The sequence below is a fragment of the Diabrotica undecimpunctata genome, chromosome 1 (assembly GCF_040954645.1).
Source record: "Diabrotica undecimpunctata isolate CICGRU chromosome 1, icDiaUnde3, whole genome shotgun sequence".
In the NCBI taxonomy this organism is placed as follows: Eukaryota; Metazoa; Arthropoda; class Insecta; order Coleoptera; family Chrysomelidae; genus Diabrotica; species Diabrotica undecimpunctata.
Genome location: NC_092803.1, coordinates 35,750,518 through 35,822,606, shown reverse-complemented (window position 1 = coordinate 35,822,606; position 72,089 = coordinate 35,750,518). Strand labels below are relative to the sequence as shown.

The 72,089-nt window shown below is 33.0% G+C and overlaps 2 protein-coding genes across 2 annotated transcripts in view; one reads left to right on the top strand and one right to left on the bottom strand.

The window, feature by feature from the left end:
* LOC140438585 (guanine nucleotide-binding protein G(o) subunit alpha-like) overlaps positions 1 to 9,410 on the top strand; it is a 12,973-nt gene extending 3,563 nt beyond the window's left edge. Inside the window, exons 3-5 of the mRNA XM_072528249.1 lie at positions 6,770 to 7,013; positions 7,929 to 8,103; positions 8,913 to 9,410. Coding sequence (XP_072384350.1) covers positions 6,770 to 7,013; positions 7,929 to 8,103; positions 8,913 to 9,103 — 610 coding nt within the window. The 3' untranslated portion in view covers positions 9,104 to 9,410. The remainder of the gene's footprint in view (positions 1 to 6,769; positions 7,014 to 7,928; positions 8,104 to 8,912) is intronic.
* Positions 9,411 to 34,530: 25,120 nt separating this feature from the next.
* On the bottom strand, positions 34,531 to 56,926 carry LOC140438577 (uncharacterized). Its single transcript, XM_072528242.1, has 7 exons — positions 56,705 to 56,926; positions 52,471 to 52,609; positions 44,886 to 45,155; positions 41,963 to 42,166; positions 41,453 to 41,641; positions 35,918 to 36,087; positions 34,531 to 35,831 (listed from the first exon to the last, which is right to left on the bottom strand). Exons 1-7 carry the CDS (start codon positions 56,851 to 56,853, stop codon positions 35,663 to 35,665), a joined length of 1,290 nt encoding a protein of 429 aa, XP_072384343.1. The 5' UTR covers positions 56,854 to 56,926; the 3' UTR covers positions 34,531 to 35,662.
* Between the last annotated feature and the right edge of the window lie 15,163 nt (positions 56,927 to 72,089).

Below are 72,089 nucleotides of genomic sequence, written 5' to 3'. Positions count from 1 at the left end.
ATGATACATCAATAGAAATTTTTTGCTCTGTGTTTCACAGTTACTCTTCTATACATTTATTGTCATTTTTAATGTTTTTATTTTGTTACTGTTATAGGCTTCATTTTGTCTTATGTATCTATTTTAACTCTAACAGTAAACAAAATTAAAGTAGAAAACATAAATTTGAGAGAGTTTAGCACTTCTTATATTTAGGACTAATAGTAAGCAGAAGTAACAAGAGAAATTAGCAAAGGACAGGTGGCTCTATATATAAGGCAATAAATACTATTATCTTACTGACTCTTGAAACAGAGGAGCCAAAACATAAAGACAAAACAAAAAGTATATAAAGTGACAATTAGACTGGTAGTCAGCTATGCAGCCTAAGCAATGTGCCCCTCAAGTGACATGAAGATATATATGAATACATAGAAAGAAGAGAACCTGGCTCCCTTATTAGTAGATGAAAACTGGAAACTGAAAGACTGAGAGGAAAACCTAAAAAGAGATGGGAGCACCAGAACTATATAAAAATAGATATGAATGGATATAATATATGCTAATAAAGTGTCACATATTATATATATAACATATATATATATATATATATACAGTAGACTCCCTCTATAACGAGAACTGAAATGACAGACTAATTACCTCGTTATAAGCCGATCTCGTTATATCAGACAATCAAAATACTGTGCATACATATGAATCTGTAGTTTTCTAAACCATTAACTTCCTATAGTGAAGCCATTCGGAGCAATATAAGATGCTAATAAATATTGTTTGAATGGCGTTTTTGAAAAAAAGTTATTTACTTTTATTGTCAATGAAATATATTAAAACATAAAAGAGTTGTTTACTTTTATTATCAATGATATACGTTAGAACAAAAAAGCTGTACTTAAATTTTTTTCCAACTACATAATGTATAAATCGTATTTTCAAGGATAACAAACTATTGCTTCTGCAATTTTAAGAACTCTGTTATTTTTAACTGCTTTAAATGGTCCAGTATCATTCTATCATATATTTTCTAAAGATGTGAAACAGTTGTATTTATTCATTGTAAAGTTTATTGCGGGCTGCAGTTAAGTTTATTGAGGGGCTGTTTGAAAAGGTATTTATTTATAGCCACGACCCGACTAAAAACGTAAAAAACACCAAAAAACACGTTTTTGGATCTTATTTATAATATATCTTTCGTTATAACCAAATTTGACTCGCTACAGACGGTTATAGTTCAATAGAAATTTCACGGGACATCTAATGTATCTCGTTATAAGCGAAACCTCGTAATAACCGTGTTCGTTATAGAGGGAGTATACTGTATATATATATATATATATATATATATATATATATATATATATATATATATATATATATATATATATATATGTTTTATCTTTGAACTAAATTTGCAAATATTTGTAGCCCTTCAAAAATTTATAAGATCCAGACTAAAGTAAATTATTCACTTACTTCTAGTTAATTCTCTATATCTTATCAATGCAGATCCTTATTAGTTCAATTGATACTTTTCAGATAAATTGTAATCATGGGTTTTCCTTGCAATTATTAATACTTATGTAAACACATTGTATTGTTTTATTATATTGATAGAAGATAACAAATCTTTGTAGAATTGATAAAGGTGTGTCTGCATGAGAGATTGGAAACTAGAAATATACTGAAATTGTTGTCTTTTTGCACCAATTGTATATATTTTTAGAAAATATTTAGTCATATACTGTTTCATATATCTTTAGTATAAAGACAAACTGCATGGAATGGGAAAAACGCTTTCGAGAGTGTTAGAAATGAAAATTAAATCCCACCTAGAATGAAAATCCAGATAAATAATATTCTCCATTAATGGCATTCTTTGTATTCATTAGCGAAACTTTGAACATTATTTCTAAAAAAAGATTTTAACATAATCCAGATTGAAAAATTGGCCAGTTTCAGAGCTGACAGATTTACAATTGACAATATTTACCCATTAACACAACTAATAAAAAAAAAAGAAATGCTTTTAATAAAGAAACCCCATATAGTATGTTGTACAGACAGATAAACAGATCGAACATGCAATAAAACATTTTAACACGGTTGTGCAGGCAGTAGCATGGAACTCAACACCATTACCTACAAACCTACATATGAATAAAAACTGTTCCAATACAATATACCATAGCTTTCCAAATTGTGCCTATTCCAAATTGTTCCAAATTGTGGACGACCTACGTCGACGCTACGTTGTCCCAGGGGCGTCGCGTGTCAGTGTCGACTTTTAATACAGAAAATATATTTAAGTATTTAAAAAATTATATCAAGTTGATAGACCCTTGAATTATCCGAAATTATTCAAAAAATTGTTCAATCCGAAAATTATCCGATGGTCCACGAAATTATCGGAAAATCGGATAATTATCCGCACATTGGCAACACCGGAATCGAGTGAGCGCCGGGCGCATTCTGTTTCGCCAGTCACGCCGCTCCCCTCCTTCGCGTCCTTATGTCGCGCGTGTTATGTTAAGCTTTTGTTTCGTTTTATTACGCACGCGGAGTTTTTTGCTATCAACAATGGATACTTATATTCAAAAGAATAGAAAACGACGTGAAGAATCAGGCGGGAGCAGTAATGTTAATTTAAGTAAAAAGAAGAAAAATAGGAAATATGACGACCAATATTTGGATTTTGGATTTGCCTGCGTTACTAAAGGGAATGTAGAACTTCCACAATGTGTTGTTTGTCACAAAGTGTAGGTGGCTTCCTAATAAAACATCAGACCACGGCTTTAATTTCAAGAGCATCGATTTCTACCAAAGCGTTGCTTGCCTCTTACATGGTAGCTTATCGTGTTGCCAAATGTAAAAAACCACATGAGATCGCTGAAGAACTGATCTTATCTGCAGCGGTGGATATGGTAACAGTGATGATTGGAGAATCGGCAGCTAAAGAAATAAAAAATGTACCTCTTTCAAACAACACGGTTAGTTGCCGTATTCGCGACATGGCAGAAGATATTAATGAGCAAATTGTGGGGAAACTTTCAGGTTTATTTGCCATTCAACTGGACGAGGCGACTGATAGTAATGATAATGCTCAATTGATATGTTATGTACGGTACATACAAGAAACAAATATATGTGAGGATTTGTTATTTTGCAGAAAAATATGTGAAAGTTGTAAAGCTACTGATTTAAACTTATATATGACTGAAAATAATATTAACTGGGATAAATGTGTAGGTGTGTGTACGGATGGTGCCCGAACGATGTCTGCACAGTATGGAGGACTACAAGCTCTCATCAAAACAAAGGCTCCAAGTGTAAAATGAACACATTGTGTCATACATAGAGAGGCCTTAGCAGCAAAGAACGTTACACCTAAATTAAGTGTTATGGATAGCATTATTAAAGTGGTGAACTACATTAAAACACAACCTGTGAAATCAAGACTTTTCCATAAACTTTGTGAAGAAATGGGGGCCGAGCACACCACTTTAATTTATTATTGCAACTCTCGTTGGCTGTCAAGTCGCTACTCACACGTGTAAACGAATTACGTTTGAATTTTATACGTATCTACATACAGAATCACATGATGATGCGGAAAACTTTATTAAGTCAGAGTTTATAATAAAATTAGCATACCTTTGTGACATATTTAACAAATCTTAAATTTAAATAATCTTAATAAGTCTTTGTAGGGAAACAATACTCATATCCTGCAATTGTCAGATAAAATTACTGGGTTTCAGAAGAAGTTGCTCTTATGGAAGAGAAAATTAGAAGATCAAGAAATTGACTGTTTCCATGCTTTACAATGTATTCTACAAGAATAATCGATAGAAATCCTTGATCCCTCTTTAAAAAATACGTTTACACAACACACGTTATCGTTGAGAAATATTTTCCTGAAGATATGGAACAATATGACTGGGTCAGAAACCCTTTCCTGTCGTCCACGCCATTGACACTTTCAACAGAGGAAGAAGAACAACTGAAAGAATTGTCCTAAGATTCCAGCCTGAAGCTTCAATAGAACAAGGACAAACTGTTTGAATTTTGGAGCTCACTTTCTCACAAATATCATGAAATCATCACTGCTGCATTAAAGGTTTTATTACCATTTGCGACTTCGTACTTGTGTGAAACGGGCTTTTCTGCAGTTGCAGTAATTAAAAACAAGTACAGATCAAACATAAACTTAGAAAAAGAAATAAGAGTGGCAATTTACAAACTGGAGCCCCGGTTTCATAAGCTGTGCTCCAAAAATTTTTTAAGTAATTTTTTAATTTGAAATTTTTTTTTATCTCTTTTAGTTTAGCCAGAACTTTCTAAACAATTAAATTGTTTATAGCAATTCTTTGACCACTCGGATTGAAATCCACCTTTGAAATTCGAAATCAGTAGCCAAAAATACATAAAAAAACTTGGGTGGACTTATCAGAATTGAAATGGCCATGGTGACCTAGCTGGTATCTAGACTATAAGACACGATATCTAAAACCGATTGTTTTAGGCAGTGACTGCCTTTCTTCGGGTCGTCTTTCTTCTTGTTCTTTTCTTTCCAATGTTCTCTTCACATATCTTTGAACTGTCCTCCACCGACCTGACGAGCTAAGCATCTCCTCCGCCAGTGCCGTGACTGATTGCACCCTACTTCCTAGCTCTCTCTCAAGCAGGCTCCTCTCGTCTATCCATCTATCACATACCAATACAGTGTGTGTGACCAATAGTTCACAGTACAGGCATTTGTCAATTTCTTCCTTTCCAAATCTGTAAAGGTATACCCTGAAGCAACTATGTCCTGTTAACATCTGCGTCAGGAAGTAATCCAAACGCCGATGCCCGCAGTCTATCCAGCTTCCCAGATTAGGAATCAGCGACTTCGTCCACTGCATCACCCTTCTCATCTCGTTCCATTCCTCTTGCCACACCATTATGGACCTCTCCCTTTCTTCGTTTTTTAAATCGTTCTGTTGCTATGTCTTTATTTATTCTCTCGTATACACCCGGAATACACCCGGTGATAACTCCCACCGCCCCGGCAGAGACTATTCTGTATGCACTTGCCACCCTCAATAGACTCATCTTATCTGCTCGGACGAGCTGCTTTCTGTACGCCTTTGTTAAAACTGCACTACCCCAGACAGGCGCAGCGTAGAGGACGATCGATTGCACAGAATGGAGAGCCCTCATCCTCTCAGTTTTGGACCCTCCGATGTTGGGCATGATCCCCCAACGTGACGGATCTTACCGCAGCTCTTTGGAACCACTCTCTTTCCTGCACATTCGAATGTTATCCCGTCCCTTTTCCTTGGTCCCTCGATAACTATAGCGTCGGTTTTACCCGCAGCCAGTTCTAGGTCATGGATTTTCAGCAATTCCTCGACTTGGTCGCATGTACGCTGTGCATCAAAGATAAGGTGCTCCCTGTCCCGCGCCACTACCTGCATAGCGACCGCGAGAGGTCGTCCGCAAATGCGAAAGGGGTTACATCCTCTCCGTATTGTTGGCTCACAACCTCCGTATTGCCGTAGTGCCGAGACCCCTGCGGCACTCCAGCCGTCACGTCAACCATCACTAATTTTTCTACCACAATTTTTCTCTCTGACAGATAGTCCGAGACCAAATTCATTAAGTACCTAGGACACCTTCTTTTTCGTAAAGTGTTCATTATCTCTTTCCATTTTAATGTGTTTAAATCATTCCGGACGTCAAACAACAGTTGTATCGCCCACCTCTGGTTAACCCACCCCGCGCTACTCCCGGAAAACTTCCATCACCGCATCCACCGTCCTCCTGAAACCGTGCTGCCTGGGTGACAGCTCGCCTGACTCTTTCAATGACTGTGTCTATTCGCCCTCTTACAAGCCTCTCGTATAATTTACCTATGCACGACAGAAGGCAAACGATCCCATCGAGTCACATCTGGATGGTATCCCATCTTCTGGTGGTATCCCATTACACTGTTTCAAGTATTCAGTGGAGGTGTCATTTGTTTTAGAAGTAGTAAGGTGTGATAATCAAAATTCAATATGCCGACTGTTTACACAACTGCAGAAAGAGTACAAATAATAAAATGGTACTTTGGAGGCCATTTTGTACAATAAACTATTAATTTATTTATTACAGCTTTTGAATATAGGCCAATACCTATCGAGAAAACTGTATTGATCATTATTCATTAATTTGAAAAGTTTGGCTGTACTAATGGCAGATTGCTACCCATCACATCAACCTCGGTAAATGAAAATGAGTCTAGAACGGAAAATTACAGAAACCCAGGTCTGTGCATTGGCAGAAGCAACACACAAAGCATCAATATTTTTTTTATTAATGTTTTGTATTTTGAAACTGATTTCCGAAGGGTACATCGAAACGTTAAAGTAAACTTATTTTAAAGTAAAAATGTGATTTATTCTCAATCAAAATAGTAAACTGCCATTTAAATCAATTCACCCAAATTTGATTTTTTTTTTATTTGCTCATTTTTCAAATGCTATGCCTTTTAAATATGCCTTTCTCACTTCCTCCTGTTATACCCATATTAAATTCTTTCCAAATTTTGTATGTGCCTCACAGCTTTACTTTTATAGATCAGGAACTGTTTCGTATATGAATGAAGAGGTTTTCCAATGAAGCTGTGAAATAGTATTATCCTTTTTTTATAGTATCATGTTGTAATATTATTATATTTGCCTTTGTGACACCATGACATGTATATTGCTTTTTTTGATAAACCTAATTCTATCACACATCTTTCCAGTTTATTCGAGAATATGGAACGATTATGTGATCCGAAATATGTGCCAAACCCGACTGATGTTCTCAGAGCTCGTGTGAGGACCCAAGGAATAATAGAAACTCAGTTTCGCATAAACGATATGATAGTTAGTATGTACGATGTTGGCGGACAAAGATCTCAAAGGAGAAAATGGATATATTGTTTTGATGACGTCAGAGCTGTACTGTTTGTTATATCATTAAGCGGATATGATATGACACTCCTTGTAAGTATATCATTGCAGTATAATTTTTATTCTTCTTTAAGTGTTATCTACGCTACAAAGGTTGGCTATCTTCATGGCAATTTTAACTCTCGCAGCTGCTTCCCAGAAAAGTTTTCGGAAAAACCGTCTTTTTCCTCCCTATGCTCCGATTGGCCAGAATATTTTACTGCGTAATCAACTATAGTAATTGGTATAATCTACTAGCGCAGATACTTAAGGAAGATCATCAGCGATTGTGGAAACGACATGGAAACGGTCACGTCTATGTCCGATCCAGTATCGTATTTGATAATCTTCTATTGTAGGTGTTACATTTGTTTTAAAATAAAATATCAGTTAATGGGAAGCAGTTGATTTTAATTTTAGAGAGAGACACCTTCAGTTTTAGGTTTTATGTTGAAAAAAAGTTAAAAATGTACAATGAGGTCTTCAAGTTCTTGACAAAGGCCAATATATAGCGATTTTAAAATAGGTATATGCAAAAAGTTGTTAATAAATACAGTTGAATCCATGGTTCTTTACCCGTGCGTCATCATATATATATATATATATATATATATATATATATATATATATATATATATATATATATATATATATATATATATATCTTGTCGTTTCATCTTGGCCAATTATAACAATTCTGGTTTTTACTTTACTGATGTTCATCAAAATTAACATTGTATTTCTGCAACCAATCTATAATGTCTGATTTTAACCATTTAATCATTTAATCAAAGGTGGATGTTCTAAACTAGGAAGTAATTGTGTACTTATCCATTTAGTAAATATTGTACTATTTATTTCGTCGTGATAATCCGCAGTCAAGGATTTGGAACAAAATAACGAATTGGCGTCTTGTATCAGCCATAATTGTATTGATATTTACATAATCTTATGTATATATATTTTTAGGAAGATGCTAGCGTTAACCGTTTAGAAGAAAGTTTAAATTTATTTGGACAGATAGTAAACAATCCGTTTTTTCGAGATGCTGCGTTTGTTCTCTTTTTAAACAAGTTCGACCTGTTTAGGGAGAAAATTTTGTACTCACATCGGCATCTAAGATTATATTTTCCGGATTATAAAGGTAAGATTAGTTTAGGTTTGTTTTGTTAAGACTTTTAGGCAGAAGTCAGTATAAATAAAATCTTATGGATTTAATTTATAAATTAATAAATTCAAACTCGATTTTTCGTGGTTAACATTACGTATCAATTCCCGCAAATCTTCAGTACGTTTTACATGTATAAATATTTCGACTTGAATTCTACCATTTCTTGGTTTAAAATCCATATTCTTGGGATAGAAATAGTGGTTTTACACAAAGTTTGCGAACAAAATCTTCTAATTTCCAAAACTCTTACGTTTGAAAGCGGCAGAATTGGAGCGAATCTCGATCACTCATACTTATCAGCCCAGTCCCTTATCAGTGTTCTTTAATAATACTGAGTTTTTGAAACAGTACCAATAAGGTACAAAAGCTAAGAGGACACTTTAGGCATGCTTTTTCCGCTAGAGGTCGGGTCATGTAAAACTCAGAGCTCAAATACTACATTTTTTACATCTACTATACAAGCCTACTAAACTATAAGTAATTTGCTTAATATATTTATTAGAAAATAAGCTACACATAAACTATATGTTTTCTTAATGCTTGTTATAATACCTTCGTACCTACTATTAGGAAGTTTTGTTTTTTTATCACAATGTTCCCTTACATCTGAATTATAACCCCCATATACTTTTAACAACTATTTTTGTAATTCATTGAGCTTCTAGGTATACATGTACTGTAGATCTTCTTTTTTCCTTTAAATATGTTCCTTTAATACCCTTCCAGAATTTCTTTTTTGCTTTATACGTGTTATATTTTTCTTATTGATACATTATTTTTAGGACCCGATAAGGATGTCGACAGAGGAGCTCTTTTTATTCAGCACAAATTCGTACTACGTAACGGGGATTCGAGGAAAGTTCTGTATCCTCATTTTACTACAGCAACGGATACAGCAAACGTTAGGGTGGTTTTCCAATCGGTCATGGAAATTGTTATATCTGCCAATTTAAGTCATGTTACTCTTTTATAAATTTATTATGTGTTATTCTGCGTTGTGTGGATAAAATTCATTCTTTTTTAAATACAGGGATAATTTTAAAAGGGAAGATGGTTTAATACATATTATCGAGACACAAATAGTCCAAACCACCAAGGTCATTTGCGCAGTCAATCGAAACGAGTAATCCTTGTTGATGATGCTGTTCTTGGTAGCGTTAACATAAATTTAAAAACATTGGATACGAAAACGTAGTTTTGCGATATTTTGAAATAGTTATGAGTTCTCGTAAGTTGCAATGTCCTATATACAACTATTTATGTCTAACTTTACAATATATATATATATATATATATATATATATATATATATGTATATATATATATATATATGTATATATATATATATATATATATATATATATATATATATATATATATATATACAGGGTGGTCCTTACGTAATTGTACAAACAGAAACCGTAGATTCTACACTTTAAAATATTACGATTTAAGCCAACTTGCTGTAATAAAATGTTGATATTAAGAAAGATACAGGGTGTTAAAGTGGAAATTTAAAATTTTATTTTTCGCTATAACTTTTACATTTGTAAATATTTATGGACAAAAATTTACAGTTGGATGCTTTTGAGTAGGATAAATTATAATTTTATACTTACTTTGTATGTAACTAATAGAGGGCGCCACATATGCCACATGTGTGGCATAAATTTCCGCTTAACTTTTTTGCTCATTAAGCTAGCTCTATTTGTGTTAAAAAATATCAAAGATACATTATTTTTACAAAGAAAAGGTATACTTGTTAGTAACCTGAAAATTCAACCGTTTTCCAGATAAATGCATTTTATAAGTCAGCTGCACAATAATTCTTAGTTTGATATTTGTGCAGTAAAGCACTGAATACCTGTGGATACGCATAATTCATAGTTTATTCTTATTAAAACAACTCAAAGATGATAATGTAACATCACAAAATGCTTTGTTATGGGTGCTAAATGTCTTATTGGAGACAAGATATTTCATCTTCTTCTTAAGTTTCTATAATGGCGTTGTATTACTATTTCTCTATTGTAAAATGCTAAAAACCCAAAATATGTGGTTTATGCAAGATGGTACACCACCACATTCTAGAGAGAAGATAGTTAGAACATACTTAAATACAACTTTTCTGAACGTTGGATTGATCGTGGTAGTCATATTCCTTGGCAATGTGGTGAAATATTGACATAATTATTTAATTCATAAAAAAATCCGAAAGAATACTTATTGTTCATTACGTAAATTATTTACCCATTTTTATTAGGACAAATAGAAACTAGAGCACAGGTATTGAATAACACATATGTGTCCTGTTTCATAATACTTTTGCTAGAAATATAACCTGAAAGACTCAGCATTTTTTCAAAAACATCATCGTTGTCCTAATAACCGATATTGTTATAAATATAGTAAACACACAGGCAATTTAGTTCAGCATAATATTAGTTCGTTAGTAAATCATGATAGTCCATTTGTTCGAGATGTAATTATAGTTACTCGTAAGCTATAACGTAATCATATAAATAAGTAATGACATCTTCTGCGACAAATAAGATGTGGTGCCATAATATAGCATAAGATTTGGATATGTATCCAAAATAATATATCCATCCATTATACATTATAGCCACTACGTAACCCCGAATTTATTCCGCTTGATTTTGGTGTATGGGGCGCATTAAAACAACGTGTCTATAAGAATCCCATAAACATTCGCAACCAACTATGGGAAGAAATAAATACTGCAGCAGTTTCTTTAGAACCAATGATGCTATTTAATATGAGACGATCTTTTATGGAATATATTGACAAATGAATTAAAGAAAATTTTGGGCATATCGAACACTAACTTTAAAAAAAAGTTATGTTATTTAGTTTAACTATTTCTTAATTTGGTTTGTAAACAAAATGTTTTGATTATGACTTTAATTTAACATAAAACGTAAAATGTTTGATGTAAAATCCTATTATTCTGTTATTTTGTCAAATCCTATTATTAATTATCCTGCTGATATATTTATTTTATTTAATATTTTGTTAACTATTAACTTTAGTTAGATCAGAATTATGCAGCTGATTTTTTAAATGCGATTATCTCGAAAACTGTTGTGTTTTGAAGTTATTAACAAGTATACCTTTTTTTTGTTAAAATAATGTATCTTTAATATTTTTTATCCCAAATACAGGTAACTTAAAGAGCAAAAAAGTTAAGTGCAAATTTATACCACATATGTGGCATAAGTGGCGCCCTCTCTCAGTTACAGTAAAGTGTGTATCAAATTATAATTTCTTATATTTAAAAGTACCCAGTTGTAAATTTTTATGTAAAAATGTTTACAAACATGAAAGTTATAGCGAAAAATAAAATTTTAATTTTGCACTTTAACACCCTGTATCTTCCTTAATATCATTTTATTAAAGCAATTTGGCTTAAATCGTAATATTTTAAAGTGTAGAATCTACTGTTTCTTTTTGTACAATTACTTAAGGACCACCCAGTATATATATAATCTTTATAGTAATTAATAATTGTGTATCAGTTTTACATGTTAAAACAAAACTATAAAATATTAGTTGATTTGGCAACTCGGCATAAGCGACCTTGTTTGACATTGAGGTTTCAGTTATTGTTATTTCGTTAAACAATTAATTTAAGTTCATTATCATTGATCTTTATGTGGTTGTTGAACTAAATCAAAGAACATAATTGAAATCTAAACTTATTATATAGAGATTTCTGACCAATATTAATATCAGTTTTAAAAAAACACGCTACACAAATGTTTCGATGTTTGATCCGTCTCTTTTTATTAAATTATCTCTGGAATATTTTATGAGAAAATATTAAAGTTTATGTGGAGTATCTTTGATATGTATGTACCTTAATAACTACATTCACCTGTAAGAAACTGAATGGCAACGTTTGACGTCACAATATCCAATGCAAATGGAAACATACAGTTTTGTTGTAATTTTTTGTTATCGCATTTAAAAATAAACATTTGGATGACGTTTGGTTCGCTATTTTTCTGATAATCGATTACTTAGTTTGCATAGTATATTTCACATATTCTTCAAAACACTTAATAATTTTCAGTCATGACAATATAGACTGATTTTTACTCATTTATTGTTTTATGTGGGGTCAATCAAGTTATTTAGTATAATTTTGATAAGGCTATTTCAAATGAATTTAAGAGTTTATTATATAACAATGATAATTTACTCTTTTGAAACTAACAACACATAGTAAAACGCCTAGTAGAGCAGGGTAATTTTTGTGTAAGCCGCTAATGGCACCTCCGTAAAAAGTCCATTACCCTAAAGGGTCCAGAACCGATCGTTACTTATGTATTTTTAAATATTCTAAATAATCTCTTTTAAATGATACCGTTAAGGGCCCACCAAGAATTCTGAATATTTCGGTCAAAATTCGGACACGGTATTTTGCCCCGGCATTTTTTGTTGTATATAAAAACAGCCTACGTTTGCAATTCTTTTTAGTTTCCGTGTTGCAATCAAGATGTGGACGTCGACTATACGTGTGTACGAGACCTCTTTTAGGGTAAGATATTTTTTGTACCCTTTATTTCGTTAATTTTGTACCTTTTGTTGCTCCTCATATTTTATTTTGCATTTTCTCATCTAATTAGGGTCCTAGGTTTTTCTAGTTTGAAGGTACCTTTATTCTGGTACGGAGGTCACTTTCATCCTGGATTGGAAATCTCTATTTGTCTCCGTTTGGGTGGAAACCATGTGGTTTAACATAATGAGGAGGAATTTCATCTTCGTTGTACAATGCTTGGAGATCTTCTGAAATATCTTCTCTCCCGTCATTTTTCCGACTAAATACAGATTCACCATTATTTCTTTGATTGTTTTATAGGTATCTACCATTTTATTGAAGTTTCGGAATTTCACTAAATCAACCATAACATAGTAAATACTTTCTTTGCCTCTAGCTCTTCCTTTTGATTGAACGTAGGGGCTGTAATCCATTCGGCCGTCATACTTTATAACTAGACTACATTTGGATACATCTACACCCCCTTTTCTTCTTAAAGCGTCTTCCTACGCTTCTTCTGCCTTTGATTTTACCCTGCATTATATTCCTTAGTAGTTCGTATTTTTCACCTCTCATGATGTGCCCCAAGTATTCCAATTTCCTGATTTTTATGGAATTTAAAACTTCGCATTGTTTTCCTAGTTGTTTGAGAACTTGTTCGTTTGTTTTGCGATCCATCCATGATATTTTCAAAATACGTCGGTAACACCACATTTCGAATGCTTCTAGGTTTTTAATGTTGGACTTTTTAAGTGACCAAGCTTCAACCCCATACAAAAGGGTAGAGAAAATATAACATCGAAGCATTCTTATTCGGAGCGATATATTGATATCGCGATTACAAAAAAGTTTTCTCATTCTATTAAAAGTTGACCGTGCAATTTCAATGCGGCATCTTATTTCTTTTGTCTGATCAGTATCTTCTGTGATTCATGCTCCAAGGTATTTGTACGAAGATATTTGTTCAATTTCTGTATTATCTAGTACTAGCTTAACTTTGATGTTTTGTGCTTTTGTAAATACCATTTATTTTTAGTCCATAATCGTTGCAATATATATTTAGTTGTTCAGCAAGGTGTTGCAGTTTTTCTAGTGTTCCTGCCAGAAGGACATGTCGTCAGCATATCTTATGTTATTAAGTGGCTCACCGTTTATTATAAGGCCCTCACTGACCTCGGTAATGGCTAATTCTGAGATGGCTTCACTGTATAAATTGAATAACAACGGTGATAAAATACACCCTTGGCGGACCCCACGGCGAATCTGGATATCCTCGGTCAGTTCATTTTCAACTTTCACTTTTGCTGTTTAGTTCCAATAGAGGTTACATATGATTCTAATGTCTCTACTGCCTATGTTTTTATTTAATAAAATTTCTTTAAGCCGATTATGCTGCACTCTGTCAAATGCCTTCTCAAAATCAATGAAACAGGCATATACTTCCTGATTTATATCTAAGCATCTCTGCGAAAGAACACTTACTGCAAACAATGCATCTCGTGTTCCCAGTCATTTCCTAAATCCCATTTGTGTATTACTTATGCCTTCATCTAATTTCTTGTGTGTTCTATTGTGAATTACTTTTAAAAACAATTTCAAGACATGACATGACATTGCACTCCTTTGCATTGGCTTTTTTTGGGTAGCAGTATAAATGTTGATTGGAGCCATTCTTTAGGTATTATACCTGTTCTATATATGGTGTTGAATAGATCCAAAAGAAGATCAATAGATTCAGTATTCACCATTTTTGAGTAATTCGATAGGAACTTCATTAGGCTCGGTGATAGGAACTTCACATCCGATAGGAACTTCATAAACGTGTTGCCAACTGCTAAAATAGTAAAATTTCTACTTAAAAAAAAACACGCGAGAAACTATTGAGACAGTTAAAGAAAAGTAAACTTCGACATAAACGAGTAAAATGTGGTAAGGCTTTTAGTAAATTTATTGAGGGTAAATTAAGTTTTTGTATCAGCTACCTTTAGTGTTATAACATATTATAAATATGTACATATGATAGATCAATTTTCATTTAAAATAGCCAAAAAAGAGACCCCACAATCGCTATTTTTATTATATTCTAGCCAATAAGCGGCAGCATACAATTCTTGCCATGCTTTAAATTTTTGCCATAATTTTTGGTCTCATTATATGATGATTATTTTCGGTATTTATTGAAATTAGACTTTTTGTGTATATATTTTTTGTTTAGCTGTGATTTTTCAAAACATCGCTTTTAGCTGTTTTGTTAGTACTTGTCGGATATCTGGCTTTTTGTTTATTTTTAAGGCATTACTAACCTCGTGATCTCCTTATATGTGTTCCCGCCACTAACACGAACAATCTAGAATGATTTAGTCTTAGTTTAAACATGTTAGAAGAAGAAAATACGGTTTTCTTCGTTTCATTGCTTTATATGTTTCTAAAATGTATAAAAAGTATGAAGTTTCACCTGTAACTTTATATTATGAACATTAAGGAATTTCAGAATAAAATTATTAAGAAGAAAAGCTCAACATCTACATTCTTTAATTTGCAGAGAAAGTGAAGAATGTAGTTTGAAATTATAAGTTTTGTAGTTTTAGACTCCTTTTTCCTTGTACTAATAATTCTCTAGTTAGATTTAAATTTTCAGTTTTAGTTCATTCATAATCCTATATGGTATCAAGTTCATATGAAACCACTTGTATCGACAAACGCTCCAAAGTTTGCATACAGTTAATTCGCTTTGACATATAGTAAAAAGTTCTCGATGTAGCCCATGTGTTCCAACTGAAATTAGGGTCTTATTATGTTGGAACACCTGTAATAGTATTAAATTCCAAATGTGAGTTTGTTAAATAAATAGCATTTTTATAGAACATAGTATAAAGGTTACTATTTTTAGTCCAATTATTATCATTATAACACTCGTCATTTTTATTTCACGATTTTATTATTATATTCGCTGCCGCGTACGCGAAGGGGGCGTGGTTTGGAGTGCTCTTGAGATAGAAAATTTTGCCAGGCCCATATATATTAGAAAGATTAATTAAAGATAAATAATAAAGTCCGACACTTACTTACTGCATGTTTGACATATTTTATGCTTTATTGTATATTTTTCTGTAATACACGGGTCGTTGCGTGTTACTCCATATGTTATTTAAGACAAGACACTGAAATGAATTCACTAATTCGTAAGAAAGTCATTTTTAGTCCAAAATTAAAATATTAATAATATGATGCTAGATGATCGACGATTAATGTTGTATATAATACAAATAAGTTGGTAGGTAGACATATTTCAAAACCCAAACAAACTTGGAAATACACATGCTCGAAAAAAAGTGAATTCTAAAAACATTACCTATTTTAATTTCATACTGAATTCAATATAAAGTAATAAAAACTACTGTTAGTAGAAAAATAATAAAGACTTTTACTATTTTGCTAATCCAAATACTATTTCGACTCTGCCTTGTTATGTTTAATTGTTAAATGTTTTTAACAATGTCTGATTTGATCGTTTCGTTCGTAGATTGACGTCAGCAAATGAGTGTGTCTGGTTCACGAAATTTCGAACTCATTTCAGAAAAAGGATGCGGTATTTCGTATGTGAAGTCCAATGTACGAGAAAGTGGTCTTCTTTTATTCAGGCAAAACACTACGTGTACGTGGCAATTGGTTGTGTGACCTTTTTACCAAGGCGTGTCACTTTTAGTATAATCCACTACGATTCCTGGGCTCTAGTTATATAAAAGCAGCAACTTTTTCTAGGAAGTTTTTTACCCTGGATACACCAGTTACATCTACAATAGATACAGATTTCAATTTTTCATACCTGGTACCATGGTATGACCACTATTTCTTTCCCATAAAGATTTCTTTTCATTCATAAAATTTCATGCATAAAATCAACACGATGAAATGAGTAATAGGTCTTTCAGGTCAGCCTGTTTAATTTTTCCTCGGCATAAAATGTGGATTTAACTGCATCAAAGAGCAGAGACGCCGAAGAAGGCAAATATGATTTACCATCTTTTAAGTAACTTTAAACCACAGGATAAAATAATTAATTGTGCATATTTTCTTGACTTGGCAAAGCAAAAGAATCTTCAATTTGGTTAGGCTTTAACTGCCCCTGAATTTTCATAGACATAAAGATCTTAAAACATTTGTCACTGCGTGTATCATCCTCATGCCACTAGCCTTAATGGGCCTCGATTTTCTTAATTGTTCTATGTCTATATCTGTTCTATTCTGTGTTTGGGTGTTCTACCTTGACAGCTTGATCTTTCTCTCTTCCATTTTTTCATTCCCACCGGTTGGGCGGTTGTAATTATTGTTATCTAGTCGTAGTAAACGTCTATTCTTTAACGTGGTCTGCATACACTCCTTACTGAAAAGGATTTCGTTTGCTATATATATATATATATATATATATATATATATATATATATATATATATATATATATATATATATATATATATATATATAAGGCTATAATATACTTTCCATCGAATTAATTCGTCTATTTACACTCTGTTATTTAAACTGATATCTGTGTCTCCTTGTAAACTCCTACATATACTCGTGGTTCATAGGTAGTCCTAGAGAAGGTTTTTGACAATGCAAAGCACGTTATACTAAAATAATATAATCCACAAGGAAAATAAAGTTCCTTTGGTTGACTGTATACCATAAATCACAAAAGTTTTATTTAAAAATCCTTTATAAAATGTATATAATTAAAAAGACCCTTTCGGGCTACGCAACATCACAACAGAACGTTTTCGGACTTACTAGTCCATCATCAGTGCATTCACCAGGTGTACATATTTAGTGTCTTGTCTTATATATACCTGATAAATGCATTGATGATGGACTAGTAAGTATAAAAACGTTCTGTTGCGATGTAGCCCGATTTTTAAATAAAACTTTTTTATAATCATGTAACGTCTATGGGAAAAACATAAGGTTTATCTCAAACATCTACTGGAGACAAGCGAAAATAAAAAAAATTTGAATGGTATAACTGATTCAATTCGTATCGAAAGAAGTATTAGCGGGATTGCATTCTGTCCCCGTTACTGTTTAGTATATATCACATGAAATATTCAGAGATGTTATGGAAAACAAAACAGATGGCATAAAAATACGGTAAACATATTAATAATTTACCATATGCGGATGGTACAGTGATATTGGCAAATAGAATAAACATAAACGGAACTGAATTGAATGACTGCAAAAATAAGTATCTGGGACGCAGTCCAAATGAAGTTTGGGACCAGTCAATGGAAAAAAAGCACGGATCGATAAAGGAAGATGTATTTTTTACAAAATAAAACAGGTGTTATGATGACTTAAACTGGATATACTTTTACGAACTCGAATACTTATGTGCTGCGTATTTTGTACAGTGTTGAGGTGTGGAAGATGACAGAAAGGCTAAAAAAGTGATATAATTTGAATATGGTGTATTACCGAAAAAAACTGAGAATATCATAAGACAGCTAACCGAATAAGCTATGCTATCATAGTAGCACCTGTTTGCGGTTATAATGTATATAAGCGCGATATAGATACACTTTGTTGGGAAGTGTATATGAGCTAAATAGGGATAATATTAAAATATAAAAGCATTTTTTAAATACAATTACAAAGTTTTAATTGCTAGATCGAGAACTTTTACTTTTACCCTTGTAGTTTCATGATTTCTTCTTAGATTTTCAATAAAACGTAAGTTAAAATCAATTGTATTTCATTTACTAAGAATGGGCGGTGTTACTATAATTACAAAATATTTATAAATTTTTATGCTATTCTAGATAGTGTAAATTGGATTGACTCCTTTATTATTCAATGTTGGAATCTTCTGTGGTCATAATAATTGAACCAGTATATTTATAACACCGATCCACAATTACCAGGTTTTTAGAATCGATATTTCTTCGTTTGACTTATGGTTTCGTATGGTGGCCATGCAATAGACATAATAAGGATAGCCTAAGTCAGGTATGGGCCTCTGTGAATAGAGATGGAACGACAAGATTCACTTTGAGTTGTCTGTCATAATCACTTTGTCACACTTTTTTAGCTTCTTGTTGTGGAGGAAATCTATATCAAAACATAAAAATTATATTTTATATTTTCATATTCGAGAAAATATCTATCAGAAAGTTATACCATCAATCTTATTGATAAAGTTTAGAATTTTATTGGCAATGTTTATATGCATTATAAACAAATTTACTTAAAGAAGCTGCCACTTTTGTCTCTTGAGATAAAATCTTTTTGGCAAATAATATACGTTTTTGTTATTTCACAGTTAGTTTATTTTGCAATAATTTTTTACATTATATATAAAAAAGAGAATATAAAATTCAATCCAAAAATCAATCAAGAGTTATAAGCAACACGATCAACAGGTTATGTTGTACAGATTACACAGAGGTGTATGGTGCACAGAGTACAGCGACATATGCGTAATGCCCAAGCGCTTCTAAAGAGAGATATATAGACCACCGATTGAGTGATCCGCGTGTCACTTTTTTGCTCACCACGCCTAGTCTATTCTTATTATGCCTATGATGGTGGCCGATGCAAATAAAATTAACTAAATGTGGTATACTTTCAAAATAATATTTCTGTTTAAGTAATTTGTACTAAAATGGGAGAAACCACAAATAATTGCAAATATTGGAGTCGAGTATTTAATAATTAATGTCTTAATTATTTAATCGACTTATTGACAAAGCTACCAATAGACTATAGTTCGATATTATGATTATTGTTTAAAATATAAAAGAATTTATTAATCTTTTTTTTTTGATATTCTTACTTTTTATTGTTAATCTTCTAATTCTAGTTCTAGATTTGTTACTCTAATCATATTATGTGTTTTTTAAATTGTTATCTTCCTAAATCTCCAGATGAAAATTTCGAATAAATAGTTGATATATAAATTTAATTCTAATAGCAAGAGAAATTAGAATTTTTATTGTTTTATATATATAAACATGCTCTATTTTTACATACTTTAAATGGTACCTTTGTCATTAAATATGTTTTTGAAATATCCGTACAGCTTATTTATATTAGTTTTTTTTTACAAATAAAAAACCGAAATCTACTTTTTTCTAAGAAAATTGTCAATAAACTTGAGATGCATTTTTTTGTATTAAATCATTTTTCTCATACTTACTTAGCATACTTTACATATTTCATATTTCAGCATACTTAAGAATATTTATGGTTGTATAGTGAACAGTTTTAGCACTAGAAAAATATTTGACTGATATTGATCACTTTTAATTGATTTCTCATTGTTGCCCGAAATGTAGATGACACAAATAGACAGAAACTTTAAAAGTCACATACTAGATCGCAAGAGAAACAAAAAGAGATTTCATATCTCTTTCATAACTTTAGAAAGTAAAGGAAGTAGATTTTAGCGTTTTTAATTGAATTTTTTTTAATCGAATCAAAATCAACTTTTTTAGTTTTTAGTGAAAAAACATGTTTTAATTGCTAAAATGTATAACAGACAACTTGTTGCATAAGATTTTTATCAATAATGGGAAGCACGATTTAATATTATAGCTAATTTGGCAGCTCAGTCAATACAAATACTTTTCCACTAAAACCATAGTATGGTTGCTTTAATATTATATACGAGTTATATCTCAAAAGTATCAGACATTCGTTCATAACTATGCAATACTTTATCCTTCGTCATCCAGCTCAGGTCACCGTTGCAAGTGATCCCAATTCGATTAACAACACTTAAAGTTCTTGAAGCAGTTTTCACAACTGCAGTTGTGAAATTAAGTTTTACTCTAGCTTTTCAGTTTTGCAAACACGAAACATATTATCGCAATAAAGAAATCAGCAGCCCCTCTACCAATACTGGTGTAGTTTTCTTGTAACTACTCCACAGAATCTTTTTAAACGTCGAAAGTAAAATTCTTTTATTGTCTTACTTCTTGGAATGTATTCATGGTGTCGGACACCGTCATAATTGAATGAAAAAACAGACATGGACGTTAAAATCGAAGCTTCCTTTGGCTTGAAGACGGTAATGATCTTTTTAAGCATCATTAGCGATAATTTCCAAGTTATGTAGTGCGACTTTTGAGCGATCTTTAACTGTTTTAACCTTAACACTTTTGAAATGCATTTTGCACTTCTTTTTTAAGTGCCATCTACCAATCTGAAGTTTATCACTTTCTTTACTCTATGTATCGCTGGTCCGAAGAGTTCTATTGAACTGCATTTAAACCAGTCCCTTAAATTTTTCAACCATGACACTCTCCTTGTTCTTATATTCCTTCCTCCTCTTATTTTCCTGTATTATCAATCTTAACATTTCATATCGTTGTCCCATCATTACGTGTCCTAGATATTGTATTGTATTTGCAGAAACGCGAGTAATTCCCATATTCTTGGTTATAATTCTATAAACATAACGTTTCGGAATCACAATTATCACACGGTCGATATCTTTCGGTCTTGTGCTGGAAGGCCGACCAGACCACTGATCACAATCATCTATCCGGCAATTTTTACATCTACTTAACTATACTTTTATCTGTGTGTTTACTCACACATTCATCTCTAAAGGGCTTTTGAAGTAACTAAGGTATATAGCCAGTTCGTGTGGAGTTACTTCGCTGCAGATTGCTGGAATATTTTGGCATGAAGTTTTGAATGAAGGTCGTGTACTTTTGGGACAGACGTCGTATAAATCATAACATATTTATACTAAACAATTAAATCGTTGAAGGATTGGATATAAGACAGGAACATCCTTGATCCGATGATGTTATCGTGATTATGGATTATTTAGATCGATATTTAGTTTTTCCTGGTGTTGTGCTCTCATCATGAGGTTGAAGTTTTCCTCTGTCCAGCTCTTCATCGTATAGTGGTATAGTAGATACCCATCTTATTAAACAGAAACAAAGTTAAATGTGTTTCGTAAGTTCTTTTGCAGTGCAGCTCCTTATTCGTTCGTTAGCGTAACGGGTTATTCGTTTTTTTCTTTCATTTACTCATTGCTCAAATGAGCATACGAATTGCCTGTCGATTGATATTACCATCGTTTTATTTTTTTTTTTTTTTCAGTTTGGATATGCTGTGAGATCCTAGACTTATCATCATCATGTGTTAAATAAATATATAAAGTTCCTCTATTGGTCTCTATCTGCGATCAACGCTTTCGCTTACTATCAACTCATATTTTACCTTGTCGCCATGTTGGACACAGTCCTTCTGCACAAAGTGGTCATCAGATTGTTCTTTGTGTCCGAATGCTGTCTCCAAGGGTTCTAGTATAGGACTTGTTTAAATGTTCGATGCTTTTATCACCAATTCGTGTACCTGGACTTGCATATTTATGAGAGTTGCCCTTTCTCCGTATTCCTGGTCCTGTCATACCATCATACTAAATTGATATTACAGAGACACGTTATAAAACTATGAATTTTATTTTCTATCTGCCGCGTTTCTGTCATTCTGCGAGTAGACATTCACTGGTTATCTATCTCCTATTGGTTATCCTGGTTATCTATTGCCTTTCAATGCTTTTGCGGAATCTGGCATTCGTGTCATTCTTGAGTTGATCGTAGCTAGTTGCTCTTAAGTATTTTTAAGAAGTATTGCCTAAGTCTTTTCATTTATTTGTTTTTATATGTCACATTCTTTCCTCTTGCATTTTTAATTTATTTTGGCAGCATACTTAGCGGGCAGCTGCCTATTATATACAATTAACAATTGAATAATAGCTTTTCCTAAAGAACTTCTCGACGTTTTTTGTTTAAACATGAAGTTCACTGTATTTCCGTTTTTGCTGTTCTTGTTCTGCTAATTTCCGTCGTGATATTCTTTTCTGGATCATGGCCTTTCCTGTTTCCTTTCCTGACACAGCTACTATTTTCAGGTGTACTTTAACTGATGTAAGGTGATGATCTTGTATCATGTCTACTTTTTTGTTCCGCATCTATATTAAATACCTGTGACAGGTTTTGTAAGTGAATAATGTGTCTGTTTCCAAAAATTCAAGTTTTGCACCGGTATCATAAAATTTTTCGTTCTTGACTGGTGCGCAGATAATTAAATCGAACTCACATACGTGTACAGTCAAATTATTTCATCTTTTTATCTGAATGTGTGTCTATAATATGCCGCTTGATCGTTCTCTTTGCTCCGGTGGCCTTAGTCTTGAATGTTTCAAGCTAGTTTTCTCTAGAAACCTGTGGCCTGTTAGTTAGTCCGTCGTGTGTCTAAATGGCTCCACCAAGTTCTTCCACTTCTCTCTTTAGGTCATAGTATTATTGTAAATTGAATCTTTTATTTAGATCCTTTAACATCTCTTCATATACTTTTACCGTACTTAAATCCGTAAACTAATAATCCGTGTTATCAAGTTCTTAGGAAGGTTTGCTAAGATTATTAAGTTGTTGGCAGTACTACTATTCTACTTTTTTACTTAGTCTACACTTTTTTTGCCACGGGACCTCCCAATTATAAAAAACGAATCAATTATTTTTTTATCAAATATCACACATTATTTTTAACGTTTTGAATAACATTGATGTATGAAAGTACCACACGAAGCTGTTGAGTTTGACTCCATTGTTATTCCCAACATTTCATCTATTGAGAGAATGTGTGTACAAAGAATTTTTTTGCAACATGTAGTCTGCATATTTGATTTAGTTGCAATATAATTATATAAGAGATGATTTATATTAAAATGTTACGCCTATAATTCTTGTTTTGTATTATCTTTTTTATTACGTTTTGTGTTCTTTTTCTCTTTTATATTTTTTCTATATAAAAAAGAGAATACAAAATAAAATATCGCCTGTGATAAAGTGGCCTTATTAAGTGCAGATGTCATCACAACATTGCTTAAGAAACTATTTTGTAGCTTAAATAAATATATTATAGAAATTTATATATACGCTCAATGGAATTGTTTATTCGCCATTGCTCATATCATCCTTTTTTTAGAATATTTTACAGCTTAGTAGTGATGTATTACGAACATTTACGTCCCGATTTTTATTTTCATTCAGGATTTATTAGTTTTATTATTGATGCATAGTAGGACTGAATTCTTAAAATTAGTACAGTTTAGTGAGATATAGAGAGAGAGACAGAGAAAGAGGGAGATAGACAGAGAGAGAGAGACAGTGAGGTCGAGGAAGAGAGAGAGAGAGAGAGAGAGAGAAATCTAGGGATATTTACTCATTTTTTAATACTGATATGTAGTACCATAGACGTATATAATTAACATAGACCGAGCATACAGGCGCGCGTACTGACGACAAGATCTCTTGCGTTTGTTCGATCAGTCTCGGATCTAAAAAGACGCTACAGTACTTACTTGGTGTAAGACAGTGACACATAGAACAACGAAAAAAAAAGATGGTGTCGTCACTTAGCTCTAACTGTTCAGTCTATGTTAATATATAAAGTCCATCTTTACAAATTTACAAACCGTTGCACGTCATTATCTACGTCAGAGATCGAAGTTGACATAGTTGCCAAAGTATAAAAAATCCTGAATCCATTTTAAATCAAATAGGTCACATAATTATTATTATACTCTTTACAATGACTATTTAAATTCTTACGTGACATTTTTGAAATAAAACACACTAATTTTGTTCTAAAAAGAACAGATTTTATTAAATAGGTAAAAATATAAAACAAGAGGTATTCACTTTAAAATTTAAAATAATAAAGTACAAAAAGTGTCAACACCGCAACTGTCAAATAAGTGTTACCAATTTATGCCAAAATTTCATCTTCGTTCGATTACAGTTACAGTGTGTTCGAACAAATGTTCTTCATAAAAAAGCTTTATAATGGATTTATACAAATTAAATGAAACATATTGTTGTCTATTTCTTTAAGTTAACATTAATAGAAATCTTTAAATATTAGTTCTACGCGTATATAATAAAATATGTCTAGTGGCTGCAATGCCAGTGTACTCGGCAAAGTGATTCTAAAAAAGAACACACCTACCGCCTAAATATTTCGTGTTGGTATCATGTGACGTCACGGGCTATGACGCCGATGACGTGCAACGGTTTGTAAATTAGATGGACTGTATGTCTATGTGTAGCACTATACAGATTTGTAATTTTTTTAATGGACCATAGAATTTTTAATACAATAACTGAGATTCCCTGATTTGCAATTAATCAGTACAAATTTCAATACAACGTCGCGATGTTTTATAATTAATTAATTTGTTCGACTGGAGTCCCTCTCCAGTCGATATTCTACTACCGCACCTTCGCAAATGCAAACGATCATCGTATCGTAAAACTAGCCACCAGTGCACCGAACAATGTCAGTGTAAAAATGGTACACAGCTAGAGTGCATGTCAATTCGTCAAAAATGTACATTTTTACGTTGATATGGAATTAAAAATATTATTTAACTAAACAAAATTGTTGTTTCATTGTCAAAATGGCTTCAAAAAAGTAGATTTCTAAAAATAAAAAGTCAAATATCATCAAAGTTGACAGGTTGTAAATGAACTGCCGGAAAAAATTGATTTTGCAACAATTCTAAATATCTATTGCCCGTTAAATTTCCATCAATACAAAATGAACCCCAAAATACCTCTTGAGAAAGGCAATCAGCCGAAACAGCTGTAGTAATAAGAGTTTAAAATAAATTTTGTGGAAGTTTTGAAAACAAAGTTTTCAGTGTTTTATTGTTACATAAAATGAATTTCCATCAAGTAACGGTCGAATCCATCAATTATTTAAAAGAAGTTTTTGGGATATTGCTTTCGTACTGGAATATTCAAGTGTTTATTATGCCGAGACCAAGATCGTATGACGGAAGAAATATGTTTCCGATGTAACGAAAATGTCGATTCATCGGTAAACAAAACATTCTGTAAAAATATTCATATTCCATGCATTTGAAATTGTCCTCGGCGAATAACTCTTGAGTAGTTAAAACTTTAAAACAACGATAACCGTTTCGTTTCAAAATATTCCTGACAGTCCTATCATTCATGTCAACTTCTTCAGCAATGGATTTGCTTGAACAAGGATCACTAGTTTCAGCAACACTACAAACATCAATTTCCCTATGTTGCCGAACTTCGTTGAGTGTTTTCTCCCGCTGTAGATCCGTACATTTTCGACAGTTTTGTATACAACGAAACGATTAAAATTTTTTCATAATACGACTAATAGTTGATTGTGTGATCTTCATAGGAACAAATAAATCAATTTATAATGTTACGGTACGAGTTGCCCCCAAAATACCATGTTAAAATTTGTACTTTTTCTTCGTTTGTATACATGGTTAGAAACATGGTTAATTTCAGCTTAGGGCATATAATGAGAAGCAAAGGTATTTCATTTGCTCGGCCAGTGACGTTCCTTGAGACTGCTTCCCAATTAGTAGATACCTTCGGCAACAATCGGTAGATTTCGATATATCATATACACCCTTTTAAATGATAAAAAATATTTGGAATAATAAATGTATTATAGTATAAATTAACCAATACCTAATGAACACAAACAAAATTTTTGTTAATAAAACATTATTATCTGCACAAACATGTGCAGTTTCAGAAAAAATCGGTAGACTGAACAACACTGTCGGCGTGCGCATGCCAAATACGCTGCTACGAATCGCAGAAGAGCAGCAATCCAGTGGAACAAACATATTAATTATAACACATCACGACGTTGTATTAAAATTTACACTGGTTGATTGAAAATTAGAAAATCTCAGTAATTGTATTAAAAATCCTATGCTCCGTTAAAAAATGTCCAAATATGTGTATGAAAATAGCGTTTGGCAATCGACAGGTGACACTTTTTCATGAATATAACCAATTACACCTTTTTTTCGTTACGTGCTACTTTCTTCCATGAAAATGACATATGAAGAATTACGTATTTGTTATTATTTATGAAGTGAGAAACTTCTTTTCCTAAATAGTGAAATTGAATAAACAGAACTGAAATTTTTTCTAACAAAAAAATTTTTAAAAATATCACCAAATAAAATCTGAATGTATTGTAAAATTGAAAGTAAATTGACTTGAGCGCACAGTACATTACCTACACTATGCTTGGAATATACTCATTATGACTGAATTACGTGTATTTTTATAAAATGGCATTTAAGAGGGCACAGTTTATCAAATATTTCTCGTAAATCTTGTAGTCATGCATATATTTTATATAAATAGATTTTAAACCGTTTATTACGAACTATAATATTTTGAGAAATAGTTTGATACTTTTAGCTTTAAGCATTTTGTTTCATTTTTATGTATTTCATTGAAAATAAAAAATAAATTAAACATTATAAATTGTTTTTAATACATAATACCTAATAATCCAATCCACTTGTACTGCTAAAAGGAATAAACCTTCCTTACATTTCTTCCTGTCCCAATTTATCCTTTCTCGTTATACTTTATACCGTTATAACAGCTTTTATCAAATATGAGGTGTTCCGGTTAGGAAGAGCGCAATCGCCAAAAGCCTGTTTTGAGAATATTAAGTTTAAAAATGTTGATATTATACCACACCTTATTGATAGCTGAAGTAAACTTAACTTTTTACTTCAAAAAAGAAGAATAATCTTAAGTAAGGAGAGTGTTAATTTTGATTAAAAACTTTCTAGTTATAAATCATAATCTACAATTGACTAAAATATTCAACAATAAAAGGCTGATTTATAAACTTTACGTTGGCGCTGACGTTTGCGTTACAACATGGTCAAATGGAAAACTCGTATGTCTATTTATAAACATCGTTGGCGTTGGCGTTCGGTTCCGTTCAAGATGAACCAACTTTATCTTTTGCCGTTGGCGGTTGTAGCACAGAATACACCAACCCTTCTGTGGTTGTAGTCACGATCACAGAACATAAAAAAACTGTATCTTTGTCATTGCAGCCAATAGCGATACCGAAAAAGTGACAAGGTTTGTCAAACAAATCAAACTAAATTATTTGTTTATGTTTGTATTTCCACGTGTTTATAAAGTGAAATAGTTTAGAATTTAATTTATATTCCCTATATATTAGAAATTCCATCGGAGCTATAGTTTACATTTATTTTTGGTTTTACCATTTGCAGTAATTTTTCAAATACTGGAACCTGCATCCTGGTATATTTAAAAAACTGCTATATATCCCAGTTTTTTATGTTTGTATGATAATTAAAATTACCTCTTGTCTTTCTTTTCTGGTTAATAATGGGCCTCCGTTTGTATTGACGTTGTCTTTTATTTCGAAGGCTCAGTGCTGCTCGAATACAAAGTATCGTGTATAATTGCCACTGCACCTAACAAAGGCCGAGCATTTTCATTTTCCATTGTATTAATTTTCAAGCAAAAATTAATAATACCAAATCAAAAATGTAATGTTAGAAATGATCTTTAACGCCAACGCCAACCGAAAGTTTATAAATGCAGCATATGATAGCCAGCGCCAAAGTCAACGGCGAACGCCAACGTAAAGTTTATAAATCAGCCTTAAAGATTTAAGTCTTAACTGATACAATTTTATTTATTTATTTTTTTTTTGATAAAATTGCCAGCAAATAATTCTTTAATTTACAATTAACACGTTAAGCCCCAAAGCACAAACGCACTCTTTGTCTCGGACTAAAGGATTTTTTTGTACTTCCAACATCAAAATTATATTAATTTTTGTGTGTGCATGACCATTTCACCTTCTGACAATGAAAGTAGATCCAGTTTTTTAGTACAGACCATGTGCACCAGGTTGTCTCACACAGTTTGTAATGCATGAACAAAATATATTGCAAAAAATATACATATTATGATATTCTGTTACATTAACTTCTTAACATTACTTGCATGGGTATCAAAAAACACTTAATGCACATAAATGTAATTGAGGGACAGCATGGACTACATATATGTATTTTTTAGCTTTTTTCATTGCGCAAAGTGTGCATTTTCCTCTATTCTCTTTTTCTATAATACAGTGGGACGAATTAGTCTTGTTGTGGTTCCTGGTAAAACCGCAACTTTGAGAAATCGCATTTTTATAAAGTGAATTGTTGCTCCAATAGTCTCTCAACTTTGGTTTCTTGTCTAATCCCATCCACATTATAAATGCTAAAAAAATCGGTTGCCTGTAAAGTCGGTTTTACGGGCGAAGATTTTACGTGACAACGTCTTTTTCTCGGTAGAATATTTATTGATATGAATATTATTAAATTGCACAATAGAAACAAGGAATTGAATGAAAATAAGAATTGCACAAATTTTAACTATAGAAATATATTTTGTTTACTAAAACATTGTACATGTTAACATACAAACTTAACTAATTTCTATTTGAGTGATTTTGTTGAGGATAGGACGATGATAGGAGAAATATGAAATGAAAGGAAGTGTTTCTGCTGTAATGTGTCTTGCGAAAGTCAAGTCGATGGTTGTTCCTTTTAACGTAGTTGACTTAGAAACGTTCACTTCTGATTATATATATTTTAATATTTTTAATTTTAAAGAATCAATTTGAAAATCAAAACACTTATTCAGATCGAAGGTTCAAATTTTTGCTAAATAAATTTGAAATTAATTAAAATTTGTAATTGTAAATGGTAAAGTTGAAAATTAAAACATTTACTAAAATTGGAATTTGAAATTCTTGCTAAACACAGTTAAATTCTAACTCCGCGCGTGGTGATTGGTCGGTTTAGTTCGTTTGTTTGGTCGCCCTGTTTTGACAGGTTAGAGGATATAATTTGTTATTTTAAATGTTTGACTAGCAATACGCGCTGTTTCTTCTCAATCGACTGAATTACAATTGATTGCAGAGTGATTTAAACTAATAATTTACTTAACACTATCAACATTTGTCAATAGTATGACATAACCTATAAACTCAGTTTCTCAACTTTTGTGTCAATCTAACAATTAATCAATCAATCATAGTTTACGATAATGAAATATTAGTGTACAATTATTTACCTTTATTGTTGTAGTTGTTGTAAATGACGAATCTAAGCACTCCACATTTTCACTACAGACACAGCTGACGATACTTTAACCACACGTGTGAACTTGTATTATGACGCTTTCTCGGTTTTCCAACGCCAAGAACGCTCGAGAAAGACAGAGACACAAGCACGCACCGATTCAACGCGCCTAATTCTCTAGTGCTGCGCGCGCAGCGGACCGATCATGTTTGAGTGGGAGAGAGACGCAAAGCATTCGCCGGTCCGGCGGGCCTCTCTCTCGTTCGGTGACTCATCGTAACAGACGTGAGCGGGCGTTACACTTTTTCATGAGTGACTCCGAGCCACAACCTAATTTAAGACGTTGTCACGTCAAAACGAAGTAATTCATCTCTAACTGTGTCTTGCCATTTGCACAAAAGCGAATAATTTTTTTTGGTTTCATTTACAATCCTCTCAACTACTTTCTGTTAAGCATATCTATTTGTTTCTGTTATTAACAAATCTTGAATTTTATTATCAACAAATACTAAGGAAAAATCAATCGTTTCATGACCATGTAGTTGATCTTCGTCAATGTTGAATCCTGGACAACCAGTAAATTCAAATTTATGTAGTTCTTCCGGGCCATCTATTTCTTTCCACATTATTTTATCTGCTCTTAAATTAACATCGTCTATGTTGACGATTCCTTCAGTTTCTCTGCGTTCCAAATAATCAACAAATCAATACAAAATAAAAAATTGCAAATAATACATCTTACCAATTAACTAAATCATCGACTAAATTAGGAGGAAGTTCTTCTTTTATACAACTTTTACTTCTTTCTTGGTCTACTAACATCGTCACCCCTTTCTGTAAAGTAAGAAAACAATCAAAACACCAATCTATACTGTGAGCGAAATCAGTTACGACGGCTCGAATAAAGTTGATCACTAAAATCTAGTATTCGACGAAGTCCATCTTCTGATAATCCTTTTTTGTTCATTATACGAAGATATGAATAATTTTCTAATGCAGGAAATTAATACAATAGTCGCACACGATGATACCACAGTGAAATACAAATGTTAACAAAAATCCTAACCTACAAAAACTGGAGGCAGGTTTTACCGGACCAAGACTGATTTCCGTTTTTACAGACCAGGCCTTTCTAATTTACCATATAACAACACAGAAACTGCATCCCTCACATGGCCACAGTCTCTTAGACATGATAACATACTGAGGCTAAATTGGTACACATAGTCTGTGATAAAAACGTGCTCTGCACCAGTTGACGCACATGGGGCTTAACGTGTTAATATGAAGCATACGATTGTCTTTAAGCCTCTGGGTTTGATTGTATAGTAACCCCAGCCAGTTATAGTCAAAGTAATTTGTCTAATGTAGCAAAAAATAAATTACTAAATTTAAATAAGTAAATGTTATTCATTTTACAAAAATGACAGTTAACATTTTGGTGAAAGCGTATTTGAGTCTAAATTTTGGCGAATGCTAAATGTTTTAACAATTTCGAACAAATTGCCGCTAAGAAACTTATATAACTGATTGTTGAAAAAAATAAAATATTATTTTGTGGACTTAAGAAAATGTAAAAAAATAATTTACACGGTCCCGAAATGATCTCATTCGTGACCGAGACGCTTGTAGCAACCTTGCGGTATACGGTAATATACATACATATAACAACTCGAGAACGACTGGATCGATTTAGCTACTTTTGATTTTGAAATGTTTGTAGAAGCCCAAGTAAGGTTTAAAATGTGAGAAAATTAAGTATATGATACATATAGTGATTTTATGATTTCTTTTTTTAATGTTTACGTTGTGGTTTGAGTGGTAATTTAAATATCTGTTGGTGTGGGTTGATTTTCTGTAAACTTTGGTTGCCTACACGGTTTGTAGACTTACTACGGTTGCCTTTTCCGACTGGGGTGGGGATGCTTGAGTTACGTCACCAGAGTACACAAGAATACAAAACCCATTTATTCGCGATTGAAACTGAATGTAGAGGGCCGGTCGATTGCAGTGTTGATTGGTTGAAGGGGAAGAATTACGTCACGAGAGTATAGTTTCGGGCTTAATGTTCATTGGTTAGGCGGAAGAGGCAACCATAGTAAGTCTACGAACCATGGGTTGCATATCCTGTGTCCTCTTTTGTGATTAGCATATTCAGAAAAGGAAGTGAATTATTGTTTTGTTTTTCCATGGTGAATTTGATTGACTCTTCTTTATTGTTGATGTCTTATCAGTAATTTATTTAATGCTTCTGGTCCATGAGGCCAAATAGAGAACACATCATCTACATATATCCACCATACTGTGGGTTATTTGTCTTTTTTGTGTACAGTGCTTTTTTCGAAATCCTCCATGAACATGGAGGATCTCCATATCTGCTAATAATGGAGATAAGGATGAGCCCATATTAAGTTGAAAATAAGTATTATCTGATATGTGTTGCTTTCTGCACATTCGGTGACCTCTATATAACGTATGAGTACATCGTAAAGGGAGTATGGACACATACGTTCAGTCTAGAACACGTTGCTTTTCCTCCTTCGTCTTGGGTAGGAATATTATGACAGACAAATAATAAACAAGAAGACTATAGTAAACTCTAACTCATGCTCATGTAACTCTAAATCATTAATAATAATAATAATAATGTTTATTTAGGAAGCTTACATAGATTACAACAAACAAAAAGCATACTAAATACTAAATAAACATAACAATTCACTGAAGTAGAGCTACTATAAAAGTAGCACCCCTTGTACATGAGACTTAAAATAATATTTTCAAACAAAACAATATTTAACAATTGTATAAATATAAATAGTAAGCTACATATAGAATACATTAATTTTAATTTTAATATAGCATGTGACACAACTGTGAGTACACAAATGTAAGTACATGATATTAACTGCAGTAAATTCAAGAAATGTTGCAGTTGGTAATAAAAGTTAATATTTACATAAAAATATTATTTATATAAAAAAATAAAAACCATTATTTATTTATAGCCGACAATAAGTTTACAAATGTTACCAAACGACAATAATACCTCCTTTGTTTCTTTTTCGGGTTCCCAAAATTAACATCCATAGCAAAATTCATTCAGTTTGTTTGTATCTTTTATAGAGACTAAAGCTCTGAAGACTGGACAAATTATAAGTACGCCTGCGGCAATTGAATAGTTTATACCCTTACATTTCTAGTAGATGATTTTCTTAATTTTTACAATAGGAATCCCACCAAGTATTCAATATTTTAATTTTTACCTTGTTTAAACGCACAGTTTACCTCTAACTCATGATACTATCAAAGAATATAGACGCTTATAAGCGTCTATATTCTTTGATACTATGATTAAGAAGATAAGATATTGCGCATAAGTTGTGACGTAATTGGAGAGTTGCACGTTCGTAATGTCAGTTTTTTGTATGTGTCAATAAATAATCTTTAATCAATAGTTTGGAGATATCCTTTTGTGTACGATTATTGTAATTATTAAACCTTTATTTAATATTATTATTTTGCTAATTGAATAATTTCATCACGGAATGCATAAAAAATCCCATTTAACTTTAACAAGAATTCAAATTCTACTCTCCAATGACGGCATGCGCGAACACGACCGATTTTGTGCTAGAAGATCCTGGCCCTGATTCTATTTCATTTCGATGTCGAAATTTAAAAGCGACTACGCCATGACAGTCGCAATCGCTAGCGATTCTCATTCATTTCGATTGTAGTTAAAACTGGGGATATTTACTTTATCATTTTGATACTGCTGAAAATTTGGGTTGGCCCTGTTGTTTATTGGCTGCACTACGCTTGTCTACGGTCTTTTTTTTCTTGTTTGAGTTGTTAAATCATAAATATTGGCCATTCTCAATTATATTTTGAATTGAAAGAAAAGATGGCAAGAAAAAAAAAGGCGATGTGGGAGATCCTTAAGTTATAACCACTAAGATTTGACTTAGTGGTTATATTCTAATATATTTTTAAATTTACTGCAGCTTAGTAATACTAACCCTAAACATTTTGGGTATCCTAGAGGCATAAACACCTTCTTCCAAATATGGTTCTAATACCCTTATTAAATAATTTGCAGCTTGTTTATTAAGCCGGAATTGCTGCCTAAATTGAGCATCACTTAGTGAAAAAGAATTTTGAGTATCCCGTAACATTCTTCTTATCCTCCGTTATGAACGTCGGATATCTAACCTCTCTAATTCCTCCAAAACTAGCAAATGTCCGTAAAACACAGCCATATTGATACTTTTTGCCTCAGTTTTCCTTGCAAGGATCAAAACACCGCCTACTTAAACTGAACCTAAGTTCACTTCTCCCAGTCCAGTCAGTCATGTCAGATTAATTTCGACTCGAAATGAAATTTCAACCACTTTCTTGTGGTTGAAATTAATTTCGATAAGTCGAAAACTAGTGACGTCGTTTGGTTAGTTCAGCTGAAATCCACAAGGTTCGCAAAGTCGCATTTCGACGTCGCCATATTAATTTCGACATGTTTTGAGTCGAAATCTCAATTAGAATCAGGACCCCTATCTTGTTAGTCATAGTATCATGCTCTAACTGACGTTATTGACCAGTGACGGGCCCAGAATAGGTTGATTAAAATTTAAAAACCAAAACAAAATAAATCTATTTTATAAAGTGTAACAAAATGAACATTATAAAAAGAAGTTTTTTGAATAAAATGAATTATGATCTTAATAACGAAAATCAGGAAATCTGGGTTAAAAATATCCATTTTATTTTAAATCTATTTTATATTAAATCGTGGTAAACAGTAACACAATTCATATTAAGTAGAAGCCGCATTAATGCCAAAAACATAATTGCCAAGTTTGAAATCTCCTATTTATAGATAGGAGCAATCTCCTTATGTTATATTCCACAAGCTCCTCCCATGCCTGCTCAATTGATTCCCACAGTTCAATTGTATTACGTAGCCTAAGGTTTCTTTCATGTAATTTCTTTGTCAAATTTCTTTGTAATTTCTTTGTTAAGGTCTGGACTTCGGGAAGATCACGGAAGAATATTAACATGAGTTTCTTCCAACTATTCTGGAACAATTCTTCTCGCATGTACCGAGCAACCTTTAATTTTTCGGCCTATAAACTCTCATTCAACTATTGCTATATAACTGAAACACTTGTTCATCGGAACATGCAATGTTAGACCAAAAGTTGTCTTTACGTTTATGTATTCATTACAAAATGCAACTCGTCTCTCTTGTGATCCTCAGTCAAAAAAGGTTTCCTTTCAGCTGTACAATTTATTAATTTACTTGCTTTAATCCAGTGCAGTGCAGTGCGAATGCTGCCCGGAACCGCTGTCTCTTCGTCTCTTCGCTAGCTTTGTGAGCTATGATGGCAAATGGAGTTTCTCTCAGATAATCTACGAACATCTCATCTTGTCGTTCTGTAAAGATCTGCCCTCTTGAACCAGTCAACCGTCTGTACAGTGAAAATGATACCATCTTTGATTTTCCATATGCATGCATGGCTCACGTTCAACTCTGCAGCACCTTGCCTTAGTGACCAACCTTCTTCGAGTTTGGGAATTTCTCTTTTTTTTTTGCACGTCATTCAAATGCATTCTAGGCATTTTGGACGCGTTTAATAGCTTTTTATTTTATTTTTAAATATGCGCGAAATTTTTGACAAGCGCTTTGACATTTAGGAAATTCGTACGACACTGTGATTTTACAAATAAAAGTGTAAACTATTCAGTGACCGTAGCTGTAGGTACGTAAAATGATAAATTATCCCTTTTAAGTTTTAAGTACATACATATTATAATAACTCTGTAAAGGCTGTGTTTAAGGTTCTATAAATCAAATAAAAAAAAATAAATAAAATAAGTTTTTACATTAATTCTGTTATTTTTTCTGATTACAAGTCTCCCTAAATTTCTCTTTAGTTTCCAATCATCCAAGTTTTATTGACATTATATTTTACACAGTTTCTCTTTAACAAAGATCATTGCAGCCACACTAAGCCCTATTAAAAGCAGTGCTAGTGGTGGATACATATCTTGAAGGACAAATATTTTTATATTCTTGTTTGATTTCTTCTTCCCTTTCAACGGTTCAAAGTATTCTATTTCCCTATTCATCCTAGAACAAATTTTAAAATATAATCCTCAAATAGAGATCGAAAAGCGAAAAAGAATGTGATCTATAATACATATATTATATATTACCAATTAGTAAAAATTCCTGATTGGTATAAACGCTTTGTTATCTCTCCAAACGGTGCAGCTAAGATCGTATTTTTTATCATAGGCCAAAAGTGTATTTGTGGTCCAAATAGTTTATTTTCCACAAACTCCATATTTCTTATATCTGAAATTGTGTCGCAGGTCCTAAAATACTGGTAAACGGTATTAACTGTTGATTATATTATTATATCTTGAATAATAAGAACTATCTGCAACACATATTCTGAATATAGAATGCAGCAAGAACTAGAGGAGTGGTAGCGAGGAATCACTATAGGAGGCAGAAAAACTAGTAATCTGCGGTACGCAGACACAGTATATTGCTAAAGAATTCTTTATTAGCAATATACTGTGTACGCAGATGACATATTTCTACTATAGAGCGTTTCATGTTAACAAGCACGATTCAGGGTAGTATTTGTATTTTCTTTTCCACAGAAATGAATTAAAATGAATGTTTCCTAACGTAACTGACCAGAAGTGCCCATCAAAGACAAGAGATGAAAAGTAGGAAAAATAAATTTAATTACATAAATATAATAAATTAAATAAATATTATCTACAAAAGATAATTTTATAATATTTTAATTATATTAACAACAGGTTAATTGTTTTTCGGTGAGAATACAACATGCCATTAGAATCATGGTATGATCATGGTCATTACAAACTAATAATTATTATCCATACCCCGAAAACTTATATGTATAACGGTATAACCTTGGAAATTTCTCCCATCACTTTGACCCCAGTCAGTTAATAAAGAGAAACGACAGCCTATCTCGCTCACGAAGACTTTAACCAATCATTTATTTTAACACCATCGCGGGGTGTCATAAACAAAATAAATAAACGAAGCTTAATTCCGCAATGTTAATACTATTAAAAGTAATGACAGATCTTCCGTTTGTTTACAGCTTACAGCTTTCAATTTTATTTTATTATCTTTAATTTTCGTTAAAGTATTTATTCTTACCATCGAGTTAGAATCTATGGAGAAGCTATGAGCATATTAACGTGTGAATTAAAAACGGCGTCAGTAGGTGTGGCTAACGATCATACCAATATGGCGGTGGGATCAGGGCCGGACTCAATAATATTAAAACTACTATACAAATATGACTAGTTATTCAGAAGGTTTAATCATAATCTAAAAAAGTGCAATACATTTTTAATAAACTATGATTTATTTACCCCGCGGTAAACACTAAAAACACGACATATTATACATAAAGATAAATTAATACAGTCAAATAAAAAGTTGTATCTGAAAGAGATAATAATATACATAATATTTTAAAGGGTAAAATAAATATACGGTATGAAATAAAAGAAATACGTTCGTTTCACAACTTATATATTTGATAACTACAAATTAACTGACACTTAAAAATTTAGTTCAATTAATAAAGTTAGAAAAGTTATTATTAAAAAAACAAAATTGAATATCTGCCGAATATCACAATGGAAATATTGTGTAGAAATAAAAATAATTATGTTGCAGTAGTTAATAAGAAATTTTTAGATATTAAGGATGAAGATATTTGAGTATTCTCAAGAATAGCACGATCAACCTTACTTATAAGATTTTTATGAATACTATTAATTTATTTTCTGAAGTACGGGCCATCACTTTGTTTACATATTTGTATACTAACCTGTAGAACGTTATTCCTGAAGATTTTTTATTAACATTGCTTCTGCTGCTGCAACTACGTTGAGAACAAGAAACCATTATTATGCACTATCACAATATATTATTACAGTTTCTATAAAAGTATTATAAAACTAAAAATATTCGAAAAACAACAAACGTAAACAAACATATACGATCTGTCAAAAGTGTCAAAACAATCTTAACGATATGGCCGAAGTGAGGTCGTTTTTAGTCACGTGATGCCATCTCCATAGATTCTAACTCGATGTACACTTGCGAGCAAAAAAATCGACTCACTTGATGAATTGTAGGTTATCTTAGTAATTTTATGTTTTGTCACTTTGAATTAAAACAACTAATGCAAAAAATGGGCGTGTTCTATGTAATGTAGACCTCTATGAATTTGTCGGTGGTCGTCTCAGTCACTTGTCAAACGATGACGTTTGTGTACACTTCAAACATCGAGTTAGAATCTAAACTCGATGACTTCAAAGTACAGTCAGTTAACATTTTACAAATTGATACCTTACCAGTGAAGGCGGCCCAGAGAATTGCATTATTACGAGAGGGCTATAGTCAGAGGACTGAAGCCGGTCGCCTATTTATGACGCAGTCTGAAGTCTTAAGGGCTTACCGTCGATATCAGGAGACCGATAGCTGCAGTCGACGACCAGATTCGCTCAGTGGACAGTTAGGAGAAGACTTAAGGCTGCCACCTTGACTCCCAGACGAACTAACTTAGAGTACAAATTGAATGCACGTCAGAAACAAGTTCGACTTCAGTTTGCCCGAGAACACGTTAATTGGGACCTTGGCCAATGGAGCAGAGTTTTATTCTCTGTTGAGAGTTGACTGTGCTTGTATAACAATGACAGAAGACGACGCGTCTATCGGAGGCTTGGAGAACGATTTGCCCAGTGCTGCAGTGTCGAAACAGTGAGCTATGGAGGTGGTTCGTATATGTTTTGGGGTGGTATATCTTTAGAAGAAAAAACAGAGCTCGTGTTCCTGCCCGGTGGTGGTTGCTGAGGGGGTTTGGCAGCGGATCGTTACATTACGGATATTTTCCAAGACCATGTTGTTCCTTATGCCGGCTACATAGGCGATTTCTTTATGCTAATGCATGAGAACTCTCGAAGTCACACAGCGCAGATTATGAAAGATTACCTGGCCAACACCAATATAACAACAATGGATTGGCCTCCATTGAGTCCAAATATGAATCCCATCGAGCATCTATGGGATGAACTTAAGCGTAGGGTTTGGGTCTGTAATCCAGTACCAGCGACAGTGACGGAGCAAAAAACTTCATTAGATGAAGAGTGAGAAGCGATTCCTCAGGAATCAGTCAGAAACTTGATATAAGGTTGTTAAGAAAGATGTTCTTCTTCTTCCTGGACCTCGTTTTCCAAATATTTTTCCTTGCAGGATGGCTTGCGCGGAGGAAATAATCTGTATCAATTTTGATTTTTATGTTAATTTACTTTTATATTCATTACATAATCACTTTAATTCATAACTTGTATTCTCACATACAATATTAAGTTATCTTTATTATGTTCTTTACTTACTAACTTTATAAATATTGGTGTCATTAAAATAAAAATTACTTCTGTTCACGATATTTTGCTTTTAATTTTTACGTATATGTGGATATACACTGGCCAAACAGCGTAGTCAAAAAATATAACTTATTTCACTTTTGAGTCGGGAGTAGGTTCTAGTACTATTTCTAAAATACGCAAAGAAACTGCCGAAGGAAGACTAAGGCCAGGTAAAAAAAAAACAAGAAAACGTACCAAAAGTAGAACGAACAATACAAAATTCACTAACAACACAGTAGTTCATACGCGGCTTCGCGTAGTTTTTTCTTTAAAAATTTAGCGCCAACATGGAACAAATTTTTTGAACTGGTTAAAAAAAACAAGATTTTGCAACGTGGAGAACAATTCATAAAATGAACTTTATTTTTTGCAAACGAGGAGTTAATTCGACCATGAAGGAACGGTCCGATATTCTGAAATGGAGGCGTCAGTATTTGCGTGAGATAAAAAAATTAGTTCCCAAGGTTACACCGTCATTTATTTGAATGAAACTTGGATAAATGTCGGACATAGTGTTTCCAAATAATGGAAGGATCTTCTAGTGACTTTAACCAGGGGTACGTTTGTTAAGTTATTGTCAACAGGCCTAAAACAGCCGACACAACAAGGTCCCCGATTTGTAATAGTGCATGCATGTAGTGAATTGGGCTTTATGGAATGTGCTGCATTTTGGTTTTTAGCTAAAAAAAACACAGCGGACTATCATGATGACATGGATGGTCCTATATTTGAACAACGGTTTAAGGAAAATCTGCTTCCTAATCTTCCAGAGAAATCTGTTGGGGTGATGGACATTGCCTCGTACCATTCGAGGAGAGAAGAAGTGATTCCGACACAAGCTTTTCATAAAGATCAAATTAAGACATGGTTGCTAGAGAAAGATATATTTTTTGAAGATCATTAAAAATCAGAGCTTATGGAAATCGTAAATACATACACAATACAAAAAAAGGATACATAAAATATAAAATCGATGTGGTGCGCAAATTATGAATGTTCTTTTGAAAAACACTTTTTTTAGAAATCAAAAACACTCAAAATAAACTTTTATTTACACTAGCAAAGATTTTAATTACAATTCAAAATATAATTATCAGACTTCAAATACAAATATATCAGATTAATATCATACTAATATCAGACTGTCCGACTGAAAAAATGGGGTTTTAAAATGCTTTACTTACTTCTTGTTGAATTCGCGTGATCAAATATACTGGATTCTAGTGGTCATTGTACTATAACTCGCAAAGAGAAAAATGTTGCCATGTCTGAGATTATCTCCATACTATTGTGAGTTGAATCCAATAGAAAAGGTATTGAGTCAAGTCAAAAGACATATTGCCTCACACAACAAAGAGTTTAAGACCGCCGCAATGGAACAATTTCAAGAAATGCATTTGGTATAGTAACAGTCACTTTGACAACTAGAAAAACTATTGTAAACTTGCTATTAAAGAAGTGCAAAAATTTTGGGTTATTGATGAGTTGGTGGACGATATTGATCTTGTAGTAACAAATGTGACGGTTGATAGTGATGACAGTAATAGCGATGACAGTAATAGATATGATGGAGAAGATGACGACGATGTTAATATGCAATGAGTAAATTATGTGATAGTGTGAAAATCGGTGGACACAAAGTTTCAAATCCGAAAAGTATGTAAGTGATAGTCTGGCAAAAGCCTAATTGCTGTTATTATTTACATCCAATTGAAATAAAAGTTGCACTTGTTTTTTATCTTTTAGTTAAATCTAATCTTAAGCGGTCATAAACATGTAATGTTAAACAATCGTAAAATTTAACTATTTTTATCAGACCTATAATAATTATATATCTATATCTGTCTATTAAAGAAAAAAGTATTTATAATGCATTATTATGTATTCAACTATACGTATCCATCTATTAGTGAAATTAAGTTACATCTATACAGGGCTAAATACAGCTCTGATTAGAATGACTCGTGTATCGACAGTCTAGTAGCAACACATGCCTGACAGTTTTGGCAAAACTGATCTTTATAAGTCAAACGTTTCGTTCTTAACTTGAAATAAAATATAGCATCGAGTAAAGTCGAAATAAAATAATATGTAATAAAATATTACAGAAAGAACCCGATAATAAAGAGGTATGTAAAAGTAAAGAGAATGATGATGGCATTTCGTATATCTTGTTCATTTTTTCTTTGCGATGATAAAGTATTGTTCTACAAAATACTTAGTTTTTACAGATTTTCTGTTTCTAAATTTACTTACATTTCTCGCAGCATATCTTAGTTTATATTTCTCCCCGATAATTGCCACCTTGGATTTTATAGGTTTCGAAACAAGTTCGCATATATCTTCAGTCTCATAATACGAAAATTTTTGCTGCAGTTTTTGACAGAAAGTGGTTGGAGCACGCTGACATTCTGACATTATAAAAAAGTAGTCGTACTTAGTACTCTAAAAATAATAGAAAATGTTATGTTATGTATAACCTTTCTCGGATTTGTTTTAATATCTATTGACAAAGTTTTTTTTTTTAATTTTTAAATACACCATTTTTCTATATTTGATTTCGTTGACTTGCCCTGTATAATAATTAGATATATTTATTAAAATATATGTTGTCTACAGTTCTTAAAGGATGAAGCAATGTTCTTAAAGGATGGGGCACACGATGAAGAAGAAGATCAATTGTTTAAATTATTTTATATTTCTGGTTGGTCTAATTAAATAGATCATAATTATATAAAAGTGTTGCATAAAAGTTGTTATTTTTACCTGAAATGTGTATCCTCTGTCGTATAAACGTTCGAAAGACAGTTTTTCTGTATGGCTTTCAATTAAGCAAGACATTAAATTTATTTTAAAAAATATGACTAAAATGTAGGAACACACCCACCAGCAAATAAACATTATTCTCATAGGAAGTGTCTGAACAATCTTAATAGAGGAAGTCTGTTCAAATAAAGAAGGAAATATAATCTAAAAAAAAAACAGAATTATTGTCCAAACGGTAGAAGATTTAATACAAAGTTTTTAGTTAAAGAAGGCCAAAGATTTAATTTAAAGAGTTTCACTAAAATTAATTAAAAGAGTATTACTTTTACAGATTTGGACTGATGCTGTTTTGTAATTACAAAACGAGACGTTTCCGCTAATATAGGGAACAGTAACATCTAGCTTTGTTTCTTTTCTCCTCTTATCTGACGGAGACCTTTAAGAGTTACAGTGTGAAAGGTTTCAAATCCTTTCCATTGTTTTATCACTGCTTATTGAGTTTGACAGTCGTGGCTCCTTATGGATATAAGGATATATATATATATATATATATATATATATATATATATATATATATACAGGGTATTTCAAAAAAAGGTAACCCCGTCTCTAGGGTAGGTAAAAAACTAAAAAATAATTGGGGTTTGCTTAGTAAAAAAATTTTGTAACGCCATAGGTTTTCAAGATACAGGGCGTTGAAGAAAAAAAAAATTACGCATTTTTTACGATTTTGCCGAAACTACTGGCAACATTGTAATGAAATTTTATACGAATATGTTTTGGAAGCTGATACATCCCATGAATTTGTTTTTATATCTGATTCTCATAGAGGGCGCTAGTTAGACGGATCGTACTAAGTATTAGTCAATATAACTTTTTTAAGAGTATAATTATTAATCAAAATTTCAAGTAAACTTAAACATCATTCAATTTTACACGAAAAAGGTACTCTTGGTAAAACTCGATACTGTGTACCGTTTTCGGAATATTTTGATTTGAAAATTATGAAGTAATAATGATGCTGGTAGTAATGATAAAGTTCTAATAGGTATACCTCTATTTTCTCCAAAAGTGCCATGGAAATCTGACATTTATTGATTGTTATGACGATAAATCAACAATAATTAGAGTTTTGAAAAACCTTGTTATTTGTAAAATCAAATCAAAATGTACTCAAATGTTGAATACACTGACATGTTATTAATCTTAGGCGAATATTTAGGATGTTCTAGTGCAGCTGTGACACGTTATGTACAAAAGTTTCCTAAAAGAAACTTACCAAGTAAAAAAACATTTAGAGCCGTTGAACGACGTTGTCGAGAAACTGGGAATGTGAGACCAAATAAATAAATTCTGGTAGACCAAGAACAACTAGAACAATTAATAAAGAAAATAATATTTTAAATTTACTTGATCAAGATCCAACAGTTAGCGTAAGGAATATAGCAAGACAAACAAATACTTCTTCTTCAAGTACTTGGCGGATACTGAAAGAACAGCGATTACATCCTTATCATTACAAACAAGTCCAAGAGCTCTTGCCAGATGATCTACCGGTTAGAGTGGATTTTTGTGAAACATTGCAACAAAGGACAGCCCACAATCCAAATTTTTTAAAATGCATTCTTTTTACGGACGAGGCCACCTTTACGCGACAAGGTATATAATCCTTAATCCTATAATCCAAGGTAACTCCCATAATGCACACTACTGGTGTGATGAGAATCCACGAATCAAAAGGGTGTCACATTACCAACACTCATTTAAAGTTAATGTTTGGGCTGCAACTTTAGGTAACAAATTAATAGGTTATCATATTCTACCTGAAAATTTAAATGGTGATATGTATCTTGATTTTTTAAACAATTTCTTATTCGAGATATTAAAAGATTTAACGCTAAACGAGCGAAGATCTTTATTTTTTATGCACGATGGAGCTCCACCACACTTTGATAGGTGTCGTAATTGGTTGAGTAATCATTTTCCGAATCGATGGATTGGTAGAGGTGCAGAAGCTCCGATTCATTGGCCTCCTCGGTCATGCGATTTTAACCCTTTGGACTACGCAGTTTGGTCGTATATTAAGGAAAAAGTCTATGCTACAGAGGTAAATTCACGCCTAGAATTGGAAGAAAGAATTAAACGTCAACTTAATGACATCATAGCTGATCCCCTACCGTTTAGAAGGTTAATGGAACCTTTAGAAAAAAGAATAGACTTGTGTATTCGCGAAAACGGAGGGCATTTTGAACACTTACTGTAATTGAATTTTATTTTATGTTCTTAGTCATTAATTTAATTTTCTTCTAGTGAGTTTTGTTTAATTACTAACTATTTCATACCAGCATCAATTATTACTTCATAATTTTCAAATCAAAATATTCCGAAAACGGTACACAGTATCGAGTTTTATCAAGAGTACCTTTTTCGTGTAAAATTGAATGATGTTTAAGTTTACTTGAAATTTTGATTAATAATCATACTCTTAAAAAATTATATTGACTCATACTTAGTACGATCCGTGTAACTAGCGCCCTCTATGAGAATCAGATATAAAAAAAAATCATGGGATGTATCAGCTTCCAAAACATATTCGTATAAAATTTCATTACAATGTTGCCAGTAGTTTCGGCAAAATCGTAAAAAATGCGTAACATTTTTTTTTCTTCAACGCCCTGTATCTTGGCGTTACAAAAACTTTTTACTAAGCAAACCCCAATTATTTTTTAGTTTTTTACCTACCCTAGAGACGGGGTTACCTTTTTTTGAAACACCCTTTATATATATATATATATACATATATATATATATATATATATATATATATATATATATATATATATATATATATATATATATATATATAACATTGATGAAATGCCTATCAGTTGTATTATTGAATATTATTAAACAGGTTACTTACCAATACATAAGACCATAAAGAACGATTGGAATTAAATAAACTTAGGTAAATATAAATTATACCTAAAATAAGAAATCCCACAGTGATAGAAGATATTTGAAGTATTGCGTTCTCGAACAAGCATTTATGATCTTTGATATTTGCTAATTCTTTATTATAGAGAGCAGAATACCCATCAAGGAAAATGAAATTCGTTGTGTCGAATTTGCGAGATCTTTCTTCGCTAAACGTTATTGAACCTATACCCCATGAAAGTTTACCAGATAAAACCTACAAAAGTAAAATTATGAGTATAATATATGCATTTCTATTAATAGATTTTCCTCTTCCAAATTCTGCATTTTATTTTTTCGGTCAGGATAGACTAGGTTATGTTTGCTGTAGGAAATAGGAAACTTTTGTATTCATGTATTGCTTGTCAAATTTAACGTGATACTTGGCCGATTTGAAATTAGGGTCCACCCACGATGCGCATTCGACCACAACAGAATTCGTCCTTATTATTTCTTGGCACTTCGAAGTGCAAGGTACTTGTATAGTCTGCGACAAAGTTTTTTTTATTTTACTTATGTTTAAAGTTACTGTGTGTTGAAGAAATATCGTATTACAATAGATTTGACTTTTTAAATAATTATTGTTAAGTACTTTAAATTATAAACATGGATTTTCATTCAAAATTAGAAGGCAAAGTCTTGTCTGGACAAACGAGGGAGGTAATAGCAAATGTAATTATTTTTATGCAGAGAGAAACGATGCAAAATCCGCATGTTAAAAATTTTAAAAAAGTTCAAGAGCGTGCTTCCTTAGCAACGGGAGTAAGTATAGCCACTATAAAACGGATCTCTCGTGAAATGAAAAATATAGAAGAAGGTGCTTCTACATCATTTTCGACGCCAAACAAAAGAATGACATCTGCCCCAAAATCCAACTTGGACGATTTTGACAAAGGTTTACTTCGGCGTATAATAATAAATTATTATGTCACGGAAAAACGAGTTCCTACATTGCGACATATAACAAAAAAAATTAATGAAGACAATATTTATACAGGGTATTATTCTATTGTAAAGAAATAAACAACAGATTAAAATATTTATAACTTACTAAAATGCTAAATTCCAAAGATCCGAAGAATAAAATTATACGACTATAATATAAAATATTACAACTCTAGTATAAAAATTGAGTAATAAATGTTTCGTCGGTATGTTCCAGGTATAAGATTAACTACTCTTCTTTTATTCTTATACAGTTTACTGTAATGCAAATGTAAAGCTTTCATCTCTGCCAATATTCGCTTATAAAATTACAGAACGAGACATTTATAGAAGTGTTCGAAAAAACTGCCGCTTCAACATGACTGAATGGTCAATATTAATGAGTCAAATAAAATATAATTATTAGAAGAATTTTTTTACCAAGTAACAAAAACAAAATATTTTGTATTTTGAGAAAAATTTCCGAAGGAAAAATTTAAACGTCAAAATAACATAGAATATAGACATATCATAGAAGTTCCATTTATAAATAAGGTCACTCTCTGTAAACTTGTAGTATGGAGTGTACCAAGGAGGCGAAGATACCGAGCGCATTATGTATCTCTTTTCCTACGCAGGTGGACAAATTTGTCAAGTATCACCTTAAATTTGACAAGCAATACACACTGTAGCTTTAAGCGAATTTAAATACAAGTACATATTATTTGAAATGGATGAAATAATTTTGATTCAAATATACTACTATACTGCCACTTAGCGACTTAGCCACTTAGAGTCCAACCTGATATTTGGCAACGTTCATTCGATTTTGTAAAAATGCTAAATACTATTTAGCATACGTACTATAGATATTTATTATTTGTAAACCCCCCCTTTCTAGTACCTCAAGTTTGCTAATGGCAGACCTATTCCCTATTTAAATGGACTACCTAAGCTCTGGCACCACAATAGACGGGCATTTTAAAAACCTTTTCAAACATTTCTAATTTTTGTGTATTTGTCCCATAAGAAGTTGAAAATATTGGATTTTTTGATTGTTTGAAGAATAAGTAAGGACTTCTGGTTATGAACATTCATTCTGTGCGATTGGTATTATTTGTTGTTCGCGAATTTGTGAGGTAAGAATATCAAAGGATTAAGATATCGTCGGTATACTGCGAAAACCAGGTAAATGTCGGAATACCGAAATCGAGAAAAAACGTTTTTAGAGTTTAGTTTTATATTGGGAATTAAGCAGTCAGCTTGTTTTTGATATTAGGTATTCTAGTGAAAGATGCATATATCTGAAATGATATTCTAATCGTAAATTTAAGTTGGAAATGCTATCACTTAACTGGTTTTACCTGTAAATCTAGATAAATCAATTACTCTTCAAATAACATATTTAACACAAATATAATAAACCAAGTATAATATTGTCCAGTTTTGTGATCGAGATATGAGGCTTTTACTAGGTAATAGCAATGTTTTAAGGTATTAGTCGATATTTATGACATTTAACTTCTTTTCCCTGAAAATTTTATTAACAGCTGTGTGTAGTTATAGTTATTGTTTATATGAATGACAGGCAGTTTTATAAAAAAAAATCAAATTTATTTCGAATATAATAATAACAATATTATTATTATGAGGCTTCCTCGTCCGATTCGTCACTGAAAGCAGGCTCTGGCAAAATGTTTGTTACATCATTTCCCTAGCTTACTAGCTTATAGCTGTACCAAATCTCTCTTTTTTGCTATGCTAATTTTCAAATGTACATCATAAAGTCGCTTAAGTTCTTCAAGATTGCTTGAATTAGTTGATAACTTGACGTGCTTTTTTCTTGTTGACTGCCGTGCAGTATCAGTAAGGAAATAATTGAAGCTTGTTGACATGTCATAATTAAAATAGATTCTGTTTGTCTCTCCTTTCACGAATCTCATTCTTTTTATCTTCAACCACATTATTTTTTTGCCGTTTTGGTCTTTTGTCCGGTTTTTAATTAAAGTGTGTGACACATTTTTTAAATCATAAAAGTCGTAGTATTTAAATTCTTTACATTTGTATGGTTCTATACATACTTTTTTATCATCAACCTTGATATTTCTATTTCCTCTTGCATTTTGAAAAACAGACAAGTAATTTGGCATCCCATAGATAGATCTGTGTTTTTTAGCGGTTTCGTTACTACTCTGCATAGAGTCAACTTCCATATAGGAATGTCCAGAATCTAAAAATTTGTGTTCAATAATATTTAAACGGATTCTGTCCTCTGCAGGTATCAGAAAATAAACTTATTTCACTTACATATTCTGGAACACATTTTGATAAGTAGTGGAGTATAGTGCTTTCTATTTCAGAACTTCCTTGTCTACCGTTAATTTCTGACCAGTCAAAACAGTAAGCTGCATTTGGTAATGCGGCTTCATATACACACAAATTGTAGACACATAATTTTCGAGAATAATATAGTTTTCCAGTCAATCCACTTGGAATCTGTAGTACGGCCTGTAGATCGAAAGTAACTGAAACAAAATCCCATTGTTCATTAGATCTTTTCTTATCATTTTGTTTTTTAAGATTACATACTTCTTTTATTTTCTGATGTTCTCTGTAACTGTCTTCTAAATCCGATTTGTCAGTTGGATTAGCCCTATCATATTTATTACAAACTAAACATTGATCTTTTTTAGCAACAAAAAAGCTTAAATTATAGTCGTTAGAAAATATTCTTCGATATGTAATTTTGCTAACACCTTCCAGTTTCTTCTGCACATAGTCATTTATAAAAAGTTGGTACATTTTTCTTATACTTAAATTTTTGTCCAAATATCTACGCTTTGAACTTTGGCGAATATAATGTGGGCCCATGGTTGGAAAAGACCCAATATGAGCCTTCACGATTTTTCGGGTTTTACTGCTTGTTTTATTTGGCGGTGCTTGCCTCTTTTATCCGTATCTGCGTAACAGCCTAGAATATCAGTTTTTCTTACAACATCTTGTATTAACGACTCTTATATACAAAGTGTCTTACAAAGAAATTTCTCACATACCTGTATGTCTTGATCATTCAAAGAAAAGTAACACTTTTTGGAAAATGCACGTGGTTTTTTAAACTTCAACGGACTGCAACGACTCTCTTTGGTGGCTCCGTTTTAATACGTGCAATAAGAAAATTTTTCTGGCCTATAAATTCTAACTTTCAATAATCACGACATAGTCTTTGTCTGTAATCTTCGCTGAAATATCTGGCACATTTGTAAAAGCACTCTGAACAATTAACTGGTTTTGGCATTGCTGGTCTATGGTCTTTTTTTTATCTTATAAGGCAAACCCTCAGCACGCCTCCTTTTTGCGACATTTATTACCCAATCTTTGGGGTTAGCTTTTCTCCAACGTTTTAGTGGACGTACGTCTTTCCATACTTTGTCAAGAAGTAGATTTAATATCCAACTAGCTATTTCAGTTGACACTAAATTGTTCGTGGGTGCACCTATTTCAGTATCTTTTTTCTCATTATTTAGGCTATCAAAGTGTGTAAATCATATAGACTTCCTAGAGAGAGCGATCCCTCTTCACTTGGCTGATATGTGGGGTCTACATCTGAAAAGTCAATATCAAAAATGGATTCCATCATTGAGACTTTATTGTTCTCAGAATCATCAACAATTGAACTGTTGTCTTCAGTTATTCTATCTGTGTATGTGTTATAAAGATCATTTATGGGTTTAGCTTAGTAACCATTTCTAAATTTTAACTCAACCCGTTTTCAGGTAGAATGAAGTAAGTGTACTTAAAGGTTTTTGCTAGTCGATATGATAGAGAAATTTTATCTGCTGAATGGTAAGTTGTATCATTTATTTGGTTTTACCTGTATGTAGAGCGGAAAAAGCTGAGAATTTTGGTATACTTAACTCAATATTTTAAAATTTGTCATTTACCTGGTTTTTGCAGTATACCGACGATATTTACTATGAATGTTCATATTTTACGGTTATCTTATTGTATGATTAAAACTTTAATTATTTTTCTTTACTGTATTTTAAGGTATTTTGTTGTTGTTTCTATCAGAGTTATTTCAAAATAAATTAATAAATCATTGAATTTATTTACGAAGTTGAAAAATAATTAAATTACTGTTTTATTCTTTTTTCGTTGCCAGTAATTTTATCCTGTTAAATACTAAAGATATTCGCTTTCTCGTAGTTTAAGTTGTAAGATATCATTATGTGGAAACATTTCTATCAAATTGCCATAATGAGTGTTTAAAAAAATATTTTTTTAATGTTGTAATAGTTTTTAAGTTTATTTTTTAGATCTGGGAGTATAATGGCTAGTAAATATGTGTTGAAGATATCCAGTATTACTGAATTTTGAAGTAATGACATCAAAACTACTATTAACTATTTAAACTACGAGAAAACGAATATATTTAGTCTTTTAGGGGATAAAATCACTAGTACTTAAAAAAGAATAAAACAATAATTAAAGTCTTAAGTTTTAACCAAACAATGACATAACCGTAACAGATGAACATTGATAGTAAATATCATAATACTTTGATATTCTTACCTCACAAATTCACGAACAACAAATAAACCCAATCCCACACAATGTATGTTCATAACCAAAAGTCCTTATTTATTCTTCCAACATTAAAAAAACCAATTTTTCCAACTTCTTATGGGACAAATACACACGAATTAGAAATGTTTGGAATGGTTTTTAAAACCCGAGCCCATTGTGACGACAGAGCTTAGGTAGTCCATTTAAATAGGAAATAGACCATATGTGGCACATCATTAGATAGATATTTCGCTGGAGAGTTCAGGCATCCATGATTTTTTTCATATTAATTCTGTTCTTGTAAAAAGGTATTAATTTATTAAAAGTGTTGCTCGTCTTAGAAAAATTGATAGAAAAACACTATGGGACAGAACTAGAAGTACAGATATACGACGTAGATATAAGCGCAACCTTTAGTTTTTCAAGTGTTTTCTGATGACTGTTTTGTAAATACTGCCTTTCATTTCTTTCCCGATATTTTCATTTTTCCATATTGTTTAATTCAGGCAACCTGCGGCTGTGTTTGATCTATTCACTTCATCTTCCATTTCTGTTTCGAACTTTCTATAGCTAGATAATGCGATGTCTAGATATTTAAACACCAGCATTTGTTCTATTATCTGTCTTTACAGTTCCAATTTACATCTTAGTAAATTTGCTGTTGTAACCATGAATTTTGTTTTTTTTTAAGAATTAACATGTTAAATTTTCTGGCGGTTATATTAAATTGGTACAGCATACGTTATTAATCATCTACACTTAGAGGGTAGTATTGAGTCGTCTGTATATTAGATTATTTTAAGTTCTCCATTTGGTATCCCTTTTTAGTTCTCTTTTCTTTATTATTTCATCCATAATGGGGTTGAACAATAGAGGACTCAGGAAATCTCCCCGTCTTATCCCATTGCCAGCTTCAATAGGACCAGTTAGTTCTTCTTCTACTCATAATTTTATTGTGTTGTTTTGGTAGATATTTTAGATCGTTTTAATTATTCCTAGAGATATCTCTCTTGCGTACAGACCCGGCCACCCCGGCGTGACCTGGCCAAATACCTACTTAAGGTCCACGAAACACAGATAGGATGGTTTGTTGCATTATATATATATATATATATATATATATATATATATATATATATATATGTATATATATATATATATATATATATATATGTATATATATATATATATATATATATATATATGTATATATATATATATATATATATATATATATATATATATATATGTCCAATTTTTCATCCGAATCCAAACTTTACATTCCATGTAGCAATTTTTAAAGCTGTTCTTTGCTCAGTTTTAATACAAGGATTTCTCATAGTTACGACCAAGAAAGTCTTGTAGTCTAGTGATGTTGTTTCTCTGCCGGATCTTGGACTCCCGACTTTTATGATCAGGAGTAGTATTCCTTGTAATATTAAGACTAAGAATACTCTATAAGTCTTTAATGCAGTGGTTTCTCCTTGCATCTGCATCCTCAATCCATAAATTTTTAAACCCCAGAACAAAAGAGTGTTCCACCGCTTACCAACACATTGATCTAAAGCCGTTGGTCAGTAAGTGGGAGATTGCTTTTATTGGCAATTACTCGATCCCTATCTACGTTGACCATCCAAATTGATGTTGCCACTTTTACCACGTGGAGGTGCAGATTAGCACTTTCACGTAAAGAAAAAGTTAAATTATCTTCTACTTCATTTTATGATCTACATCAAACTTTCAAGGGGCGTCTTTTGTAATTTAATCGACTTTCATTCATTCTAATTATGTTATCTTTCCATTTTGTTTTGTATTAATTTATTTTATCATTGATCAAGTATATATTCAGTTCTCAGCTGATTGGATTATGTTATACTTAACTTGTTTTTTTAGTTCAGTATCAAAATTTCAATATTTAAAGGTATACAACTAATCAATATCGATTCCAAAGCTTCTACTAAACCAACCTAACCTAATCTAATACCAAAAATTGGATTAAAACCAATATCATTATCTTTAAATAAATTTTATAGTAATCTTACATCTCTTTCCATGAATTCCAATTTATTTTCATTCAAAATATGATCGTAAGATACCAACGTATAATTAAAATTGAAAATTGAGCTTATTGTATCCACTAATCTTATTTCATATCCACCTACGACATTTGTTTTGTTATCTCTAAAATAAAAAATAAAAATTAAATAGTTTTATATCACCAAGCTTCATAAAGCTAAAATTTTATGCGATGAGAAAAACAGCGTCATTGGTGACATTGAAAAATGATTGGAAAAGTTGACATGATTATGAATTAAAATTTGGAACCTGGAATGTGCGAACCCTTGCGTAAAAATTGCAAAATATGGAATTGAAATATTGACACTGCAGGAAATCAAATGAAAGAGCCAGGAAGAAATTCGTATAAATATACTGATGGAAAAAAATATTACACTTTGTACCTATACGGTTATTTATTAGTTTTTTGTAAGTCTTATCTAAAAATATATATGTGGTAAAGTTTTTAACTTACTATCTTTTCTTTAACTAAAGTTTTTTTCGCAAAAACAAAAAAAGATAAGAAAGTTTGTTTCTGTGCATTTAACTTTAGTTTACTTGTAATTTTTAGTAATTTTGGATTGCTTTTGATTTACCCAAAAAATTTTAAATGCCAAGAGTTCGCGGTCGTCGGCAATTTCGTCATTTGAGTGACACTAAACTAAAGAGGCCGGTTTTGGTTTACGGGAAATTTCACGAAGAGTTAAAGCTAATCCATCAGCAGTGTTAAGAGTTTGGAGGAGGTGGTCCAATGATGAAACTTAACGGTATCGTGGAGGATCTGGATGATCTAGATCATTGCAAGGCCGTGATTTGAGCTATCTTAGACTTCTTGCTCGCCGAAATAGACGGGACAATGCACATTAAGTAAAAGATGATTCACTTGCAGCTACAGAAAGGAAAGTCTCAAGAAGAATAGTTTAATCAAAGATTACTTGGAACGGGACTGAAAGCTTACAAACCGCTTTTAGTGTTAACTATAGCATAAGGCTTAAAGCTTAAAATAGTGCAGGGCCTGGCAAAACTGAAACGGCTAATGGAATTTTGTCTGCTTTAGTGACGAATCTAGGTTTCGTTTGGGTGTCTCTGATAGACGCATAAGCATAAGACGTTTTTGAGGTGAGAGAGGAAATATAGACTTGGCTGTTGAACGTCATACAGCCAGATAATCAAGCATTATGGTACAAGGTACATTATGTTTGGGAAGTAGATCACCTATAGTTTTTATTAATGGCACTCTGATAGCTCGACGATATATTGGAAAAGCACTGCAACCGGTTTTACATCCCTACATACAAACCATTCCACATGCGATCTTTCAACAGGATAACGCAAGACCTCATGTTGCCCATGAAACCATGAAGTTCGTACAAGAATCTGGTATAGAGACTTTAGAGTGGCAATTAAGATTAGCTGATTTGTCACCTATCGAACATGTGTGGAATATAGTAGGTCGAAACCTAAATCGATCGTCATGTCTTCCAGCAAACTTAAAAGACCTGTGGTATGCCATAAGAAAAATCTGGATGAGTATTCTGCAATACGATATAGACCACTTAATTTGATCAATGCTCCATAGAGTAACTGAGTATACAGAAAATCAAGGAGGCGCCACTCATTATTCATTTTTTGACATAAATGACGATGCAAATGTGTTTATAATGTTATCAGATAATAAGAATATTATAATGTATACTTCCATAGGTAAATATTTAAAAAAATATTTGTGCTTCTATATGTTGAATTTTTTTGGTAATCAGTATAAATTCTCACCATACTACTTCGAAAACAAGACCAGACAAAGTGAAAGAGAAATAGAGTTTATAGTAACCAAGTGACTTTGAAAATATATTATCACGTTTACACCTATATCAGACTGAATTTGCACCATACGACTAAGATAAATTGCATAAAGTCACAATGGTCAATGTGTATGCACCGACGACGGAGGATGTATGTGACAACATGCAGACACGATACTGTTATAATATTAGGCGATTTTATTGCTAAGCGGTGGAAGGAAGAAACTTTTCTAGTATTTAAAAAACATAGTTTACATACTAAAACCAATCGAAAAGAAGAACAGCAAAATTCGCAGCAGCAAATAATTCCCAATAATTATCAATACTAACTTAGAAGTTTTTATTTTACTGAGTTGGAACTCGGCGAGTCTGTTGGGCGGATGAAGATCCGAAAGGCACCTGGCATAGATGGAGCCAAGACTCGCTGCACTAAGATACCCGCAGGTTTTCCTGAGATTGCTAAACAAACTGCTTGAACAGCAGCAGTTTCCAACAATGTTGAAAGAAGTTAAGGTTGTCCTTATCCCGAAAAGTAGAGGTGAAGAGGAAGACGTGCGATTTCGGCCAATTTGCCTTCTTAGTTCGATATCCAAATTGTACGAGAAGCTTGTAAAAATGCGCTGAGCGACCGCCAAGATGGTTTTAGGGCCAAAAGGTCCACCATAGATGCGGTCACAGAAGTAACCTCTTTAGTTACGCAGGATACAAAGATATGGGTGGCTCTTACCCTGCTTGACGTCAAGAATGCCTTTAATACTCATGGGAAAAAATCATGTCCAGGCTGAGAGTTCGGGGCGTTAGTGAGTACCTGGTCAACGTAATTGACAGATACTTTACTGACAAGTCTATAAGAGAAAAATATAGCAGCATCAGTTTGTCGCAAATATTTGAAATGGTCTACCTACTTATTTAAATTTTTGCCAGCTCAAAGATATATGAGTGTCTTTCATTTGTACTTTTTTCCGAGGTGGTTTCATGTACTTTGTCGTTGAGACATTAACTTATAGACTCACAGAATGTGCCGCTTCTTTAAAATGTATATAAATCTTTTCCAGGTCTTTTAATTTCCAGCCAACGCATGGTTACTGCACAAGTCAGCCTCAAGGCGGATGTCTGTTTTCCTTTTAGAGGTACACCTGGCAGTAATATCAATTTTTTGATAAAAATAAAGGCAGATATCGAGCACAGTTTTATGAATTAAATCTTGTCCAAGTACTTTCGCTCACTACAGCATCTTCAGCGGCATTTCGTCAATTTTGGGCTATCCAACAATCCCAGAATGTCATAAACATAAAATTAAACATAAAGTTGAACATAAAACTACACTAAACAAGGACAAACAGTTTAAAACTATTTAAAAAGTCGAAGCTACATTCTGGTCGGCAACAAAAGAGAGAATTAATCAAAGTTCATTTATTCGAGCATTCAACCTTATATCAATTTTTGCCTCAGTACGTTTGTGTTCGTAAGTGTAAAATCTAACTTTCCTGAATTTTTCAGCTCCAACAAAAATTTATGCATTAGAGGTTTATATTAGATTCATCGGACAGTTGATTTTGGATTCTTATTTTTGCTTTGGTGTTGGTAAGGCATAGTTTTACAAATCTGATAAGTTTTTTTGGCACATTTAACTCTTGCATTGTGCTACTAAATTCCCTTCTAATTATTGAGTCATACGATTGTTTGAAATCTACAAAAGATGACGTAGTTCGGTAATTCGTTCGTAGAATTTTTCCAGCGTTTGCCTTACTGTAAATATTTGGTCTATAGTTCACCTACCTTTTTTGAATCCTCCTTGATAATCCCCTGTTTTTTCCACTAAATTGTTTAGCCTTCCTTCCAATATTTTGTATCCAACGTTTAGAAGTGATATTCCCCGGGGATTATTGCAGTCAGAACGTATCGCGAGACATTTCTGACTCAGATTAATATCTTATGGAGGCCACAACTGTGACTAAAAATCACGACAGTGGCAGAAGAGCCAAATAATAGACCTAAAAAATAGAATATTGAACTATTTAAGAACCCAACAAAGAAATAGGAATGCTAACATGCCCTCGATATAAAAATTAACGAAACCAGAGAGGAAGATATGCAGAGGAGCAATAGAGAGAGTTAAAAACAAACATAACGAAACCTGCAGAGGAACCTGTAGGAAAAGCAAAGGTAAGTTGGAGGTATTTCTGGCGAAACTGAAAGTAGAATAGTAACGAAAAATTACATGGCGTCAAATGGGTTATGTGTCATTGTACTTACATACAAAGTTTCATGAATGGCGTTTTTTTTTTGTTTCAAATATATTTAGTAGGTTGCATACTTTATTCTAACCCTGTATATTGTAATACTTTTAACACAATTATACCACAAGTAGAAATTTTTAAAATAATAATTAAAAATTAGCTTTTAATACAATACGAACCTTACATAAACATATGGAATATACGATGCATATCCGATTTTCTCCTGTGTAAAATATGTGTACATTTCTGTCCCTTTCAGGAAATTTGGCAGATGATCTTTGCTTTGAATTTCTTGAAGAATACACCATTCTTTATCAAACCTGTGCATGCAGTAAAAAGCTTTCGAGATGAGTAATTTTATAACAATCACCAGTTTTGTTAGAAGGAAAATTTTCAAGAGTTTCTTGGGTATATACGTTTCCCTTTCTAATATAATTACTATATCTTTTCTGTTGATCTAGAAAAAAGCCAAAGTCCGTAAGATATTACGTAACATCATAAATATTCAGTATCCGAAATATATCTAGAGAAAATCAAGAAATTTAAAGTAAAATTTCTTTACTATCTACTCTATTCTCTTTTATTTCTTTATTATCAATATTACTATAGCTGTCAGAGACGAAAATAACACAGAAAGTCTAAAATTCATTTTGCTGAGAATATCAATTTTGGGACCTCAAAAAAATTTAACACTTCCAAGCCCCTGCTTTTCCCTAAAATGAACCGTTCTTTTAGAAATAACGCTTGAAGAGACCGGCGACTTTGAATGTCCGTTACTTACGAGAAATCAATTTTAAGTAAAATTTATATTAATTCAACGGTAAAAATTCGATATCTTTTCATCAGTGCCATATCGACAAAAATCAAATGGTAATTTTTGCCATTTTTTTAAGTTCTCGTAAGATCAATAAAATTTATCTCTTCCATTGATCGATGACTGTGAAATTTTTATTGTTGGTGCCTAATCTTTAAAATCTATAACATAAAATTTCGATTTTGAGTTTTGGCAATTGATTTTTGAAATATGTTTAATAATGCTGAATTGAAACTTTCACATTACAAACGATCTAAAATGTTAAATTCATTCTTTTCGATTGTACAGGTACGTTTTTCTTTACTTTAGCTACAAATTTCTCCCAATGTCGTCTTGGTGGAAGTATTTTCCGTGACGTAAGATATTTCTTGCCAAAACTCATCGAAATCAAAATTTCATGTTATAGGTTTTAAAGATTGGGCTCTAAGAATAGAAACAATAGCGACCGATCGAGTTGATATTAATTTTAGTTAAAAAATTTATTTCACCGGTGATTTTGATATTCAAGGTACTTCCTGGCTTCTAAGCTAGTAATAATTGCTAGTGTAAGAAGTATATCTTTTTGAGATGAAAAACCTCATAAAAAACCTAAATTGGATGTGGCTTTGCCCGCTACTAACCAATTTATATATGATTTTTTGTAAAAGCTAGTTGCCTTTCTCTTAACGGCTAGTTACCAGTTTTTGGCATAACCTTTGAGCTGCACTATGTTTTGGAGGTAGGTTTTTAAAGGCCTTTAAAGAAAGATATCGATGATGGACACAAGGGGAATTACAAGGCTAGCATTATTGTACTGGGAACCCGAGATCTTTGTGGGCTTATCGAAAGGCAATAAAATGCTTACAATTTAATTAACAAACTCTATGTCTGCATCAGAAATCATTCTCGGTGCTTTTTTAATCGAGGGATCTGCTAATATTGCAGCTCTGTAAGAATACCTTAGTGCGAACCTTTGGAGTATCCCGTGCGCGAGGGGGCGAAAAATTTCCAAATTTTTTTTCTGAATTTATAATTTTTCCAGAGGTAACTTAGATTATTACTCTAAAAAGAAAAAACTGGGTATACCAGGAGCAAAAAAACAACAACCGGAAAAACCGATTACTGCGGAGTAAAAAAACCGGTTTTAGGTAGTAGGTTTTTAGCAACCAGTAGGTTTTTTCCACCCCCTGTACTACAAATGTTCTACATAATTTTTGAAACAATAATATATATTAAGATTAACAAATAAATATTAAATACCTGCAGAACAAGCCGGATTTTAACCAAACCGCAGCAGCACAGAGTAGACGCGTTGGCTATCTATGAAGAAATAGTTTTTTAAAAGTAACTAAAAACGGACACTTAATGACGACAAGAAATAATATATAAATGAATGAAAGCTATTCCATGTAAAAATATCACGAATGTTATTAATGCCGAACGGATGCTTCTAAGTCATCATATGATACGAGACTACATAACTGCTCTTCAGTCTTCATATATCAGCAGTTCGAACAGGCAAACGACTGAGTACTTACTACAAGCTCTACAGAATTAGGGGCAGCTAGGGGAATTCTAACACTCGATCGAACTACTCTAAAGAGATATATTTACGCTACTGAAGGCTGCTGCCCAATGTCGCCAAGACCGAAGTAGCATATTCTTAAACTACAGGATGGCCAATTCTTCTTCTTCTTTACGTGCCATCTCCGCGACGAAGGCTGGCAATCATCACTACTATTCTAACTTTTGACACCACAGCCCGAAAGAGTTCAGTTGAGCTGCATCTAAACCACTCTCTGAGGTTTCTCAGCCAGGACATTCTTTTTCTATCTATGCTGCGCTTTCCTTGATTCTTTCCTTGCAATATTAGTTTTAGGAATTCATATCTGTCACCACGTGTTATATGACTCAGATATTGTGTTTTCTTATTTTGATGGAATCCAGTATCTCCCTGCTGTTCTCTATTCTTCTTAGTACTTCTTCATTGGATATTCTGTCTGTCCAGGAGATTCTCAGTATTCTTCGATAGGTTCACATTTCAAATGCTTCCTATTTATTGAGACATTGTTTATTTAAAGTCCACATCTCTACACTATACAAAAGAAAATACATAATACTTTAGTACTCGTTTTCTAAGATTTAGGCTGAGGTCTCTACAACATAATATTTGTTTCATATTATTGAATGCACTTCTAGCCTTTCTATTCTAACTCTAATTTCTTTTTTATAATCGTTTGTTTCATTAATGTTTGCCTCTAAATAGTTATAATTCTGAACTCGTTCTGTCGTCTTATTATTTACGTGTAGATTGATGTATCTAATAGTTTTTTGATATAACCATGAATTTTGTTTTCTTTATGTTTAGTGACAGACCAAAATTCTTCACTCGCTGCAACAACGTTATCTAAAATTCTTTGTAGATCTGTAATATTTTCTGCTATTAGTATTGTATCACCAGCATATCTAATTTCACGTATGGGTAGGCCATTTATTTTTATGCCTGCTTCTTCATCTTCTAATGCTTTTTTGAATATTTCCTCTGAGTATGCATTAAACAGTGATGGCGACAAGACACAGCCCTGTCTAACACATCTTGTGATTTTTATTTTATTAGTTTTTAAATTATTTATTCTTATGACAGCTTCTTGTTCATAACACAGATTATTTATCATTCTTATATCCCGTGTGTCGATGTTCTTTGTTCTCAGTAGTTTTATTAATGGATTATGTTTCACTGTATCGAATGCCTTGATATAATCTAGGAAGCAGACATAGATGTCCTGGTTTACATCTAAACATCTCTGTATTAACACATTAACTGCATATAATGCTTCTGTGGTTCCTTAAGCATTTCTAAATCCGAACTGAGTTTGTCCAATGTCTTGTTCTAACTTTTTATGTATTCTACGATGAATATTCTTTAGGATGACTTTTAGTATGTGGCACAATTTACAAATATGATGGCCACTTACCAACTTAAAATATTCTTTGGACACAGATCTCTCCGCCACAATAAACACCCAAAATACGTAAGTATCACACTCGACGTAATGCTTAGGTTTAAAGAACACATTACGAAGACAACTGCAAATTTAGAATCTAAGAACCTTTTGCAAGAGCGATGCAGCACTATCGATGGGGTACCAAAATCGACCGTGCTAGGTCTAGTTTACCTCTTTTATGAGTACTGTGCACTTCAACCATGTGATTTCCAACTTAATCAAGCTATCAGGCATCAGGCGTACTCGTCAAGAGCATACACATGTGCAGAGTGTTTAAAAATTAACGATGAACCTCTGCTACGCTCACATGTTGAAAGTATCCAATTGTTCTTAAGTAGGTATTGTTAAATAAGGCAAAAATTACTAATTGAAAAGAACTTTAATATAATTGAACGCTGAAGAAAAAGCTGGGAGAAAAATGTTAATACGCCATGTGTTACAAGCACTCAGACGAATCCTAAGATCTAACCTATAAAAAGTACCTCGACTTTTTGCTTTGTAAGTGCAAAAAGATCCTGCAATGACATTATTATCATCATTGGCTGTACAATACATAGTGATACGATCCTGTTACACGATCAGCTTTCATTTCTTCCTACTCTTTGTCTTGGTTTTCTAATTTAGTACTCTTAAAACTCGTGCACTGGACCTGCTTCTTCTCCTCACTCCATCCGGTTTTTGGTTATAAATATATTTCGAGGACTCTAACTCGTTTATTCTCTTTAAGTGGTTCAGCCACAGCAGCCTGTTTATTTTGATGGACCTACCAATGCTAGGTTCACTACAAAGGCGATAAAGCTCAAAATTATAGTGCCGACGCCATAACCCGTTTTTCGTAGAAAACAGCCTGAATGTTCTTCATCGCTTTTAGTCATAGACCACGTTTCTGACGCGTAAGTGGAGACGGACTTGATAAGAGTTCTGTACCTATATCAATATTTTCGTTCTTTTTGTGACTATGCTTGATGTTAAAAGTTTCTTTAATCCATAATATCTAGGAAATGTTAGAGAATAGAAAGGTCAGGAAAAATGGGAACTGAATGCCAGATCGGCAAAGTTAAGGATATATTAAACGGTAATAAGGCCCACGGTGACGTATGGTAGTGAAGTATAGACAATGAAAAAAGCAAATACGCAGAAATTGTAGGAATATGAAAGAAACAATATTCAGAGCTGTATATGGAGGAAAAATACGGTGGAAGGTTGGGTTCGGTGAATAAACAGGGAGCTAGAGGAACTGTAACTAACGAACCAAGCATCAGTCGCTTTATAAAGGTACAAAGATTGAAACGCGTGGGCCACGTGATAAGAATGGAAAGGAAAAGGATGCCAAAGATGATTCTAAAACGGGATACAATCACGAAAAGAGGGAAAGGACGACCCAGACAAAGATACAAGAAGATCTCAGAAAAGAGGGAATTGATGGACGAGAAGAAAGATAAACAAACAGGGATGAATAGAGGACAATAGTAAGACAATTTAGTAGGCAAGGAATATGATTAAAGAAGCAACCACCTCACTTGATACAAGTTTTTTAATATACAAGTATTACATCAATTGTGTTTTAGTCCTAGGACTCCAAGGCCTGTTGAGCTTTGTAAATAAATATTTTGAATATTTTACAAGCAAACAAATTCTAAATATACAACTAATCGCAAAGAAAACTTTGTCCAGTACAAAACTTTGAAAATACTTACCTTGGACTGGATATAATTGAAGTTTTTTCTCTGGAACAAAATAGGCGAATCCAATATATGAATAAAGCAATAACCAACTGGACGGTATGTATATGGCTGATGATCGTAATTAAATTGAAAATACCCAACGTTTAGATCTCTTTCCATTCCATTTTTGATCGTGCTATTATCCAAATGTTCTACAATATCGCAATCTGGTGCATTTTTCCAAACTTTTTCGATAATAGTTTTTGCGAATGCAGCATTTTCCTCGTGAAAGCTTTGTATTTCTATTTTATAGGCTAATGAATAATTGGTTATCAACAGCAAAACAATTTTGAAATCATACATACTGTAAGAATTTGTCTAAAAAATTAATATCAAAATTAAATGAATAGTACCGTTATAATAGATTAGATTGTTTAATATACTGAACACGGGTAAACCAGATTGCTAATTTAAGTTTGTTTAGTTTTTTAAATAGTATATATACTTGCGAGCAAAAAAATCGACTCAAAAGTAAAATTAGTTATATTTTTTGACTACTCCGTTTGGCCAGTGTAAATCCACATATATTTAAAATTAAAAGTAAAATATCGTGAACAGACGTAACTTTTATTGCAATGATACCAATATTTATAATGTTAGTAAGTAAAGAACATAACAAAGATAACTTAATATTTTATGTGAGAAAACATGTTACGAATGAAAGTCATTATGTAATGAATATAAAAGTAAATTACCATAAAAATCAAAATGAATACTAAGTATTTCCTCCTCTCAGTTGTATAACACTTTTTATGCGATCTCTTATGGTCCTTATAAAGTTTCTAACTGATACCTGGGGAATCGCTTCCCACTCTTCATATAATGCAGTTTTTAGCTCCGCCACTGTCACTGGTGCTGGATTACGGATCCAAATCCCGCGTTTAAGTTCATCCCATAGGTGCTCGATGGGATACATATCCGGACTCAATGGGGCTAGTCCAGTATTATTATATCGTTGTTGGTGAGGTTATCTATCTGTAATGTTACAATCCGTTGTCAAACCCCCTCCGCGACCAACACCGAGCACGACACAAGCTCTGTTTTTCCTACCAAAGATATACCACCCCAAAATATACACGAACTACCTCAATACATCACTGTTTCGACACTCCAGCACTGGGCACTTCGGACTTTGCTTCATTGGCCAAGGTCCCAATTGAAGTGTTCTTGGGCAACCTGAAGTCGAGCTTGTTTCTGACGTGCGTTCAATTTGGGCCCCGTGTTAGCTCGTCTGGGAGTCAAAGTGGCAGCCTTAAGTCTTCTTTTAACTGTCCACTGAGTGATGGTAATACATCGTACATTCCTCAAGGATTGTTGAAGCTCAAATCCTGTCGCGTGCCGATTCCACAAGGAACTCAGAACAATGAATCGATCGTCATATATAGGATAAGCCCTTGAGACTGCATCATTAACGGCAAATTCATAGAGGTCTACATTGCGTTGAACATGCCCGTCAGATTCCCTGTGCCATACAGAACTAGGCAAATTTTACAACACGTTGCAAATTTGCATAAAACAATTATTTTTTGGAAGCTCTGAATAATGGGCAATATTTTTTTGTATTATTTGTTTTAATTCAAAGTAACACAACATTAAATTACTAAGCGTAAATTACAATTCAACGAGTGAGTCGATTTTTTTGGTCGCGAGTGTAGTTTATTTAGTATTATAAATATTTGTATTTGTCAGTTCATTAAATTTCTACTCATCCTCATCTACTTATTTTTTTATGGTGTGGCATTGATACAGTATCTCTTCTTCACGTGCCTTCTCTGCCATCGAGGTTGGCAATCATCATTGTTATTCTTCTTATCTTTCAGGTATTGAATTGCATTCAAACCATTCTCAACCAGGACAGTCTTTTTCGCACTGTGCTACGTCTACTTTGATACCTTCAATCTTACCTTGCATTATCAACTGTAGGATGTTGTCTTTTTTTTTACTTTGAATAACTACAATATTTCATTATTTTTGTTTATTTTGAACATAATTTCTTCATTAGTTGCTCTATCTGTCCGAAATATATATTTTATAAATTCTTCGGTATATCCACATTTCAAAAACTTAGTAGTATTTCATAAAAAGTTCAGAAAAATTTTTAAAAATATACAATAGTTCCAAATATTTACACGAAACGAGAAAAAATTAAAAGGGTTCCTAAAATTTAAAATTATTTATAAAGGTTCAAAAATGCTCATAAAAATTCGAAATATAATTAAAACGTTTATAAAAGATTAAAATAATGTTCATACCATATTTAGATGTTGACAATTGTCCTAAAGAATTTTTGTAAAGGTCACCACACCATAACACAGCTTTCTGGTAGTATTTGTTGTCATCTTCTTCTGCAGGTCAATCCCCGGTCGAAGTGCATTTTACTATCTGAATTCGTCCTCCTTTCTGCCAGATTGAACCCATACTCGTTTAATAACTAGGTTTTATTAACGCCGCGTGGGTACTCTTGTGCTTAAGTGGACATTGAACCACATACGGTAGGGCAAGACGTGACTCCGAGGCTGCTCCAGGACGTCAGTTGCTTCTGGGCTTCGTGGCTACGGAAACTTATCATTCACCGAAACATTTGGCAATGGACAGCGTCAGAACCTGCAGAATATCATGACGGTGTACTGTGTAGGTTAGCTGCCGATGTGGGTTGGTTCCATTCTAATTCGGAGGTTTGGGTTTTCGAAAGAATTAACCCATATCTGCTCCATAGACGCTCTGCAGAGGGCTTCGACCAGTCCGATCGAAGTTTCCTCTGCGTTTCAGATAAAAACACAGTTGGGTGGTAGAAAGGTCCAAACAAAAGAGTCTAAAAACGAGTGAAGAGCAAAGCCCCGTGAAGGGGGCTCCTAGGGTATAGGAGGAGATCCTATGTGGGAGCCGGAGCAAGACTAGACTGCCTTGACTTGAAAAATACACTGTTTTTATAATTTTTTCTTTTGTATTGATATGTATATTTCCAGGTCAATTGGCCAATCGTAAATCATCGTAAATCATTGGCCGGTATACGGGTAATGATATCAATTTAATTAAAGAAAAAAAATATACGCCACTGAACTATTTCAAATTAAAAATTATTTTTGAATTCTTCGTTTAATTTGTGACAAATTTTCTTCTTAATATGAGGCTCCAAAATAAAACATTTTAACAAGTATTTTCCATTTCTGTAATATTTTCTCAAAAACGATCTAATACAATAATATTAAACCAAAGCAATAACAGAAAGTACCACTAATAAAATTGCTGGGATTTAGACAAATTGCTGGCAATAACGACTGTATCGTCGGTATATTTTTATTACTAATTGTTTTGCCGTTAATTTTATTTTGCCGTAGGGGGGATAATATGCATCCCTGTCATATCCCTTTTTTATGGATAAATCCTTCGATATGTTACTCTCCACTCTTATTTGAGCTACCTGATGCAAGTAGAGTTCCGTAATGATTCTTAAGTCACCCCCATCTACACCTGTTGTTTGAATATTTCTGCTAGTTTCCGATGTTGAACGCAGTCAAAAGCTTTACAAAAGTTTATAAAACATGCGTATATTTCCACGTTTATGTCTCGCTATTTCTGTGTAAGTACGCTGAGCGAGAATGGAGCCTCTTGAGTTTTTAAGTCGCTTCTGAAGCCGAATTAAGTATCATCGACTTGTTGTTTGCTTTTATTGTATAAACAAGTATGTATGATTTTCAAGAACGTTTTTCATTCATCAGACACTTAGATGTTCTTTTGGGTAAGGTGATCAAAGTTGATCTCAGCTAGTCTGGGGCAATTTTTCCCGTTTTGTAAAGGGCGTTAACAGAACTGTTAAAAGTCTTAACTAAACCCTAAACCATCTTCGTGGATTACGAGTTTCAGAGTTTCTGCATGTACCTCATCAGGCCTTACGGCTTATGCCTTTTTGAAATGCATTTGGTTCTGTACTTCTAATGTTATGTTCTAAGGTTCTAATTAGGGCTATGCTTCTTTCATATATTTACACCTGATAATCTTTGATTTTCTAGATTTTTTGGTGCACCTTTAATATTTTTTCTAAGATCTATGTTTTTTCAGCTCTTATTATGTTTCGCGTTTCTGGTAATATCGTTTTTGATTCCTGTTTAAACAAGTTTGTGATTAAACTGGCCTATTCGTTGTGTTTGATGTGAACGAATTTCAACAAATTGTCTTATTTTACTCCTCTATGGCCTTATAAATCTCCATATTTGTTTTTGTTGACTACAGTAATTTGACTCAAATTTTTTTATAGACACATGTAAGTACCTTTTTTTGTTTTTCTAATTCAATGGTTTTGGTTCTTATTCTTGTGTATTTCTCGTAAGGTTCTGTGGTTCTTAATGCCCTTCTTCTTCTTTCAGTACCCTGTCCGATTATCGAATGTTGGCGATCATATTGGTAATAACTTTATGTACGGCGACTCTAAATAAATTAGCGGTGGTCTCTTGATACCATTCTCGGAGAATTCGGAGCCAGGATGTTCTTTTTCGGCCTGGGCCTCTCCTTCCGGCGATCTTACCCTGTATTATGAGGTGTAGAAGATTATACCTATCTGCATGTCTCATTACATGACCGAAATATTGTAACTTTCGAATTTTTCTCGTTTTTGTTATTTCTGTGCTCTTTTTCGTTCGATGTAAAACTATTTCATTTCTTATTCGATCAACCCAATTTATCCGCAATACTCTTCGATAAATCCACATCTCAAAGGCCTCCAAAAATTTTCATTAATGTCTCTGTAAGGGTCTAGTTCTCCATACCATACAGCAATGTGGAGAATATGTAGCAGCGTATTAATCTAATTTTAAGGTTTAACGTAATATTAGTTAGTTTTGCCTTCGAAGTAATAAGTTTTAGCCCATATTCATCACATGCTTCGGTTACCCTGATCATAAGTCTTTGCAGGTCTTCTTCATTGGAGGCAATAAGTACCGTGTCGTCGATTTTAATGCCTGAATTATTGATAGAATACATTCTTGCCTCACTCCACGTCGTATTTCTACTGCTTCCGTCGTGTTGTGTCCAATTCGTATGTTTGCACATTGATGCCAATACAAATTTTTGATAATACGGAGGTCTCTCTCATCAATTCCCACCTGTTGTAAGACACCTATAAGTTTGTCATGGTTTACTCAGTCAAAAGCCTTTTCGAAGTCGATAAAACACATATATACCGATTGTTCAATATCCCTACATCTTTGAACCATGACCTTCAAACTGAGGAGTGCTTCTCTGGTTCCAAGGTTGTTTCTGAAACCAAATTGTGTTTCACTTAGTTGTACTTCTATTTTGTTGTAAATTCTCGAGTGCAGTATTCTTAGGAAAATTTTCAGTACATGACTTATCAGACTGATGTGCGATGATCGCTACACTGTTTGGCATATGTCCTGTTTCGTATATTTTACTGAAGAGGATTAGAATAGAATGTTTACCCTTATCGTCGAGTAGTTTGATGCTCTTAATGCCCTATACATTAGAAATGTTATTTTATGATTGTCGTATTCTGTTTGTAATAATTCATTTTGTCCTGGTAGGCATAAATAAAAAGTGAGCCCGCACTAAAAGCAACGGCACTTTATATCAAGTGGTAATGTCTCTCACTACTTTTCGCTTAGGTGTTGTGTCTTGTTCAGTCAGAAATAAAATAAATGTGTGAATGTTTCGTGACATTTTATACCCCGTATCAATATTTAGAACTACAAACATCATCAGTTCAAATATTACAAAATCTAAATTAAATCAGATATTTCTTTACAAGAATAGCAAAGGATAAAATAAATTACCTGAATCAATATTTTCTAGCACTTCCTGTTTGTTGAATGATAAAAAAGAATCTGATTTCTGTCAACTAGGTAAACATAAAAAGGATATTTGATTTAATTCAAGATAACTTAAAAAACTAATAACGTAAACAAACATAAAATTATATATTATTTTGATTAGAAATTGTCGTTATCTATAATTTAACTAGACAATTTTTATAGAAATTCTCAAGGTGACCAAATGAAAACCTCAAAAAGGCGTTATCACGAGCTGTAAACAACAAATAATATTTTACAGTATTTTTCTTGTAAACTACTGTTGAGGATACTTATATATTATCGACGAAATACATGTTGGTCGTACAGGGTGAACAAACAAAAACTAGGAAAATAACCGTTGATAGGAACTACCAAAGCAAGCAAGCAATTTAATTTAACCTAGCCTGTGAAACTTATATATATACACCTTATAATGATACTCGCGTGTTACAATTCATTGGGCCGAGGAGGAATAACTCTTGTACTCAGGAATTACTCCACCGCGCCTCAATGCTCCAGACCATCCCTTTCCCCCCTATAGCACTCTGATGCGCGATAGTGGCTCTCTTTCAGCAAAGTGCTTGTTGTGTGGAAGTCCTGGGTACAAGAACTCCAACACGATATCCTATTCCGATCAAAGCAGGCCAGCGTAGGGCGCTCTTTTCCTGCTATCTCTGGTGACTTATCATAGAATCTGAAATTGCTTGCTGGGGCCCCAAGTCTCCGCCACGTGTTCGGCGATTTGGCGCTCGAAGATGTGGGCCTCCCGTGCCCGGGTTTAGGGTTTTCTGTTAATTTTTTGGTGGCTTTCTCCTTTTTGTTAGTAATTTTGTAATTTTTTTGGTGGCCAAAGCCGTTTTTTAAGTCTTTTGTAACTTTTTTAAGAGATGTCTGAAAAATAATATCATTAGTCAGTATTAAAATTGCCAATGATATGTGCTGGATTGTCTTCTGTTGATAGTGTCGCCAAAGTGACCAATCATGACACAGATTGTTACTTTAACCGGCCAATCACAAAGCTCGTTATTAACTGCTTTGTCATTGGCCTCCCGGCGGAAGATTGCTGCGAATTCTCAAACACAAAGTGTATAAAAGAGCAGCACATCTTCCGATCGGGATCTAGTCGTCTTGCACTACTAGCCCCGCTAGACTTTGTTGGCTTGGTGCCACTACCACTACTACTTTGAGTTTTATTGTTAATTAAGTAACGAATTTTCGTTGAAGACGTAGAAACCAAAAATAAGACTTCATCAAGAATAAAAGAGGTAAAAGAACCGACGCGTTGACTGAGAACGTTCCCTGCCAGATAGACACGACCATTAAAATAGAGAAAGACGGTCGTAAAATACAAACTATAAAAAAATTGGTTCTCTTCAATCTAACGAAAATATTCAAAAATATCAAGACGTATTTTAAGACATACTTTACGTGAAATGAACTTTAAGTATTTAAAGAGAAAGAGAAAGAGGAATAGTACCCTCATTAAAAAAGGAGAAATAATTTTATGGCGCAGAAAGTATCTGAAACAAATAGCAGAATTTCGAAGAAGAGATAGAAAAGAACATATAAAGATGAAACATAGTTAAATGAAGGACATACTGTGACAAAAATTTGGCAAGATTTACCTAGTCTCTAGTATCTCGGCTCACGTGTAAAACAGACGTTACTCGCGCGAGTCGAGGTTCTCGCGTAATGTATGCGTTTCACGCTCGAAAGCATCTTCAGTATCTCGGGAACGTGCGATTGACTATGCGCGAATGGACTCACGAGCAAATTTCTATGCGCGAACGACTATGCGCGAATGGACTCAGGATTTACTCAAGGATGTTTAAATGCAATTGTTTCTAAAAAACTGGATAGATTACCATGAGGAAATGAGTGCAGATCATTACGAAAAATTGTTTTCAGTTATTCTGTTAAAAATTGAACCAGGATCTGGTATTGTTATAGATAACGCTTGTTATAGATAACAATGAATGGAGAAAAGCCGTGATTGCGGATTGGCTTACTAAAAAAAATATTAAATTCAATGAACAAATTTGGAAAATCGAGTTATTAAACTTAGCACTGTGTCATAAAGATAACTATATTAAATATGTAGTAGATGAAATGGCGCGAGAACGAGGCGTAATAATTGTAGTTCGATTGTCGCCATACCATTGAGAGTTAAACTCGATATAACTTATACCTAGGGCTCAAATAAAAAATGAAGTAGGAGGTAGGGGAAGTGTGCCTATGTTGGACCCCCTGCTGTAATTTCAAATATGGCGCGGTTACATGCACATCGCCGGTTGCCGCTTGCGCACGAAGTTTGTAGTTTAGTATTTGCAAAGTTTTAGACCCGTGGCGGTTATAACAGTAAATTTGTGAAATAAAATTAAAATTTGGCGTTGCTCATCTAATAAAATTTTTTGGTAGGTAATATTTTACTGGCAACATACGTTAAGCTAAGTCTAGCTTTTGTTTTGTCTAAAATGACTACACTTTCTTTGTCAAATACTATACTTTGTGTTAGGTTAGAATGGTCAAAACAAAAGTAACAGAATTAAATTTACTGTCTTGCCTATGATGGACCCCTTTGTCGTTACCTATGACGGACTAGGGGTCCATCATAGGAAAATGGAAATAAGTTGCTACTTACCGATTAACATAATACATTTTATAGGGATGGATCCTCATAAAAGTCAACAGTGGAATCAGAGCAATATGCAGCAAGCTTTAAAAAGCATACAAGAAAAAACTATGGGTTTAAGCTGGCAGCAAAAATATTTAACATTCCAAAAAGCAACAAGGAAGTACCAAAGGTAATTTGGGAGGACGAAGACCAATATTTTCCACTGCTATTGAAAAGGAAATTGCTGACCATACTATCAACATGGAAGCTCGTTTTTTTTTTGGCCTGACCAGTAAAGATTTACGAAAACTTATATACGAAGTAGCTGAAAGAAACAATATTAGCCACAATTTTAATAAGGAAACCAAGATGGCAGGCTGGAAATGGATCAGAGGCTTTTTAAAGCGAAATCCTCGAATATCATTACGAACTCCAGAAAATACTTCGTTGGTAAGGGCTCAAGCTTTTAATAAACCAAATATATGTGCCTATTTTACAACATTAGCACATATATTAGACGAGTTTTAATTTCCACCGGAAAACATTTATAACGTCGACGAGTCCGGTTTGACAACTGTGCAAAAGGAATCGCAGAAGATTTATGCTAGTAAAGTTCGCAAACAAGTTGGTGCTTTAAGTAGTGCAGAGCGCGGTCTACATATGTTCCTCCTGCTTTGATTTTTCCTCGACAGAGAAAGAAAGAATAAGTTATGATCGATGCACCTACTGGAGTGTAAAGAAAACTTTTTCTTCGCTCAAGAAAAAGGATGAATGACTTCCGACATTTTCTGTCTCTGGCTGCAACATTTTTTAAGGTATTCAAAGGCTTCTAAAACCAACCAAGTTTTGTTGTTACTCGGTGGTCATGGTAGTCATAAACTTTTTGAAGCTCTCCAGTTTGCAAAAGAAAACGGTATTATTAGATATGTTTTGTTTTCCTGCTTTTAGACCACTTCAAACTTACTACGGCCAAGAAATTCAATTATGGCTGCGACAGAAACCAGGTAAAACAGTTACCCAATTTAAAGTAGCCAGTTTCTTTAATAAAGCATATTTTAAAAGTGCTCTTCCATCAAATGCAATAAATGCATTTAAAAAGCAACAGGAATAAAACCGTTCAATCCAGATGTCTTCGAGGATTGTCAATTTTTGCCGTCTATAAAAACAGATAGAGAAAATTATAAACAAAACCCACCACCAGGATGTTCTGACGAGAACTCACTACCGGAACATCGAAACCAAAATGTTTCTTCGATTGAAGGTTTATCAAAAATCACTGATCAGAAACCAACATCATTGTCAGTCCTAAATATCTCGGTCGAAGATATTTGTCCTCCTCCTTTAGCTGGAGTATCTGAAGTGACTCAGAAATAGGGGAGAAAACGGGGCAAAACAGGATATTTAAATTCAACGCCAGAAATTGATGATATAAAACAAAAAATTGCAGAAAAAGAAGCAAAAAAAAGAAAACAAGGAGCAAAAAAGTGAAAAGGCAAGTTCGTGTTTCAACTACAAACAGTTCTGAAAACGATTGTGAATCTTCTTTTGAAGAAGACGACTCGCACGATGCAGCTTGCATTTACTGTAACAAACTATTTTCGCATTCACGATCCAAAGAAAAATG

What these genes read in the sequence shown, in the direction of transcription:
- LOC140438577 (XM_072528242.1), bottom strand. Translation starts at nt 56,853, where the DNA reads ATGCACAGGTTTGATAAAGAATGGTGTATTCTTCAAGAAATTCAAAGC. An exon ending in ACAGAGGATACACATTTCAG is followed by an intron (nt 41,642 to 41,962) that starts GTAAAAATAACA and finishes TATTATTTTTAG; the next exon opens with AGTACTAAGTACGACTACTT. An exon ending in TAAGATATGCTGCGAGAAAT is followed by an intron (nt 36,088 to 41,452) that starts GTAAGTAAATTT and finishes ACCGTTTACCAG; the next exon opens with TATTTTAGGACCTGCGACAC.